Genomic DNA, 72,089 nt, shown 5'->3' with positions numbered 1-72,089 from the left:
TTCTACTTCTTTAATCTTATTTTAGGAAATAGATGAAATAAAACTGTAACAAATTAACCACTAACAGATTAACAAAATCAAGTAAAACTTTGAAATGCAGATTATGATTTACTCTCAATTCCTGGTGGTTCAGATGGTAAAGAATCTGCCTACAATGCAGGAGAGCCAGGTTTGATCCCTGGTTTGGGGATATTCCCTGGAGAAGGAAATGGTTACCCACTCCAGTATTCTTGCATGGAAAATTCCATGGACAGAGAAAGGTTTGTAGGCTACAGTCAATGGGTTCTCAGAGTTGGACACAACTGAGTGACTAAACTTTCACTACTTTCACATGTACCTTTAGAGTAAGAGGCAAGTTAGCTTATGGGCTATGTACATTTCATTCTTATACTTTATCATTCCTTGATACAAAATAAAATAAATATGACAAAAAGATGTATTTCCTTATTTTATATAATTCTTCAGCCACCATACCTAGGAACAAAATTTTTAGACACAAAGAAACATTTGGTATTTTAAAATATGTTTCATATACTTTAAATCAAAAGTGTAGTCTTTCTTCAAATGTATTCACAATGATGATATTCATAAATAATATCTATAATTAGTCAACTTTTCAAATCTTTTATACTCTGAAACTGTGATTGTCTTTGAATGGATTCCTTTATTTTCTTTATATAATTCTTTTGTACAATTTAATTTTGTGATTGGCTAATGATGGAGAAGGCAATGGCACCCCACTCCAGTACTCTTGCCTGGAGAATCTCATGAGCAGAGGAGCCTGGTGGGCTGCAGTCCATGGGGTCGTGAAGTGTCGGACGCGACTGGGCGACTTCACTTTGACTTTTCAGTTTCCTGCATTGGAGAAGGAAATGGCAACCCACTCCAGTGTTCTTGCCTGGAGAATCCAGGGACGGGGGAGCCTGGTGGGCTGCCATCTATGGGGTCTCACAGAGTCAGACACGACTGAAGTGACTTAGCAGCAGCAGCAATAATAACATCAAAATCAGATTTCATCTTAATTCAATAAAATATTATGGGCATAAGCAGGTAAGTTAAATGTTTTAAGTCATCCTTTAATACTATCATTGATTTTTCTTAAATTCTATTTTTAATTTGAGGATACTTGCTTTACAATATTGTGTTGGTCTCTGCCATACATCAACATGAAGCAGCCATGGGTATATATTTGTTCCTTCCCTCTTGAATCTCTTTGCCATCTCCCACCCCATTTCACCCCTCTAAGTTATCACTGGCACAGAGCACCTGACATGAGCTCCCTGCATCATACAGCCAATTTCCACTGGCTATCTATATTGCATATGGTAATGTATATGTTTCCATGCAACTCTCTCAATTCTTCCTACCCTCTCCTTCCCCTATTCTGTCCAAAGGAAAAAATTAACTAAAACAAAATATTTATTATAAAAATCAGTATTTCTTTAGCTGATAAGTTATATCATCTACAGCCTAGAAAATCATGACTATGTGATTAATATGTATATAAAGATAAGCATATTTATTATTTATCTAATCAGGTATAAAAATTAACACATAAGCATATATAATTATTAAGATTTGATAACAAGATACATTATCAAGCAATTTTTATACATATCAGTGGCATAAATGCTATATTAATCATATAATTTTTCATATAGTTGCTGAAATCATTATTCTCATATACAGGTTCAGTTCAGTTCAGTCACTCAGTCGTGTCCAACTCTTTGCGACCCCATGAATTACAGCACTCCAGGCCTCCCCGTCCGTCACCAACTCCTGGACTTCATGCATACTCATGAGCATCGAGTCAGTGATGCCATCCAACCATCTCATCCTCTGCCATCCCCCTTTCCTCCTGCCCCCAATCCCTTCCAGCATCACAGTCTTTTCCAATGAGTCAACTCTTCACATGAGGTGGCCAAAGTACCAGAGTTTCAGCTTTAGCATCATGCCTTCCAAAAAACACCCAGGGCTGATCCCCTTTAGAATGGACTGGTTGGATCTCCTTGCAGTCCAAGGGACTCTCAAGAGCCTTCTCCAACAGCACAGTTCAAAAGCATTACTAGCTATCTAATGCATGCGTTGTTGTTCAGTCACCAAGTTGTGTCAATTTCCCTTCAGTTTCAATGTGCATGAGCTAGTTAAGAGTACCTGATTAAAAAAAAAAAAAAAAAAAAAAGTCCTTCCATCCACGTTGGAGACAGTCCCTTACATTATGTATTTTTCCAGTCCTGGTTGCAGGTCATGAGGCATCTGATCATCCAAAGATAGATTACTGAGATAAGCTTTAGAAACAAACTTAGGGTGGTCTTTAAGAATTCAATTAAATTTTACATTAATATCACATAACAACAAAGAACTATCCAAGAAATGAGTCTTACTAGACACAGACTTCCATTAACAAACTGGGATTTAACATTTATTGAAACATCTTTTTCTCCCTGAAATTACCCTCATTTCTATCAAATATAACCAAATTAAGGCTAGTTTGTTTGCAAAATAGGTCTTCTCTCACTAATTTTGGCCTGATGGTTTATATAACCATAATTAATCATATACTTTTTATTTTGTTCAACATTTATAGAGTATCAGACTGAACTTTTAAAATAAAACAAGGCTGGGAAACTTACTCCAAAGGCTCATCACAGATTTCACCTGACAAATCTAGGTGAATTCTTCCCTTTTAAAGTTCTCAAAAATTCCTTGAGATTTTTGTACCTGTTAGTGAGATAATCTTCCTAACTCATTTGATAAACTTAACCTAAGAGTTTCCAATTTTTGGAGGAGTCAGATAGAAAATATAATTGTTTTGTTTATGACATATAATTTTACCAAATTATTGTCATAATTAGTTTGAGAGGAAGGTTTTCCCTACTCCCGGAAAACACAAAATTCAAACTTGTAATTTTTCATACAGAAACCATAAAAGTTACAAGCATATCTGCTGGTTCATTCAGTCCTTTCGTTAACTTTTGTGAAGTCATCAGGTTTTCTATTAGAACACATATGTTCTGTTAGGACATATCAGAATGTTAAGAATTCCATATAATTTCTAGAATATCTATATTAGTAATATTTACCATACATTATAACATGAGAGGATTTATTACTCATTTGACAATATTTTTCATGTAATTATCCAACCAAATAAACACAATTAGTTTAATGTCTGTCTTTGGGATATTTCAGGGACCCTCTGAAGTATCCCAAAGTTAGCGAGAATCAAAGGAACTTCAGAAGAATTCAGTTTAGGAAGTTTTGTCAAAAAAAATAAATTAAAAGAGTTTAGAACATTAGGTCAGATTTAGTGAATGTTGAGTGTATATCATTGTAGACAGATGCTTTACCGTCTGAGCTACCAGGGAAGTCATATATCATTGAGCTTGCTGATATGTCACAACCAGCTTATATACAGAGGCTCAAGGTCTAGGGAAAGTCGACTCCACCATCTTGGACCTAGTTGGCTCTAACCAGTTTTCCTATGACTGTGTCATTCCTAACAAAATCCACTTATATAACTAATTGTAATCCAATTTTAGAAAATCCTGATCATGTATAACTCTTTTTAGTATTTTATCATACCTTTTTTTTTTTAACTGAAACCACACTTTTTACTTTCCTTTAGCAACCAAGAACTAACTTTTTTATTAACATTTTATAGATTGGTGAGCATAAATACCAGTGATAATTTCTAAAACACTTGCTTTCTTAGAACATTTTAGGATGGCACCAAACATTCATTTATAGTCCAAAATCTCTTTAGTTTTTCTGTAAAAGGAAATTAGTATTTAGTAGTAAATGTTTCAAATTTTTATTTTATTTGGTCATGATATAACTACTCAATAGACTTCCAATGCTTAGTTTAGCACAACCCTTAGAAATTCAAGTTACCCCAGTCTGGAGGGACTGTTTTAGGCAGATATTCCTAAAGCATAATTATCCCTAATAGAGTTTATCTAAAAGCTCATATCTCATTTACATTTTTTGAGAAGTTTCTTCACTTAAAGTAATTTCCTTGTTGACAAACTTGAAACAGGTATGATAATATTTAACTTATATTACACCTAGGTACAATGAAAATATTCTACTTAATGTTAATTACTCTAAGACATGTCTATATTAGGTCAACAAAAAAACATTAATATCAGATATTTAATATTGAATATTTCTCAGTTCACATGAATCTGAAATTTATTGTTTTATTTAGAATTATTTGATTTATAAGTGCTTACTTTTCTTTAAGCCAATTAAATAGAGCTAATTTACAAATTAACCTCAAAAATATTATCCAGAGACAAAGACATACTGAGACATAATTTAGACAGACATAACACAAGATCCAGCTTTATTTTCTAAGCTGGGTCATGAATTAGATATTACAATATAAAATTTACTAGTTTATAAAAACAGCTGGAATAAATAAAAATTTTAAAGGCTTTTTCCCATTTTTCCCTCAGTCTCAGGAATTAGAGATGGTCTAGATAAGTGTTCCTGGCACAGGGAAAACAAATCAAGTCCTAAAAAAATGAAGCCAGGTCTAAACCAAATAGTGGCCAGACAAAGCAAAGTGGCCATCAGAAATCACAACACAGAACACAGAGTTAAAGCACACACATAGACCTGGCAGCCCTCATCAGACACTCCCTTAAATACAAGAATACAGTCTCTCAGAAAACCTCCTATAGTGACACAGAGCTTCAGATCCAATACTAAAAGAGCAAATGAAAATATCCCAGGTCTTCAAAGATTTCAAAGGGAGGAAAGGAAGCCAGGTTGAAAGAAGAAGGGGAAGGAGGCAGGGTAGGGGAGCAAAAGAGCGGGCCTTGCAGATGTCTCCTGCCACCTGCAGATACCCAGGCATTATGGGACTTCACCCTAGGCCTCCAGGGAGGATTAGAACTCAGCCCTACCAGAAATCACATCAGAACAGAACCAAAATTCAAGTTCTCTGTCAAGAGGAGGTGATCAGTCTCTAATCCTCAGCTCAGGCTGAGGCCCTTTGTCCAGATTCCAGAGTCTAGGACCAGGGGACTAGAAAAAAGGGGAAGGATAGGAAGGGTTAAGAAGAGGAAAGAGAGAGGGAAGGGAAGAGAAGTCAATAAAGAATCTTGTTCCTTACACAGTCAGGGCACTCTGGCCAGTTGTCCGTGTCAGGATGAGACCAGGGTCCCAGATGCAGCTGCTGGGTCTGATCCATTGGCAGGCAAGCTGGTCCCTGAGTACCCCAAGTGGTTAGGATCTCAGTCGCAGTGGAGAAGAGTCCCCGCCAGAGTCACCATTTGTTGCAGGAAGGGGACTCCTTCCAGGGCCCCAAACTGGGCTCTTTTCTAACACTTGGAAATGAATTGTCTGAGGAGATACATGTGCTGACAAACCAAGAGATTTTATTGGGAAAGGATACCCAGGTGGAGAGCAATAGGGTAAGGAAACCCAGGAGAATGTGGCAGAGTTTTATGGGTTTTATGGTAATGGGATTAGTTTCGGGGTTTCTTTAGCCAATCATTCTGACTCAGAGTCCTTCCTGGTGGTGCCGCCTTGTTCAGCCAAGATGGATGCCAGAGAGAAGGATTCTGGGATGTGGTCAGACATGTGGTATTTCCTTTTGACCTTTCCTGAACTCTTCCAGTTGGTGGTGGCTTATTTGTTCAGTGTTCCTTACCAAGACCTCCTGTCGTAAAACAACTCATGCAGATGTTTACTATGGTGCCTGGCTAGGGTGGGTGGTTTCAATCAGTGCACTTTCCCAATAGGAGGAACAAAGGGAATGGATGTGAAGAAGTAGGGTATATATTGAGAACTCTGTCAGACATTTTTTACTTACATAGTTTTATTTTATAAGAACATTCTGTAAACTACCATCTTTCCTTGCTTGCTATCACTATCTATTTATCTATCTCTCTATCTATAAGTGAGTTTTCTGGGGGGAAAACACATAAAATTTTTGATGATTTGATAGATAATGAAATGGGAAGAGTTAAGTTTCCATCAGTTTTATTATTTTCTAAATTTTTACCTTAATTTTTTATTAATATAAACAATTTTAATATTATATCCATTTTATTTAGGGTTTCATTGAGACCTTTTAAAATTTCACAAATTATTTTTTTTCTGTTTCCTGTCAATTAGTATGCATATGACTAAGTGTTATTATATAGATAGTTAGCATGCAAGATAACCTCCATGAGAATATTTCTGTGGGCTTTATTAAGTCTTTCAAATCCCTCTAAAATTATACTATGCATGGTACCTCATGTGTTGTTGAATTTTACAATAGCATTTAGGAGACAAAGCTGATGAAAATGAGCAATGTTTCTGAAGAATTTATAATCTTTTAAATAATTACTTGAAAAATGAATAAAATCTGGAATTAACTCCCCTCCCCCTTCTGACTATGTACACAGAAACTGAAGCTGGCATTATTGTAAATTCGATATACTTACAAACTCAGTCTAAAGTACCTTATCTCACACTATTGCAATTTTAAAGTCTTAAAAATGAATGCTCTATGACTCCTTTTTGAGCGCATTCCTGAGCTACCAAAAATGAGGGGACATAGTGTCTGCAGACGGAGAAGGCAATGGCACCCCACTCCAGTAAAGGGATTTTCTTGCCTGGAAAATCCCATGGACGGAGGAGCCTGGTAGGCTGCAGTCCATGGAGTCGCTAAGAGTCGGACACGACTGAGCGACTTCACCTTCACTTTTCACTTTCATGCATTGGAAAAGGATATGGCAGCCCACTCCAGTGTCCTTGCCTGGAGAATCCCAGGGACAGCAGAGCCTGGTGGGCTACCGTCTATGGGTTGCACAGAGTCAGACACGACTGAAGTGACTTAGCAGCAGCAGTGTCTGGAGAATATTCTCTCTGATTTTCAAGTCAAAGCAAATGAAATGACTTTCTTACTGATCACTTCCACTGAATTTCAACAAAGCAGCAATACTGACAGCTCTAATAGCAGGAGCTCTAATAAAAATAAATTTAAAAGAACCTCTAAATTCTTTTTTTCTAAACAAATTCAATATAATACTAATCTTGCTTTCATCTCTTAAAAAAATAAAGACAAGAAAAAGGTTAAAGATCTTGATAAGATGATGACTCTAAAAAAAGGAATACTAACCATGTTAGTTCAGTGTTTTAAAGCAGTGGTTTAGAATAGAGAAACATGTAAAGAGCTGTCTGATCTCAAAAGCAAAAATTAATAATATGTTTCAAAAGAACATAGTACTAAAGAACATAGGAGTACTTGAAAAAATATAATTTATAAAAGCCATTTCAAACATGTCATTAAAATATTCATCTAGGAACTCCCTGGCGGTCCTGTGGTTTAGAGACTCAATGCTACCGGTGCAGGGGGCATTGGTTTGAACCTAGTTAGGGAGCCAAGATCCCATTTGTGGCAACATGAAACCAAAAATTAAAAACAAAACCTAACAAAGCAAAATGAACATATACACAAATAGAAGTGCAAAAAAAGAGAGTAACTATATCATTTAAAATATTTTTAAAAGATTAATATACTAAAGTTTCAATGATGTCTCCCAATTTTCCCCTTTACTTTTATAATTAAAAAAAAAAAAAAATCCAAGCTGTCAAGATACTTGCTAAAACTTTATAAAAGTCAAATTAAAAATTTCACTTTGTCTGGAATTTATTTTTTTAATTCTTTTATTTGCATCCAAGAGGAAATTTATCTTTTTTATGTCATAGCAAATCTCAAATTTAATCAAAATTAGGACCTGGAAGAACAAGAATATGAATGTTGTATTTTAGGCACAGGATAATGTAGTCTTTAGAAATCACACTTTAGATAATTAGGTATTTGAATAATTTAATTGATTTGATGTTTCTTATTTATTATTTATTGCAAAATGATGAATGGCTGAGCTCCATCCCCAAAAGAGCATATTTGAACTCTTGATAATAACCACAATCAGAGAAATCATATTTTAAAAAATTGAAAAAAAACCATGAATGTAGAAATTGCACTTTAGATCAAAATGTCTACAAAGAAACTGAAATGGCCTTGTATTTTAAAATAAAAAGTATCACATAATTTTTTCTATTCTTTAAATTGTCAGATTTTTAAAACAACTTTTACAAAAAGGTTTTAGAGACTGTTGAAAAGCAAAACATAAGGACAGATACCTTAAGACTCATTTATTATTAAGGAAAATTATAGTGTATCTTGGAGAATTTAAAACATATAGAATAATATTAAAATGTATCTAGGTTTTAAAAATATCTATAAAAATTGTTGACCTAAAACAAACTACCAGGTATTTTTCCAGCAAGGGTGGGTGTATTTGGAACCATCAGAGAATTACAATTTGGGGTCTGCAACCATGATGACCCACATACAGGCCCTCAGGCAGCTCTGCTGAATGAGAACACTTTATACAAGAGGGAAAGGAAGCCGAGAGGCCTGTGGTCAACAATGTGTCCCTAGCTTTCCATCCGCTGAGTCTTGCTGGGACAGAAGAGGACTCTCTTCTTCCTGTTGGCCTCTGCTGTCACTGCAAGGCATGAGAGCCTCCTCTCCTGGTCTCTTCACTCTATTTAATTGAAGATTCTGTTTATTAATTTTCCACAGGTTTTCTAGTTACAATGCCTTTTCCTCTCTCAGTGCCAAGAGGGACATTTCCTGAATGTAGTGTTTCATGTTCAAGGAAAAGTGCACAGGTTGGAAACTTACTGAATCTCATATGAGTAACTAGGAGGGCTAGTAGGAAGAACTCTCACCACTTTTTAATCTAAACTCCTTCCATTTTATGTAGATCATGGACATCGGAGGTCATCTTAAGTGTTTTGTCATCATCAAAGGTTTCAAGGCAAATTTCCAACAGGGCTGGGCTGGAAAACTTTGGAAAGCTGTCTCCTCAGATGTTGCCTTCTCCAGTTCTGGGAAATATCTACTTTTAGGTCTCCAGATGGTGTATGGGTCTAGTCAATGTTTGGCACTTTTTTAGGTGTGTCCCCTGAATCCAAAAGTCTGTTTCCTGGCCTTTGCTGGCACAAGATTTAGAAATACTTGATAGGGGCCTTTCTAGTGAGACTGAAGAGAGTTCTTCTTGAGGTATCTTTTCTAATAGGCAATATCTCCAGTCCTCAAGGTGTAATGTTTAAAGTCTTCACCTCCCAAAAGTGTACTGTGTTAAGATTGCCCTACCAAAACATTGTTATTTTTGATCAAGAAAGTAACCTGGCCAGTAATATGGGTTTATTGATCAATGTGAGGTTCAAGAGGTGTTTCCCAAATTGGTGTACTATTTTCCAAAAGGGCTTTAGCCACAGAAGAGGGAGTGGCCTGTCTGCAATGGAAGGCTTCAGTCTTAGTGGGAAAACATAGAGACCATGACTAAAGCATATTTTACTTATGATATGGTGTAAGACACATGAAATCTATTTGTCAGACCTCCAATGGTCTATTAAGCAGCTTAAAATGTCCAGGAAAAGTGCAAAAATAGACTTCCATGCATTTTACTTCTGACAACTGAAATAAGTGAAGTATGTACTTTTCACAGCCTAATGGTTAATGTTTCCCCACCAATGTTGATTCATGAATGTTATCATTTTGTTAGAAGATCAGTGACTTAAGGCATCTAAAATAGAAAGGAATAGAAATTTTATAGTCTTCATTAAGACTAAGATGTTATTTGGTCTAAACCAGAGCTTTCTCTTTTTGTCAGCACTTATTGAGTTTCCAATCTTGTTTTTCCTTTTCTGAGGCCAGTTGTTGGGTTTCTCTACCCAATTCTTAATTATCATTTGGATCAATATTCCTGTGGACCATAAATAAGGTTTGGTTGCTATAAGCTTCTTTAAGGGCAGCATTTCTTACAAAAATATCAGCAAGGTACCTTCCCTTAGCTTCCAGATAGTCAAGTTTAGCATGTTCCAGAATCTTAAAAACAGCTGAAGTGGTAGGTATAAGTGTTGCATCCAATAATTACTGTATATTTAATTTTATTTATAACTGATAGTAAGGAAGCTATGTATAGACCGCAGCATCCCATAATCATGAGCTACTCCAAAAGCGTATCTACCATCAGTATAAATACTGGCAGTTTTATGCTTTTATAAGTATAAGCCTGTGTAAAAGAGTATAATTGAGCTCGTTGGGCTGAAGTAGCCATAGATAAAGATGCAACCTCAATAACGTCAAAAAGAATTGCAATCATACTCAGAACACTGTCACTTTTTAAATAAGCACTATCAGTGAACCATACAAGGCAACGTTACCTAGAGAAATTTCTTGCAGATCATCACAAGGAGTCAAGAGGTGGTCTGTGAGCATCAAATAGTCACTAGAGACTTCTTTGGTGATAGAAGGAAGAAAAGTTAAGGTTAAGTTTCAGGATTAAGGTTAATAACATTGTAGAAGACTTACATGATGGGCAGTTAAGAGAAAGACTTCATAGAGTGAGGTAGGTGAGGTGAGGTAACAGACCAAGAAATACTGTGTGATGAGTCAAGAGAGCTCCTACTGTATGGTGTGCAAAAAGGTTTAAAGAGGATCCCACAATGATTCTCTTAGCAATCTTAACCAAAGAGGCAGTGGTAGTGTTGGCTCTCAGGTGAGGAGAGTAGCCTGGAGCCACAGGGTACAGTTGCTGACTATAATACCCTGTATGGGTCCCTGGTGGTCCCTGTGTTCTTGGGTGAGTATCCCCAAGGGAATTCCTTTTCTTTTCATATGCATGAAGGAAAAAAGGAATCTGATCATTGGGATACCCAAGGGCAGGTGAGTTCATCAAAACTCTAGTGAAGCCATGAAAATTATATTATCTGATTCTTACCGTAAAACTCATTTGGTTGTTATTGCCTGGTAAAACATACAGAGATTGAGCCACAAGAGAAAACTTGGAATTTAATTTCAACAATAATCAACTAGGCTGAGAAAACCTCATGGTTAGTGCTTAGCTTTGGGTTTCAGGAAATTTAAACCACTATCAATCTGGATTTAGGCTTAGGCTTTGTTCTAATATTAGATGCCCTAAACATTAAACCTAAGTTTGGGCCTGGAGGAGGCAATGGCACCCCACTTCAGTACTCTTGCCTGGAAAATCCCATGGGTGGAGGAGCCTGGTGGGCTGCAATCCATGGGGTCGCTAAGAGTCGGACACAGCTGAGCGACTTCACTTTCCCTTTTCTCTTTCATGCATTGGAGAAGGAAATGGCAACGCACTCCAGTGTTCTTGCCTGGAGAATCCCAGGGACGGGGGAGCCTGGTGGGCTGCTGTCTGTGGGGTCACACAGAGTTAGACAGGACTGAAACAACTTAGCAGCAGGTTTGGGCCAGCTGCAATTTTTCTCTGGTGAACTTCTGTTCCTTTAAGGCTGAAAACAAGTGGATGCTGTCAAATCATCCACATATTGCAGCAAAGTAGAACCTCTAGGGAATGTTCTATCATCCATAGCAGCCTTTAGGATTTTCAGGAAATAAGGGCTCTCAAAACAAAACAAAACAAAACAATCCTGAAGCATTACTGTCCAGGTGAATTGATTCCTCCCAAATGAAGGCAAAAAGGTACTGTTTAGCTTCATCAAATAGAATACTAAAGAATGCACTGTGTAAATTAATTATAGTAAAGAATTTGTTTCCTGTAGGAATGAATGTTAATAAAGGTATGTAAGCTCAGTTCAGTTGCTCAGTCGTGTCCGACTCTTTGTGACCCCATGAATCACAGCATGCCAGGCCTCCCTGTCCATCACCACCTCCCAGAGTCCCCCCAAACTCATGTGCGTCAAGTCGGTGATGCCATCCAGCCATCTCATCCTCTGTCATCCCCTTCTCCTCCTGCCCCCAAACCCTCCCAGCATCAGGGTCTTTTCCAATGAGTCACCTCTTCGCATGAGGTGGCCAAAGTATTGGAGTTTCAGCTTTAGCATCAGTCCTTCCAATGAACACCCAGGACTGATCTCCTTTAGGATGGACTGGTTGGATCTCTTTGCAGTCGAAGGGACTCTCAAGAGTCTTCTCCAATACCACAGTTAGGAACAAGTTTTGTGGGATAGGAGTGTTTTTTATTGTTTGGAGGTTCTGGGCAAACTTTTACCCTTGGCCTTTAGGTTTTCTTACTCATAGAATGAGAGTGTTACAGGAGATAGCACAGAGCATAATGATGCCCTTATAATCTGTTATGGTCTTTATGCCTTGAAAGGCTTTTTATATGAGACTCTTTAATTCTGGGAAGCAGTTTCAAGGAGTCTTTCGAAACTTGATGGGAGATGTATGATGAATTTTGCTGATATCAGTTGAAGATTTTGTCCATAAGGAAGGTGGTTGCTAATTCAACAGAAACATGACCAAAGGCTTTTTCAGCTAGTTTCTTTTCCAAAGGCTGAACTGGACAGTTTCAGTGAAAGCAGCACCTGTTCTTCTTCTTCCTTTTTTTTTTTTTTTGTAGCCCCTGTTCTTGAAAGAATGGGACGAAGCCTAACTGGCTTCAATTGTAAGAATCCTATATCAAAATTAGACCAAAGTGCCAAACAAGTACTTGCATCCAGAACAAGGTATAACTAGAAAGAACAAAATCTTAAAACAGATCCAGAATAAAGTCTGGAGAGTTTCAAAGGCAAGGAGGTTGTGAGCTCAAATTCAGAAGTAAAATGTGCCGTCAATCCCTGGGCTCAGCAAGAAAAGCAGTGAAGGAAAACAGGCTCAAGTATTGGTACTGCATCTGTTTGCTCACCAGCCCTGGGACCTTTGGGAGTCTCCTCTGGTCCTCAAACAGGCTGCCAAAATGTTGACCTACAACAAATTTCCAGACATTTCTCCAGCAAAGATCGTTTTATTCAGGATCATCAGAGAAGTGGAATTTGGGTTTGCAAACAGTGAACCTTGTTCAAGTTCTCCCCCAACCTCCCCCGATGGCAAGGCAAGAATATTTCTGAAGAAAGGGAAAGGAAATTGAGAGGCCAATAGTAAAGAAAGTCCGTGGTTTTTCTCTGAGGGAGTCCCTGCCGGGAAAGAAACATCTTCCTTCTTCCTGTTGCGTTTTGCTATCATCACATGACGTGCGAGCTCCCCCTTCTGGCCTCTCAATTCTATTTGCTTGAGATTTCTGTCTATTATTATTATTTTTTTTTTACAAAATATTTACACTTTTAGAATGTCAAATTAAAAGAATTTTCTTTCATTCCTTGGAAATCCTCTATTTGATGTTACATATCTTACCAGTTGAGGAACAAAAATAGGATTAAATAATGTATATTATTTAGGTGATAGATTTTGATACAGTAAAGAAAATGATACGGTAATAATTAGAGCTAATAAAAATCTAAATTTCACTTTATGATGTCATGAATCTTATTCACAAAGAAGGGACTCTACTACCTGATTGAACTAATGCAATCAGATTTGCATTTTAGTCAGATAAGTTGAGATCGTGGAGAATAATTTGGTATATAGAGGAGATGATAGGAAAATCGTGTATGGGTAGTAGTAACAGGCTTTTCCTTGACAGTTACACATGTGAGGTACAAAGGAGTGAATTATATTTGGGGGTGGGTTAAAAAATACACTTAACGTGAGTTTTCTAAGAGGAGTAGGTGTTACATCTTGAAAAACAGGGATTGGGTGATAGAAGTTGAAATTCCAGGCAAAATGGAAAGAATAGCAAAAAGCACATGGAAATCACATCTTTATCACTAATGCTTTCTGGCTAAGGTGTAAGACCACAATGGTAAAGGTCAGAGATAAAACTGGCAGTCTTATCTCTTAAGAGTGATAAAAAACAGCAGCCTAAAAACCATTAATAACAGGAACCTGGAGTGATTCTGAACGGTGAATATAACAGAGGAATTTTGTACTAATGTGGAAGATGTACCATTATGATGTTGTGATGAATGTGAGAGGAAATTTTTTACATTTTACAAAAAATATTATATGATTTACTATAGTGTAATATAATGTAATATAGTCAATATTTTTTGTTGGCTTCTTAGATCTAGAAGCTATGTAATTTAATCCAATTACATAGTAAACTCATAGTACAAAAGAATACAATATAGAAAGAAAACCTATATACTTAATTTATACAGTCTAGAAATTGGGCTTAATATGAATGTGTGTGTGTGTGTGTGTGTGTGTGTGTGTGTGTGTGTCTGCATCCATGCTCTCTCAGTGTCTCCAACTCTTTGAGGCCCCATGGACTATAGCCCACCAAGCTCCTCTGCCCATGGAGTTTTCCAGACAAGAATACTGGAGTGGGTTGCCATTTCCTATGCCAAGGGTATGTTTCAACAATTCGAGGGGTCCAAGAGTGAAGTGGGCTGGCTAGTACCAGCACCATCCAGTCTAGGGAGCCAGCTTGCGTATAGATGCTATGAGACATCACGTGCATCGAGTCATCAGGGTGCTGAGGCATCAGCTTGCATCAAGATGCTATGAGACATCAGGGCAATGATGTGTCATCCAGCTGGGTTATGGTTGCTCCCTGAAGCAGAGACAGTGCCGTTTAGTACTAATATTTCATTCTGTGAAAAGTATTGGAAAAGAAAGTTCAGGCTAACCAGAAAGATTTAACATTATCTTTTTCTCTGAGGGGTGAATTTGAACTGAGTATGGACAATAAGAAAATTCTCATAAAATACATTACATATTTCATGTTACCCAGGGAAAGCTAAACCAATCTTTCCCCACAGAACCAATTTCTCCTTCATAACTTGTTTATATAGTGCTAGCTTCATTTTTCCTTTGATTTCTCTAAGAGGTTTTCAGTGAAAGTATCTTCAATGGAAATTTAATATAGGGCTTTATTTTGCCTGGAGTTAAGTTAAATTTGTTGTTTTATTTCTGAAAGCTGAACATAAGATGTACACAGAGAAGGAAAATGGCACTTCTGAGATTTATTATTACAAAATGCAGTTAAATATATTTTAAAAAAAATAATTTGGTTGTGGCATCTAGTAGCAGTTATTTGAAAATAAATCTGTTAAAAGGCATGTTAAACTATAAAATGTCAGATTGCTATGTCTCTTACATATATGAAACACTCCTCAATTATCTTATTGAAAATTCATTCCATGACAAGGTGGTTCATTCCAGTGTTATTCATTAGAAGAGACATCCATATTTTCAGCCAAAGTTGAATTATATCCCACACTCCAACTTCTCATATCCTAATTGTTCAGGAAAAAAAGTGTTCATATTGTCATCAACTTAATATATATGGGCTTCCCTGGTAGCTCAGCTGGTAAATAATCCACTTGCAATGCAGGAGACCCTGGTTCAATCCCTGTGTCAGGAAGATCCCCTGGAAAAAGGATAGGCTACCCACTCCAGTATTCTTTCCTGGAAAACTCCATGGACAGAGGAACTTAGCAGGCTACAGTCCATGGGCTTGCAAAGAGTTGGACATGACTGAGCAACTTTCACTTCAGTAACATGTATGTAGTGTGTGAGTCTGTGTGTGTGTGTGTGTGCATGTGTGCACACACGCGCACACGCTCAGTTGTGTCCACCTCTTTGCAGCCCCATGAACTGTAACCTGTCAGAGTCTTCTGTCCATGGAATTTTGAGGCAAGAATAACGGAGTGGGTTACCATTGTCTACTCTAGGAATCTGCCTGACCCAGGGATCAAAACTACACCTCTTGTATCTCCCGCATTGGCAGGCAGATTCCTTACCACTAGTGCAACCTGGATATATGCCTAACATCAAAACTACCATCCCAGGCATACTTTCTTCCACTCTCAACCCCATTCCCCAAAAGAAAAAACTACCCTACACTTGTTTGTTATTCTTTTCTCTGACATATTCAAATCCTCTAATAAAATGCATATCTATGTTGTATTTTTATCATTTTTTGGATAACACCTGCCTTTCTTCCACTAGGGATTTATATCTATCCTAGAAATTTAGATTCTCATTCTCATTTCTTGTTTCTTCAACTACTGTTATTGTCTTTTGACTCTCCTCTTTACAATGATATTCCCGTCTTTTCTTCGGCTCTCCCTTCCCTTCAGTCTCACAACCTTTGCTATCTAGAGTTCCATTTTTGCTTTGCTTATATTGATAGCATTTAAATACTCTTTTAACACTGTTCTCATCTACTATCCCTTGCAAAAAGATTGATTATAACTGTTAAAAATTAATACACAAATTAGCTTTATGCAAGTGTGCATACTGTAGTCAATGACCATTTCATTTTTCTTTCTGTACAGCTGTTCTTTTCTTGAATTTGCTTTCTGTTTTTTCTCTCTCTCTTTTTTTACACATTGTACGTGTGTTTGATGTTTCAGCTCAAACTTTTTATTTTTAATTCCACGTGCTTTTACTTTAGGGCCCCTCCTCCTTCTGTTCCAATCCAGGATAGAAATTTCTATGCCTGATGCACAAGTGATAAAGTATAAATTCCCTTTCTTTATTTCCTGATTTTGAAGCTACTCTACCTCAGTTAGTTCAGTTCAGTCACTCGGTCGTGTCCAACTCTTTGCGACCCCATGAATTGCAGCACGCCAGGCCTCCCTGTCCATCACCAACTCCCGGAGTTCAGCCAGACTCACATCCATCGAGTCAGTGATGCCATCCAGCCATCTCATCCACAGTCGTCCTCTTCTCCTCCTGCCCCCAATCCCTCCCAGCTTCAGAGTCTTTTCCAATGAGTCAACTCTTCACATGAGGTGACCAAAGTACTGGAGTTTCAGCTTTAGCATCATTCCTTCCAAAGAAATCCTAGGGTTGATCTCCTTCAGAATGGACTGGTTGGATCTTCTTGCAGTCCAAGGGACTCTCAAGAGTCTTCTCCAATACCACAGTTCAAATGCATCAATTCTTCAGTGCTCAGCCTTCTTCACAGTCCAACTCTCACATCCACACATGACCACAGGAAAAACCATAGCCTTGACTAGACGGACCTTAGTCAGCAAAGTAATGTCTCTGCTTTTGAATATGCTATCTAGGCTGGTCATAACTTGATGTACCCTTTACTCAAGCTCAGTCCCCTGGAAGGCAAATTCTGAGATATAGATTAGAATGTAAGAGGTTTTTTAGAGTGTTCTCAACACCTACAAAATAAAAGGAAACAAAAAAGAGAAACTGAGTGAAAATACAGTCTTACTGAAGGTTCTGATGGGATGATCCTTCAGGAATTTGTACCTCTAAACCCTACTTCCATTTGGCTGTTTGTTTGTTTTCAACTGTCTGATGAGTTTCTTCCTGTGTTTATTCATAGTTCTGATTTGCCACTAGAACCTTTAACCCATTAATCACTATGAATTGCCTAAGTATGTTTTTTTGTGTTTACTCAATTTGTCCGAGCATGTTTCTGTGTCCTTTTTTGTGTGTTATTTGGGATACTTTGAGCTTTTCAACCTGTGGATTGATATTTTTATTGAAATTTGGGAAAATATTATTTCTACAATTTTTGCCCCAATTCTATCAGTGTTAAATGGCTGGACTTTGTCCCATGAGTCTCTGAATATTGGTTTCACTCTGTTTTTCAGTTGGAATGTTTCCATTTCCAGGGCTTTGTGCACACTGATTTTATTCTTTGTGGTTTCTAATCTGATGTTAAAGCCACCATATATATTGAAGAAATGAAAGTGTGAGTTGCTCAGTAGTGTCTATTAGCTCACTAGGCTTCTCTGTCCATGGGCTTCTCCAGACAAGAATATTGGAGTTGGTTGCTATTTCCTCCTCCAGGGGTTCTTCTCAATGCAGGGATCAAACCTGGGTCTCCAGAATTGCAGGCAGATTCATGTATATACCATGCGTGTATATACACAATCTCACACACACACACACACACACACACACACACACACACACACATATAAAGCATGTATTGGATGTTCAATTGATTAATTATTCCTTTCATCTTGAAATCTGATTCTAATTATTGAGTTTTCTTCTGGTCTACCAGAGTCATGTCCGACTCTTTGTGATCCCATGGACTGTAGCCTGCCAGAGACTCCTCCCTCCATTGGATTCTTCAGGCAAGAGTACTGGAGTGGGTTGCCATTTCCTTCTCCAGGGGATCTTCCCGACCCAGGGATTGAACCTGGGTCTCCCACATTCCAGGCCGATGCTTTAACCTCTGATCCACGACAGAAGCCCAGGATTTCCTTGGTGGCTCAGATGGTAAAGCATCTGTCTACAATGCGGGAGACCTGGGTTTGATCCCTGGGTTGGGAAGATCCACTGGAGAAGGAAATGGCAATTCACTCCAGTACTCTTGCCTGTAAAATCCCATGGACAGAGAAGCCTGATAGGTTACAGTCCATGGGGTCGCAAAGAGTCAGACACGACTGAATGACTTCACTTTCACCAGAGTCATGTTTCCCTGTTTCTTCTATTAACCCCATGATTGCATGATATATATTTTGACCCACTACTTTTTTTCTTATATTTTTCTTAGAAGTGTTGAAGTCTGTGTCAGGGAGTTCATTTATTTTAAAATCAGCCTGATGCTTTCAAAGCTTATTTTTAAAATTTGCTGCTGCTAAGTTGCTTCAGTCATGTCCGACTCTGTGCGACCCCAGAGATGGCAGCCCACCAGGCTCCCCCATCCCTGGGATTCTCCAGGCAAGAACACTGGATGGGTTGCCATTTCCTTCTCCAGTGCATGAAAGTGAAAAGTGAAAGTGAAGTTAAAATTTGCTAGTGTGTCTAAACCGGAGAAGGCAATGGCACCCCACTCCAGTACTCTTGTCTGGAATATCCCATGGACAGAGGAGCCCGGTAGGCTGCAGTCCATGGGGTCACTGAGGGTCAGACAGGACTGAGCGACTTCACTTCACTCCTGTCTTAAGGTTTATACTTTCCTATATTTTTATTGAATGTCCTAATAATAGTTTGGATCCTAAACATCTCCCAGTCCTGTGTCACCTAAGAGAGTTGTTCAGTTTCTTGTCCTCAGTTGCTTTTTTCCCTAGTCGTTGTTCTTTATCTCTGAGCATCTCAAGTGCAGAATTGTAGAGCTTTTTAACTATATAGATATTTCATGCGTGATAATTTATCTTCAGCTTCCCTGAATTTGTTTTCCAAGCTTAACAAGGCTGCCATATTTATTTTGACCCCTTTCTTATGCCACATTCTTGGTTGGACTTCCACGCAGAAAGAACCCACAGAGAGGTCAACTCATTTATTATTTTATTTTTTCAGGGATCAAAGAATGAATGAATTCCATTAGTCAAATGTTTGAAAACTATTGTTTTATATATTACATGGTGTTTTATAGCTATTTACTGAGTAGGGATGGAATTAGTGAACATTTTGGCTTACTTCTAGTTATTGGTGATTTCAAATAAAAATGTATGAGAATTCATGTGCACATCTTTCTGCAGACATATACTTTCATTTCTTTTAAGTAAATTTTTGGAAATACAATGGCTGAATTAAAAGACAGGTAGATGTATGTTTAAAGTTTTAAGAAACTTCCACTGATTTCACAAAGTGTGTGAGAATCTTCCATGTCGCCATATCCCACTCTGCACCTGGTATGATCTTTTCTTTGCTTTCTCTTTTCTACTTTTCTTCTTTCCTCCTTTTCTTTCCTTCCTCTCTCCTTTCTTTCCTAGTTAAAAAAAAAAAAAAAGCACATAACATGAGATCTCCCCTTTTGACAAAATTTTAAGTGTACAGTACAGTGCTGTTAACTCTCAGGGCAATATGTACAACAGATCTCTAGAAGCTTTTTTATTTTTCATAACGGAAACAAAGATGTAAGTTTCAGTCCAGCAAGGTGGACTTTCTTTTTAAATTTAGAAATTATACTAGCTGTGCAGTTTCTATGGACTGAATTGTGTTCCCTAAAAACGTACATGTTAAAACCCTAATCATTCTGTCGTTTTTGAGATTGCATCTGAGTACTGCATTTTGGACTATTTTCTTGACCATGATGGCTACTCCATTTATTCTGAGGGATTCCTGCCTGCAGTAGTAGATATAATGGTCATCTGAATTAAATTCACCCATTCCAGTTCATTTTAGTTCGCTTATCTCTGTTCGTTTCCAAGGCAAACCATTCAATATCACGGTAATCCAAGTCTATGCCCCAATCAGTAACGCTGAAAAAGCTGAAGTTGAACGGTTCTATGAAGACCTACAAGACCTTTTAGAACTAACACCCAAAAAAGATTTCCTTTTCATTATAGGGGACTTGAATGCAAAATTAGGAAGTCAAGAAACACCTGGAGTAAAAGGCAAATTTGGCCTTGGAATGCAAAATGAAGCAGGGCAAAGACTAATAGAGTTTTGCCAAGAAAATGCACTGGTCATAGCAAACACAGTCTTCCAACAACACAAGAGAAGACTCTACACCTGAACATTGCCAGATGATCAACACTGAAATCAGATTGATTATATTCTTTGCAGCCAAAGATGGAGAAACTCTATACAGCCAACAAAAACAAGACCAGGAGCTGACTGTGGCTCAGATCATGAACTCCTTATTACCAAATTCAGACTTAAATTGAAGAAAGTAGGGAAAACCGCTAGACCATTCAGGTATGACCTAAATCAAATCTCTTATGATTATACAGTGGAAGTGAGGAATAGATTGAAGGGCCTAGATCTGATAAATAGAGTGCCTGATGAACTATGGAATGAGGTTCGTGACATTGTACAGGAGACAGGGATCAAGACCATCCCTATGGAAAAGAAATGCAAAAAAGCAAAATGACTGTCTGGGGAGGCCTTACAAATAGCTGTGAAAAGGAGAGAAGCAAAAGTAAAGGAGAAAAGGAAAGATATAAGCATCTGAATGCAGAGTTCCAAAGAATAGCAAGAAGAGATAAGAAGACTTCTTCAGTGATCAGTGCAAAGAAATAGAGGAAAAGAACAGAATGGGATAGACTAGAGATCTCTATAAGAAAACTGGAGATACCAAGGGAATATTTCATGCAAAGATGGGCTCGATAAAGGACAGAAATGGTATGGACCTAACAGAAGCAGAAGATATTAAGAAGAGGTGGCAAGAATACGCAGAAGAACTGTACAAAAAAGATCTTCATGACCTGGATAATCACGATGGTGTGATCACTCATCTAGAGCCAGACATCCTGGAATATGAAGTCAAGTGGACCTTAGAAAGCATGACTATGAACAAAGCTAGTGGAGGTGATGGCATTCCAGTTGAGCTATTTCAAATCCTGAAAGATGATGTTGTCAAAGTGCTGCACTCAATATGCCAGCAAATTTGGAACCCTCAGCAGTGGCCACAGGACTGGAAAAGGTCAGTTTTCATTCCAATCCCAAAGAAAGGCAATGCCAAAGAATGCTCCAACTACCGCTCAATTGCACTCATCTGACATGCTAGTAAAGTAATGCTCAAAATTCTCCAAGCCAGGCTTCAGCAATACATGAACCGTGAACTCCCTGGTGTTCAAGCTGGTTTTAGAAAAGGCAGAGGAACCAGAGATCAAATTGCCAACATCCGCTGGATCATCAAGAAAGTGAGAGAGTTCCAGAAAAACATCTATTTCTGCTTTATTGATTATGCCAAATCCTTTGACTGTGTGGACCACAATAAACTGTGGAAAATTTTTCAAGAGATGGGAATACCAGACCACCTGACCTGCCTCTTGAGAAATCTGTGTGCAGGTCAGGAAGCAACAGTTAGAACTGGACATGCAACAACAGACTGGTTCCAAATAAGAAAAGGAGTACATCAAGCCTGTATATTTTCACCCTGCTTATTTAACTTATTTGCAGAGTACATCATGAGAAACGCTGGGCTGGAAGAAACACAAGCTGGAATCAAGATTGCCGGGAGAAATATCAATAACCTCAGATATGCAGATGACACCACCCTTATGGCAGAAAGGGAAGAGGAACTAAAAAGCCTCTTGAAGAAAATGAAAGTGGAGAGTGAAAAAGTTGGCTTACAGCTCAACATTCAGAAAACAAGGATCATGGCATCCGGTCCCATCACTTCATGGGAAATAGATGGGGAAACAGTGGAAACAGTGTCAGACTTTATTTTTTGGGGGGCTCCAAAATCACTGCAGATGGTGACTGCAGCCATGAAATTAAAAGACACTTACTCCTTGGAAGAAAAGTTATGACCAACCTAGATAGCATATTCAAAAGCAGAGACATTGCCGATTAAGTTCCGTCTAGTCAAGTCCATGGTTTTTACAGAAGTCATGTATGGATGTGAGAGTTGGACTGTGAAGAAGGCTGAGCACCGAAGAATTGATGCTTTTAAACTGTGGTGTTGGAGAAGACTCTTGAGAGTCCCTTGGACTGCAAGGAGATCCAACCAGTCCATTCTGAATGAGATCAGCCCTGGGATTTCTTTGGAAGGAATGATGCTAAAGCTGAAACTCCAGTACTTTGGCCACCTCATGCAAAGAGTTGACTCATTGGAAAAGACTCTGATGCTGGGAAGGATTGGGGGCCGGAGGAGAAGGGGACAACTGAGGACGAGATGGCTGGATGGCATCACTGACTCGATGGGCGTGAGTCTGAGTGAACTCCGGGCATTGATGATGGACAGGGAGGCCTGACGTGCTGCGATTCATGGGGTTGCAAAGAGTTGGACACGACTGAGTGACTGAACTGAACTGGAAACCCTAATCAACGTGATGCTCCTTGAAGATGGATCCTTTGGAAAATAATTCGATTTAGATGGAGTCCTAAGAGTGAGGCCCTCATAATTATAAATAATTATAAAAACTGTATAGTTTTGTTGGCATTGTAAATGGAGTTTGATAAATGGCTTTATATTAGTTACTAAATTTATCTTTTGATTTCAACTAAGAAATTCTTCCTAGAGGGTTTTCCAGGTATCTTTACTTATCATTTCTTTTAAAGTGCTATTCAGTTATATCAGTGAAATGCTTATATTTTTATTGGAATGTTTTAAAATTGCCTTCTTGAATATCAAAGTCTGATACCATTTAAGCTGCCTTCTTGATTATCAGGGATTCTAGAAGACAAGTCTTATCTTTCTCAAACTTTTTCAGGGTTTTAAATCTTCTCATCTCTGTTGAATATTTACTTTATAATTTCCAAGGATATCACAACATCATTGGATAACACTTGTTGCTGGTGAATGAAGAGAGAGTAAACAGAGAAAAAATGTTAAGATATTCATTAATATTCTTTATAAACCAATAGCTTGAAAACAAAATAAAATAACTATAATTTTTTCTTATTTTTTGAATCAGGCAGATTTTGGGAGATTTTATGAATTCAAACACAGTGGTTTCACATAATGGAGATCAAATGGCTTTAGATTTAGTATTTTTCTCTGGTTTCAACTGTAGGTTTCTTATTCTATTTCTGATGTCTCACTTCTTTATCTTCTATTTTTATCAGCTCTACTCTGTGCTGTTAAAATGTCCCACAAACTTCATTCTTTTGTGCTAAGCTTTAAATGATCTCTACAAGAAACAGAGAGTGAATGGAGTCAAAAGATAGAAAAAGATAATGTGAGAAATCTGAGGGGGTGGTACTATATTGCTTTCTGAAATAATAAATATAGGAAATGTTTGTCCCTTTCCAGTAAATACAGAGCAAGAAAACATGGGCCTACATGAAAACAACTATGGTTTGGTTTAATTCATTGAATTAGAAGTGATTTATTTAGTTACTTCAACTGGAATTAATTCCAAATACTACTTTGGTCCCTACAATTTCAACAATGATTTAAACTTGTTTCACATTTGTGCATCCCATTTCACGGTGCTGGCTCTTCTTCCATATATATTGTAGATCATTTAGAAAATGTTTTTAGAAACACATAAGCTTTCCCTTTTTGTTTCTAGCATTTATCACCAACCAAAATATTATTCCTAATAATCTTGGTCATTAGGACCTAGTTATCCTTATCATATTAGTTTCCTTGCTAAGATGTAATTTAGTTAACCTGCAGCTGCGGCTAACTTGCTTCAGTCGTATCCGACTCTGTGCGACCCCATAGATGGCAGCCCACCAGGCTCCCCCGTCCCTGGGATTCTCCAGGCAAGAACACTGGAGTGCGTTGCCATTTCCTTCTGCAGTGCATAAAAGTGGAAAGTGAAAGCAAAGTCGCTCAGTCGTGTCCGACTCCTAGCTACCCCATGGACTGCAGCCTACCAGGCTCCTCCCTCCATGGTATTTTCCAGGCAAGAGTACTGGACTGGGTTGCCTACAAAACCATATTGTCCCATCTTTCCAAATAAGCTCTGTTCTTTATTGATTGCATAGGCTTTGTAAGTTCATGAAAGACTAATTATTTTTTTTTATCCTGGATTTTCTCATTTATAAAAATGTGATTTGTTCTTTTGGCTAAATATCTTAGAGGTCTTATGCTGCCTTCTGCTAATCATTACTTGTCTACACTTGAGTTACTGCACATACTGCAGCTATTAGAAAATGATTTACATAATATCTTTTAGTAAGCAGATTGTGATACTTATGCCTAAAGTCACAGATTTCATGATCTTGAAAACAGGACCATGACATTTTAATAGCAGCACAATTTGTCTCTGTACAATTTGTTTTTCCACAGTTCTGACCTAAGCTGTGCGATTTCATTATAAGTCTACATGAGTTAGGTGCTGTATCTGTAAATACCCTCCATAATTTCTCAGAGACTATTTAGAGGAAACCAGTAAGAAATTATAGCTGATTTGGAACTTAATTTTATTATACTTCAAATTGCTGTAATTTCATAAATACTGTTTACCTCATAATAGAAGCGAAGAAGATATCCAGTGTTATGTTTCACTAATGGTGGGTTATCGTAGACATTAGCCATTACTCTAAATATATTAAAGCCTGCCAATTAAGTTAATATAGAACCACATTGTTATATATCAAAAAAATCCAGGAAATTCTCAATATCTAAGAAAAAATATGGTGTGTGAAAGACTCTAAATACTTTGCTTGGAACCAAGGAGTTCCAGCCCCCGTGGATTAACTTTAGATTTGCCACTGAAGCACACACTTTGCCATCTCAATTCTTCCACATAATGATAGTTGATGGGCTTACTCAGGTTCAGTGGACACAGCTTTAGAAATACTATAAATAACTTGTGATCATTCCAACTAAAATTACAGATTCTTTGTACTTCATGTAAAATGAATTTACCATGTATGAATTGAAATATTAAAATATAAAATATTCTTTAAGTTGTATATGTATATTTTTTTCTGGAGAATGTGCCTGTACCATATGCTAGGCATTATGCAATGTATTTGTATCATATTACACCATTCAATCAGAACAATACTGCAAGGCCATTATTATAATCATTTCATAGAAGAGTGAAACAGGCTAAGAAGAGTTAAGTATTTGCCCAAGTGGCAGAACTGGAATTTGAATAAGATTTGTATGAGTACATCACAGCTTTGCTTTCACAGTATTTGCATGAGAAAACTGAAGTGAACAAGCAAGTGTGTTAAAAAAAAAAAAAAAAAGGACTTGCTATTCACACTCTCCAGATTTGGGGTGTAGAGTCATGCCTGATTCTAAGAGGAATTGCCTCCCATTTCTCTTAACTCTTTTAAATGTTCAGTTTTTGCTGAACTTTTCGTTTGACTCTGCATGTTTTAGAAAGAGGAGGTGAGGTTTGTAAAGGGCAAGGGAAAGACTAGGTAAGCAGCAATAAAATACCCTGATAAGCAGAAGAATTTTCAGGGCCTAGTATAAAATGAACTTGTGGGACTCGTTAAGTAGGGAGAAAAAGTCTTTTCTTCTGTGGTTTCTCTTGAATTGTCATGGAGATTTTTATCTTCTACCTAATCCCATGTCCCTCAAGCATGGGGATACTCTAAGGGTGAGCAGAGTGGCTCACTGGCACGTGGGGTCAGTCCCGTGAGGCAGCGCCTAGATTTACATGGCTCAGCCAATCCATGGGTCAGGAAGATCCCCTGGAGGAGGGAATGACAACCCACTTCAGTATTCTTGCCTGAAAACTCCCATAACCGGAGGAGCCTGGAAGGCTATAATCCAAAGGGTAACAGAGTTGTACACTACTTAGCATGCACACACGTGCATGTGCACACACACACATATATATGCATATATACATATGTATATATGTAGGGGGTGTAGCTGGGTAAGAGAAAGATAAAACTATTCTTAAAAATTTGACATCTTCTAGAGTCTATTGATTAGTATCCCAGGTGGCACAGTGATATAAAGGATCCTCCTGCCAATGCAGAAACACAGGTTCAATCCCTGGGTCAGGAATATCCCCTGGAGAAGGAAATGGCAACCCACTCCAGTATTCTTGTCTGGAAAATTCCATGAACAGAGAAGTCTGGCAGGCTACAGTCCAAATGATCGAAAAGAGTTGGATGCAACTGGGTGACTGAGCATGCACACACTAGTGGGGGTCTCTTCTAATCTGAGCAGTTTACTGAATAGCAATAACATCACTGGGAAAAAAAGATGAATGATACAAGCATTTCTTAATAATTTTGCCCCTAGGTTTTTATTGTTTCTGAGGAAGTTTCAGCACTGTAGCCACTGACTTAGAAAACTTTCTTTTGTCATTTACTAGCCTGTATCTAAAGATCCAGTTACTGGTTGTCAGGGAGCTAGCTGAGAATGCATCACTGATCCAGGTTGTTGTTCAGTCCTGCACACATTAGCAGGGCCTTGCCATAAACAAAGTTCAAAGTACTTATTTGCTTCACTTTTTGGATTCAGTTCAGTCAGTCGCTCAGTGGTGTGTGACTCGGTGTGACCACATGGACTACAGCATTCCAGGCTTCCCTGTCCATCACCAGTTTCCAGAGCTTACTCAAACTCATGTCCATCAAGTTGATAATGCCATACAACCATCTAATCCTCTGTCATCCCCTTCTCCTCCCACCCTCAATCTTTCCCACTATCAGGGTCTTTTCAAGTAAGTTCTTCTCATCAGGTGGCCAAAGTATTAGAGTTTCAGCTTCAGGATCAGTCCTTCCAATGAACATTCAGGACCAATTTCCTTTAGGATAGACTGGTTGGATCTCCTTGCAGTTCAAGGGACTCTCAAGAGTCTTCTCCAACATCACAGTTCAAAAGCATCAATTCTTCAGTGCTCAGCTTTCTTTGTAGTCCAACTCTCACATCCATGTATGACCACTGGAAAAACCATAGCCTTGACTAGACGGACCTTTATTGGCAAAGTAATGTCTCTCCTTATTAATATGCTCCCTAGGTTGGTCATAACTTTTCTTCCAAGGAGCAAGCGTCTTTTAATTTCATGGCTGCAGTCACCATCTGCAGTGATCTTGGAGCCCTCCAAAATAAAGTCTGCCACTGTTTTCCCATCTATTTGCTGTGAAGTGATGGGACTGGATGCCATGACCTTAGTTTTCTGAATGTTGAGCTTTAAGCCAACTTTTTCACTCTCCTCTTTCACTTTCATCAAGAGGCTCTTTAGTTCTTTTTTGCTTTCTGCCATAAGGGTGGTGTCATCCGCATATCTGAGGTTATTGATGTTTCTCCCAGCAATCTTGATTCCAGCTTGTGCTTCATCCAGTCCAGCATGTCTCATGATGTACTCTGCATGAAAGTTAAATAAAAAGCGTGACAATGTACAGCCTTGACATCCTCCTTTTCCTATTTGGAACCAGTCTGTTGTTCCATATCCAATTCTAACTGTTGCTTCTCTACCTGCATACAGATTTCTCAGGAGGCAGCTCAGGTGGTCTGGTATTCCCTTCTCTTTAAGAATTTTCCAGTTTGTTGTGATCCACACAGTCAAAGGCTTTGGCATAGATGATAAAGCAGAATGAGTTGTTTTTTGGGAATTCTCTTGCTTTTTCAATGATACAACAGATGTTGGTAATTTGATCTCTGGTTCTTCTAACTTTTCTAAATCCAGCTTGAACATCTGGAAGTTCATGCTTCATGTACTGTTGAAGCCTGTCTTGGGGAATTTTGAGCATTACTTTGCTAGTGTGTGAGATGAGTGCAATTATGGGTGGTGTGAGCATTCTTTGGCATTGCCTTTCTTTGGGATTGGAATGAAAACTGACATTTTCCAGTCCTGTGGCCACTGCTGAGTTTTCCAAATTTTCTGGCATATCAAGTGCAGCACTTTAACAGCATCATCTTTTAGGATTTGAAATAGCTCAACTGGAATTGAGGATTTTGGATTAGGAGGCAATTTAAAGAGTTGGGATAATATGGTAGTTGTCCTAATACAATTCTAGCAGCTGACTGAGCACTTTTGGATTGAACTGGATCTAATAATACTATGGATGCACAATTAGCATTAATATGTCATTGATTTCACTTTTATTATTAAGTCAAATACTAATCCTAAACAGTCTCTTCAACGAATATAATGTTCTAGTTACAGTCAGTTCAGAATTCCACTGTGACTTTAGATAAGTCTTTTCTCCTTGAAGTCCTCTTTGAAAAAAGTATAAGTAAGGATAAAAATCGAATATCACAAATTTATTTTGAATGTCAAATAAAAGAATGACTATAAAATACTTAGCACAGTGTATTAACAAAAATATGTTCATACTAAACATTAGTACAAAAGAATTAACCCTTGAAGACTTCTGTATTTGATTTAAGCAGAAGCAAATGCCTCTTTGTATACTTCTCAGATTTTTTATGTTTTGCCATCCTGCTTCTTTGTTAAATGGTTTATTTATTAAAATCGCGACCATCATCATTAGGCTGTTACATGACCAAGCAAGAAATCAAGCTTTTCTTTTTTTCTTTTTGCCAAAAAAAAATTCTGTTTTATTCCTATTCTCCAGATCTCTAAGTGAAAGTGAAGCTGCTATTAGTCTCATAAGCCTTTATAGATTTATATAGATTCAAAGTTTTCAGCAATTATATTTAGAGAGAAATTAGACATGAAAACTCTAAATACAATAAGGGTAAGTTTGCTATTTTCTTTGTATTTTCTCTCTCTAAATATATCTGGCACAAAATAGGAATTTAGACATTTTTTGAATAAGTAATGGACTTTTGGACTCTGAGGGAGAAGGAGAGGGTGGGATGATTTGGGAGAATGGCACTAAAACATGTATACTATCATGTAAGAAATTAATCGCCAGTCTATGTTCGATACAGGATACAGGATGCTTGGGGCTGGTGCACGGGGATGATCCAGAGAGATGATATGGGGTGGGAGGTGGGAGGGGGGGTTCAGGGGTGGGAACTCATGTACACCTGTGGCGGATTCATGTCAATGTATGGCAAAACCAATACAGTATTGTAAAATAAAGTAAAAATAAAAATTAAAAAATAAATAAACAATAAAAATTGTATATGTTTTTAAAAGTAAGATTTTCAAACATGCTGAAAAAGAAGGAATGAACTTTATAGTACCCCTCCCAGGTGGCACTAGTGGTAAAAACCCACCTGCCAATGCAGGAGATATAAGAGACGTGGGTTCAATACCTGGGTGTGGAAGATCACCTAGAGGAGGAAATGGAAGCCCATTCCAGTATTGCTTGAAGAATCCCCATGGACAGAGGAGCTTCGTGGGCTACAGTCCATGGGGGTCACAGAGTTGGACACACTGAGGCAACTGAGCATGCATGCATGCCCATATGAACACACCCACTGTTAATATGTTACTATACTTGATTTATCAGTTATCCCTCCATCTACCTATAGTTCAATCATTCCTTTTATTTATTTCAAAAAAAATATCAGGTATACATACTCCTAAAAATCTTAACATATATATAATCATTTAAAGGTCAATTATTTGTTAATTAGTGGCACAATGGTGAAGAATCCACCTGCCAATGCAGGAGATTTAGGAGACTTGATTCAATCCCTTGGCCCTGGAGGAGGACATGGCACCCTGCTCCAGTACTCTTGCGTGGAAAATCCAATGGACAGAGGATCCTGATAGGCTACAGTCCATGGGGTTGCATAGAGTCAGACGTAACTGAGCAAAGGTCATTTTTTGTGAATTTATTTTAAAATAAAATATCTGTATGATAAACTGAACAAATCTTAAGTGTATTACTTGATACATTATGACAGCTGTGCACAACCTTGCAATCCAATCGACTATCAAGGTACAGAACATTATCATTATGCAATAAAAGTCTTCATGCTTTTTTGTAGCCAGATTCCTTTCCCATCAAACCCCAGATGTAACCACAAACCTGATTAATTTCACCTATTTTAAAACTTTATATAACCAAAACCATTCTACATATACTTTCTTGTATAAACTTCATTCTCATCTCTTGAGATTTATATATGCTATTGTGTTTATTGATAATACCTTCATTTTTATTGCTGAGCAGTTTTCCATCATATGAATATGACTGACTTAAAAATCCAGTCTGTTGATGGCAACTTAGGAACTTACCAGTTTTTACCAGTTTTTCTTAAATCTATATGAGCTTTCTTGACAAGCTGGTGTGGGCATTTGCTTTAACTGCTTGCTCTTTGGTAAATATGTGTGCATGTTAGCCACTCAGTCATGTCCAACTTTTTGCAACTCCATGGACTGTACCCATCAGGCTCTTCTGTCCTTGGGATTCTCTGGGCAAGAATATTGGAGTGGGTTATTTCCTTCTGCAGGGGATCTTCCCAACCCAGGGATCACACCTGGTCTCCTGCATTGCAGGCAGATTCTTTACTGTCTGAGTCACTGTGAGTGAGTAAATATTTAGGAGTACGGTTGTGGGGGTATATAACAGAAGTAGCTTTCAGTTCAGTTCAGTCGTTCAGTCATGTCCGATTCTTTGTGACCCCACGAATCATAGCACGTCGGGCCTCCCTGTCCTTCACCAACTCCTGGAGTTCACTCAAACTCATGTCCATCGAGTAGGTGATGCCATCCGGCCATCTCATCCTCTGTCATCCCCTTCTCCTCCTGCCCCCAATCCCTGCCAGCATCAGGGTCTTTTCCAATGAGTCAACTCTTCGCATGAGGTGGCCAAAGGATTGGAGTTTCAGCTTCTGCATCAGTCCTTCCAGTGAACACCCAGGACTTATCTCCTTCAGGATGGACTGGTTGGATCTCTTTGCAGTCCAAGGGACTCTCAAGAGTCTTCTCCAACACCACAGCTCAAAAACATCAATTCTTTGGCACTCAGCTTTATTCACAGTCCAACTCACATCCATACATGACTACTGGAAAAACCATAGCCTTGACTAGATGGACTTTTGTAGGCAAAGTAATGTATCTACTTTTCAATATATTATTTAGGTTGATCATAACTTTCCTTCCAAGGAGTGTTTTTTTAATTTCATGGCTGCAGTCACCATCTGCAGTGATTTTGGAGCCCAAAAAATAAAGTCTGACACTGTTTCCACTGCTTCCCCATCTATTTGCCATGAAGTGATGGGACCAGATGCCATGAACTTCTTTTTCTGAATGTTGAGCTTTAAGTCAACTTTTTTGCTCTCCACTTTCACTTTTATCAACAGGCTTTTTAGTTCCCCTTCACTTTCTGCCATAAGGGTGGTATAATCTGCATATCTGAGGTTATTGATATGTCTCCCGGAAATCTTGATTCCAGCTTGTGTTTCTTCCAGCCCAGCGTTTCTCATGATGTACTCTGCAAATAAGTTAAATAAGCACTGTGACAATATACAGCCTTGACGTATTCCTTTTTCTATTTGGAACCAGTCTGTTGTTCCAAGTATCTTTAGGCTTGTCTGCAAAAAGACATTGCCAGATCTTTCCTCAAAATGTTTGTAACTTTAGTTTTATTTCCTTGTTAACTTCATAATTTATAAATTAGACTAAGCTACCCATTCCCTTACTTCTATCACCAGTCATATCCAAAACTAGGTGTTATTTTTGCTTTACCTCCAACTCTTCATTCATTCTGGAGTTATTTCTCCACTGACCTCCAGTAGCATATTGGACACCTGCTGACCTGGGGAGTTCATCTTTCAATGTCCTATCTTTTTGCCTTTTCATATTGTTCATGGGGTCCTCAAAGCAAGAATACCACCCTGGTTTGCCATTCCTTTCTCCAGTGGACCAGTTTGTCTGACTCCACCATGACTCATCCATAGTGGGTGGCCAACATGGCATGGCTCATAGCTTCATAGAGTTAGACAAGGCTGTGGTCTATGTGATCAGATTGCTGTTTTCTGTGATTCTGGTTTTCAGTTTGTCTGTCCTCTGATGGAGAAGGATAAGAGGCTTATGGAAGCTTCCTGATGGGAGACACAGACAGAGGGAAACTGGGTCTTGTTATGAGGGCAGGGCCAGCTCAGTTAAGTTGCTCAGTCATGTCTAACTCTTTGCAACCCATGAATCGCAGCACCCCAGGCCTCCCTGTCCTTCACCAACTCCAGGAGTTCACTCAGACTCATGTCCATAGAGTCAGTGATGCCATCCAGCCATCTCATCCACAGTCGCCCCCTTTTCCTCCTGCCCCCAATCCCCCTCAGCACCAAAGTCTTTTCCAATGAGTCAGCTCTTCACATGAGGTGGCCCAAGTACTAGAGTTTCAGCTTTAGCATCATTCCTTCCAAAGAAATCCCAGGGCTGATCCTCAGAATGGACTGGTTGGATCTCCTTGCAGTCCAAGGGACTCTCAAGAGTCTTCTCCAACACCACAGTTCAAAAACATCAATTGTTCGACGCTCAGCCTTCTTCACAGTCCAACTCTCACATCCATACATGACCACAGGAAAAACAATGGCCTTGACTAGACGGACCTTAGTCGGGAAAGTAATCTCTTTACTTTTGAATATGCTATATAGGTTGGTCATAACTTTAATTTCAAGGAGTAAGCGTCTTTTAATGTCACGGCTGCAATCACCATCTGCAGTGATTCTGCAGCTCAAAAAAACAAAGTCTGACACTGTTTGCACTGCTTCTCCATCTATTTCCCATTGAGTGATGGTACTGGATGCCATGATCTTCATTTTCTGAATACTGAGCTTTAAGCCAACTTTTTCACTCTCCTCTTTCACTTTCATCAAGAGGCTTTTTAGTTCCCCTTCATTTTCTGCCATAAGGGTGGTGTCATCTGCACATCTGAGATTATTGATATTTCTCCCAGCAATCTTGATTCCAGCTTGTGTTTCTTCCAGTCCAGAATTTCTCATGATGTACTCTGCATATAAGTTAAATAAGCAGGGTGACAATATACAGCCTTGACGTATTCCTTTTCCTATTTGGAACCAGTCTGTTGTTCCATGTCCAGTTCTAACTGTTGCTTCTTGGACTGCATACAGATTTCTCAAGAGGCAGGTCAGGTGGTCTAGTATTCCCATCTCTTTCAGAATTTTCCAGTTTATTGCGATCCACACAGTCAAAGGATTTGGCATAGTCAATAAAGCAGAAATAGGTGTTATTCTGGAACTCTCTTGCTTTTTCCATGATCCAGTGGATGTTGGCAATTTGATCTCTGGTTCCTCTGCCTTTTTGAAAACCAGCTTGAACATCAGAAAGTTCACGGTTCATGTATTGCTGAAGCCTGGCTTGGAGAATTTTGAGCATTACTCTACTAGCATGTGAGCTGAGTGCAATTAAGGGATAGTTTGAGCATTCTTTGGCATTGCCTTTCTTTGGGATTGGAATGAAAATTGATCTTTTCCAGTCTTGTGGCCACTGCTGAGTTTTCCAAATTTGCTGGCATATTGAGTGCAGCACTTTCACAGCATCATCTTTCAGGATTCTAAATAGCTCTACCAGAATTCCATCACCTCCACTAGCTTTGTTCTTAGTCATGCTTTCTAAGGCCCACTTGACTTCACATTCCAGGATGTCTGGCTCTAGATGAGTGATCACACCATCGTGATTATCCAGGTCATGAAGATCTTTTTTGTACAGTTCTTCTGTGTATTCTCGCCACCTCTTCTTAATATCTTCTGCTTCTGTTAGGTCCATACCATTTCTGTCCTTTATCCAGCCCATCTTTGCATGAAATGTTCCCTTGGTATCTCTAATTTTCTTGAAGAGATCGCTAGTCTTTCCTATTCTGTTCTTTTCCTCTATTTCTTGCATTGATCACTGAAGAAGGCTTTCTTATCTCTTCTTGCTATTCTTTGGAACTCTGCGTTCAGATGCTTATATCTTTCCTTTTCTCCTTTGCTTTTCACTTCTCTTTTCACAGCTATTTGTAAGGGTTCCCCAGACAGCCATTTTGCTTTTTTGCATTTCTTTTCCATGGGGATGGTCTTGATCCCAGTCTCCTGTATAATTTCACGACCTCATTCCATAGTTCATCAGGCACTCTATCTATCAGATCTAGGCCCTTAAATCTATTTCTCACTTCCACTGTATAATCATAAGGGATTTGATTTAGGTCATACCTGAATGGTCTATCTGTTGTCCCTGCTTTCTTCAATTTCAGTCTGAATTTAGTAACAAGGAGTTCATGATCTGAGCCACAGTCAGCTCCTGGTCTTGTTTTTGTTGACTGTATAGAGCTTCTCCATCTTTGGCTGCAAATAATATAATCAATCTGATTTCAGTGTTGACCATCTGGTGATGTCCAGGTGTAGAGTCTTCTCTTGTGTTGTTGGAAGAGGGTGCTCGCTATGACCAGTGCATTTTCTTGGCAAAACTCTGTTAGTCTTTGCCCTGCTTCATTCTGCATTCCAAGGCCAAATTTGCCTGTTACTCCAGGTGTTTCTTGACTTCCTACTTTTGCATTCCAGTCCCCTATAATGAAAAGGACATCTTTTTTGGGTGTTAGTTCTAAAAGGTCTTGTAGGTCTTCATAGAACCATTCAACTTCAGCTTCTTCAGTGTTACTGGTTGGGGCATAGACTTGGATTGCCGTGATATTGAATGGTTTGCCTTGCAAACGGACAGAGATCATTCTGTCGTTTTTGAGATTACATCCAAGTTCTGCATTTCGGACTCTTTTGTTGACCATGATGGCTACTCCATTTCTTCTGAGGGATTCTTGCCCAAAGTAGTAGATGTAATGATCATATGAGTTAAATTCACCCATTCCTGTCCATTTTAGTTTGCTGATTCCTAGAATGTCGACGTTCACTCTTGCCATCTCTTGTTTGACCACTTCCAATTTGCCTTGATTCATGGACCTGACATTCCAGGTTCCTATGCAATATTGCTCTTTACAGCATCAGATCTTGCTTCTATCACCAGTCACATCCACAGCTGGGTTTTGTTTTTGCTTTGGCTCCATCCCTTCATTCTTTCTGGAGTTATTTCCTCACTGATCTCCAGTAGCATGTTGGGCACCTACTGACCTGGGGAGTTCCTCTTCTGGTATCCTATCACTTTGCCTTTTCCTACTGTTCGTGGGGTTCTCAAGGCAAGAATACTGAAGTGGTTTGCCATTCCCTTCTCCAGTGGACCACATTCTGTCAGACCTCTCCACCATGACCCGCCCTTCTTTGGTTGCCCTGTGGGCATGGCTTAGTTTCATTGAGTTAGACAAGGCTGTGGTCCTAGTGTGATTAGATTGACTAGTTTTCTGTGAGTATTGTTACATACCCACAGTTTTCTTTGAGTAAGATAATGCAATTTCTTTCAAAAGATCCCATGCTTGTACTACTACACTCAGAGCCCCCAACCCTGCAGCAGGCCACCGAAAACCCACACCTCTGCTGGAGACTCCTGGACACTCACAGGTAAATCTGGGTCAGTATCTTGTGGGGTCATTTCTCCTTTCTCCTGGAGATAATGCCATAAAGAATGAAGAGACAGAGCCAAAGCAAATACACACCCAGTTGTGGATGTGACTGGTTTTGGAAGCAAAGTCAGATGCTGTAAAGAGCAATATTGCACAGGAACCTGGAATGTTAGGTCCATGAATCAAGGCATATTGCAAGTGGTCAGACAGGAGATGGCAAGAGTGAACATCGATGTTTTAGGAATCAGCAAACTACAATGGACTGGAAAGGGTGAATTTAACTCAGATTACAATTATACTTCTACTGAAAGAGGAGAGCAAAAAAGTTGGCTTAAAGCTCAACATTCAGAAAACGAAGATCATGGCATCTGGTCCCATCACTTCATGGGAAATAGATGGGGAAACAGTGGAAACAGTGTCAGACTTTATTTTTGGGGGCTCCAAAATCACTGCAGATGGTGATTGCAGCCATGAAATTAAAAGATGCTTACTCCTTGGAAGAAAAGTTATGACCAACCTATATAGCATATTCAAAAGCAGAGACATTACTTTGCCAACTAAGGTCTGTCTAGTCAAGGCTATGGTTTTTCCTGTAGTCATGTATGGATGTGAAAGTTGGCCTGTGAAGAAGGCTGAGTGCCGAAGTATTGATGCTTTTGAACTATGGTGTTGGAGAAGACTCTTGAGCGTCCCTTGGACTGCAAGGAGATCCAACCAGTCCATTCTGAAAGATATCAACCCCGGGATTTCATTGGAAGGAATGATGCTAAAGCTGAAACTCCAGTACTTTGGCCACCTCATGTGAAGAGTTGACTCATTGGAAAAAACTCTGATGCTGGGAGGTATTGGGGGCAGGAGGAGAAGGGGACGACAGAGGATGAGATGGCTGGATGTCATCACGGACGCGATGGACATAAATCTGAGTGAACTCCAGGAGTTGGTGATGGACAGGGAGGCCTGGCGTGCTGCGATTCATGGGGTCACAAAGAGTCGGACATGACTGAGTGGCTGAACAGAACTGTGGGCAAGAATCCCTTAAAAGAAATGGAGTAGCCCTCATAGTCACAAAAGAGTCCAAAATGCAGTACTTGGATGCAATCTCAAAAGCAACAGAATGATCTCTGTTCATTTCCAAGGCAAACCATTCAATATCATGGTAATCCAAGTTTATGCCCCAACCAGTAACGCTGAAGAAGCTGAAGTTGTATGGTTCTATGAAGACCTACAAAACTTTTTAGAACTAACACCCAAAAAAGATGCCCTTTTCATTATAGGGACTTGAATGCAAAAGTAGGAAGTCAAGAAACACCTGAAGTAACAAGCAAATTTGGCCTTGAAGTACAGAATGAAGCAAGACAAAGGCTAATAGAGTTTTGCCAAGAGAATGCACTGGTCATAACAAACACCTTCTTCCAACAACACAAGAGAAGACTCTACACATGGACATCACCAGATGGTCAACACCAAAATCAGATTGATTATATTCTTTGCAGCCAAAGGTAGAGAATATCTATACAGTCAGCAAAAACAAGACCAGGAGCTGACTGTGGCTCAGACCATGAACTCTGTATTGCCAAATTCAGACTTAAATTGAAGAAAGTAGGGGAAACCACTGAACCATTCAGGTATGGCCTAAATCCTTATGATTATACAGTAGAAGTGAGAAATATATTTAAGGGACTAGATCTGATAGACAGAGTGCCTGAAGAACTATGGATAGAGGTTCGTGACATTGTACAGGAGACAGGGATCAAGACCATCCCTATGGAAAAGAAATGCAAAAAAGCAAAATGGCTGTCTGGGGAGCCCTTACAAATACCTGTGAAAAGAAGAGAAGTGAAAACAAAGGTGAAAAAGAAAGATATACCCATTTCAATGCAGGGTTCCAAAGAATAACAAGGAGAGATAAGAAAGACTTCCTCAGTGATCAATGCAAGGAAATAGAGGAAAACAATAGAACGGGTAAGACTAGAGATGTCTTCAAGAAAATTAGAGATATCAAGGTATCATTTCATGCAAAGATGGGCTCAATACAGGACAGAAATTATACGGACCTAATAGAAGCAGATGATATTAAGAAGAGGTGACAACATTACACAAAAGAACTACAGAAAAGTTCTTCATGACCCATTAATCACAATGATATGATCACTCACCTGGAGCCAGACATCCTGGAATGTGAAGTCAAGTGGGTCTTAGGAAGCATCATTATGAACAAAGCTAGTGGAGGTGATGGAATTCCAGTTGAGCTACTTCAAACCCTAAAAGATGATGCTGTGAAAGTGCTGCACTCAATATGCCAACAAATTTGGAAACCTCAGCAGTGGCCACAGGACTGAAAAATGACAATTTTCATTCCAATCCCAGACAAGGGCAATGCCAAGGAATGCTCAAACTACTACACAATTGCACTCATCTCACATGCTGGTAAAGTAATGCTCAAAATTCTCTAAGCCAGACTTCAACAATATGTGAATCGCGTACTTCCAGACAATCAAGCTGATTTTAGAATATGCAGAGGAACCAGACATCAAATTGCCAACATGTGCTGGATCATGGAAAAAGCAAGAGAGTTCCAGAAAAACATCTATTTCTGCTTTATTGACAATGCCAAAGCCTTTGACTGTGTGGATCACAATAAATTGTGGAAAATTCTGAATGACATGGGGATACCAGACCACCTACCTGCCTCTTGGGAAATCTGTGTGCAGGTCAGGAAGCAACAGTTAGAACTAGACATGGAGTACAGACTGGTTCCAAATAGAAAAAGGAGTACATCAAAGCAGTATATTTTCACTCTGCTTATTTAACTTATAGGCAGAGTACATCATGAGAAACGCTGGGTTGAATGAAGCACATGCTGGAATCAAGATTGCTGGGAGAAATATCAATAACCTCAGATATGCAGATGACACCACTCTTATGGCAGAAAGCGAAGAACTAAAGAGCCTCTTGATGAAAGTGAAAGAGAAGAGTGAAAAAGTTGGCTTAAAGCTCAACATTTAGAAAACTAAGATCATGGCATCCAGTTCCTAAGCTTCATGGCAAATAGATGGGTAAACCATAGAAACAGTGAAAGACTTTGTTTTTTGGGGCTCCAAAATCACTGGAAATGGTGAGTGCAGCCATGAAATGAAAAGATGGTTACTCCCCAGAAGCAAAGTTATGACTAACCTAGACAGGATATTAAAAAGCAGAGCTATTACTTTTCCAACAAAGTCCATCTAGTCAAAGCTATGGTTTTTCCAGTAGTCATATATGGATGTGAGAGTTAGATTATAAAGAAAGTTGAGCACCAAAGAATTGATGATTTGAACTGTGGTGCTGCAGAAGACTCTTGAGAGTCCCTTGGACTGCAAAGAGATCCAACCAGTCCATCCTGAAGGAGATCAGTCCTGGGTGTTCATTGGAAGGACTGATATTGAAGCTGAAACTCCAGTACTTTGGCCACCTGATGTGAAGAAACGACTCATTGGAAAAGACCCTGATGCTGGGAAAGATTGAAAGCAGGAGGAGAAGTGGCCGACAGAGGATGAGATGGCTGGATGGCATCACCAACACAATGGACATGAGTTTGAGTAAACTCCCAAAGTTGGTGATATACAGGCAGGCCTGGCATGCTGCAGTCCATGAGGTTGCAAAGAGCCAGACAGGACTGATCGACTGAAGTGAACTGAACTCATTCCCTGGTAAAGAGAAGTGCACATTAAGTGTAAGGCATTGCACAGCAGGATGACCCTGTCAGTAAAGCCAGTCCTTTTAAAGATGCATAAAGATGGAAAAAATATAACTTTATGAAAAGAGAATATCTCTTACTACTTAAATTTATTTAATTTCAAATCACTCTGTGGAATAGTCTAGATTCTTATTAAAAATAATAATGTTAGGCTTTATTCCTATAAAGAAAATAATCAAAATATTATTTTGATTATAATCATAACAGCATTTATTTTGATGCATTCAATTAAGTGCTGAATATCCTCATGTATTCTTTTGAGCCAAAACTAATTTAGACCATAATTGAAATTACAGTTCTTTTAAATATAGACCCAGTAGCATATATCAGTTTTCTAGAGTTGCTTCAGTTCAGCTCAGTTCAGTCACTCAGCCATGTCTGACTCTTTGTGATCCCATGAACCACAGCACGCCAGGCCTCCCTGTCCATCACTAACTCCCAGAGTCCACCCAAACCCATGTCCATTGAGTCGGTGATGCCATCCAACCATCTCATCCTCTGTTGTCCCCTTTCCCTCCTGCCCTCAATCTTTCCCAGCATAAGGGTCTTTTCAAATGAGTCAGCTCTTCTCATTAGGTGGCCAAAGTATTGGAGTTTCAGCTTCAACATCAATCCTTCCAATGAACACCCAGGACTAATCTTTAGGATAGACTGGTTGGATCTCCTTGGAGTCCAAGGGACTCTCAAGAGTCTTCTCCAACACCACAATTCAAAAGCATCAATTCTTCGGCACTCAGCTTTCTTCACAGCTTTTCTTCTCACATCCATACCTGACTACTGGAAAAACCATAGCCTTGACTAGATGGACCTTTGTTGGCAAAGTAATATCTTTGCTTTTCAATATGCTGTCTAGGTTCGTCATAACTTTCCTTACAAGAAGTAAGCGTCTTTTACTTTCATGGCTGCAATCACCATCTGCAGTGATTTTGGAGCCCCAAAAAATAAAGTCTGACACTGTTTCCACTGTTTCCCCATCTATTTGGCATGAAGTGATGGGACCAGATGCCATGATCTTAGTCTTCTAAATGTTGAGTTTTAAGCCAACTTTTTCACTCTCTTCTTTCACTTTCATCAAGAGGCTCTTTAGTTCTTCTTCACTTTCTGCCATAAGGGTGGTGTCATCTGCATATCTGAGGTTATTGATATTTCTCTCGGCAATTTTGATTCCAGCTTGCGCTTCCTCCAGCCCAGACCAAACTGCTATAACCTATGTAACTTGAAACAACAGAAATGCATTGGCTCACAGTTCTGAACCCTCAGAAGTTTTAAATCAAACATGTCCGGACTTGCTCTTTCTGATCTGTAGGGCAAAAATCTTCATATTCTATCTTTCTCTGGTGGTTTGATAGCAGTCCTCAGCATCCTTTGGATTGCAGCTTAAGCACTTCAGTCTCTACCTCCACTTCACATGGTACACTCTCTTTACATGCCTGTGTCCCTACTCTTTTGTAAGAACACCAGTCCTATTTTTTTATGGCTTACCCTAATGACCTCATCTTAACTTGATTACATTTTCAAAAACTTTATTCAAATAAGGTCACCCTCATGGGCACCAGTGGTTAAGAATTCACTGTATCTGTTTAGGGATCACAATTCAACTCATACCATAGACCATATATTTAATTTATTTCCCGTTGTGAGTGTAGTGTGATATGGCAGCAACATTTAAACGTTAGTCATTTCCTTCTTGAATATATCAGGATGTTTGATCATGCAGAAATTATTTGACTGTTGGAATAAGTATGTATTTTGGATTTTGCTAGCAGTTTTATTTTTAAATTTTATCTTCCTAGTCTAATAGTTTTAGAAACAATCATACAGAATGCAGATTATGGTAACAACTGTTTCCTTCAACTTATTACATAAAAACACAAAACAATAACAGTCCATTTCACAAAATCAGCAAAACATTACTGACTGAAAAAAACAGCTTAAAGAGTGAGCTTGTACAACTCTTCATCAAGAAAGCCTATTTGCCACCAAAAAATATTTGGGGTAACTGAAAAATAACGTTTTAAAAAGATTGTGCTTATTAGTTACAGTTCTAGCAAAGCCATTGATTTTTTTTTTCTCTTGCTTGCACTAATGGAAGTTTCAAATCAAGTAGATTCAAAATCTCCTAAAAGTACTTAAATTTCATAAAGAAATAGAACTTCCTTACCTCATGTCATTTTGAGAGATTAACCTATTATAAACTCAAGTTTTATTTGCAATGCTCACCATCTATTCTAATAGAAAAAAAGAAAAAGACAGACATAGAGGTGAAGAGAGATAAAGAAAGAAGAGATTGATTTTAAACAATGTAATGAAGGAGAAACTACAAAGTGTCATAGGTAAACAAATCTTTGAAAATAAATATAGTCTAGCAAAAGTAAAAAAAAAAAAAATGAAACATACTAATTAGCTATGAATTTTGGACAACGTTTTAAGTCCAAGACAGAATACATTTGTATGTTCTGTGTACAGAAGTGAAAAGTATAATAGCCTGCCTTACAGTACACAGAAATGGAAGGTCAGCATTATCTAAGTTGGCACAACTAGATGAGGCTAGAGACCCTGAATTTGATTGATTTTTTTTTTTAACTCTAAAGGTTAGTAACTTTACTTGAAAAAAACCTTACTTTAACCATTCTCCAGGGTTTAACTGCAAAGTTTGGTTTTAAGTTCCAGCTGTAGAAGAAACTAAATTGAGGTAGACAGAAATGAGTTCTATCATAAGATTCTGATTTCATCTACGCCTAGGGGTACACTCAGCTAATGGTGTCCTTCAAAAAATTAATGGTTTATAAATGTGGGTAGGTAATTCCATCAGATTCCAAGTCTTGTATTTCAGTTAATAAATTCGGAGAAGCCGGCATGGTTTGGAGGATGAAAGATCAGCATACAGACATAATCAATAAGTAATAAAAACAACTTAAAACATTTACTTTAAAAAGAATAGGTCTGTATGCTTATTTATTTATTTTTTACTTTTTTAAATATAAATTTATTTATTTTAATTGGAGGTTAATTACTTTACAATATTGTATTGGTTTTGCTGTACATCAACATGAATCCACCACAGGTATACACGTGTTCCCCATCCTGAACCCCCCTCCCTCCTCCCTCTCCGTACCGTTGTAAATTCTTCTGCCTTCATTTTTTATTAGAGTAATATAACTGAAATTAGTTCCACAAAACAAGAGGATTAAAATGTTAGGAGTTACAATAATAGTACTGGAAATAGAAAAGAGCAAAAAAAAGGGGGGAGGGGGAGTAAAATTATTATCAGAAAACTAAGGGCAAAAATTTGAAGCTCTGCTCTATGAGCTGATGGCAAAAACTTGCACCTTCACAGTGTTAAAGGGATTAAGCTCTCAGATCCTTTCCTCAGAGTAAAACTCGTCATTGCTTCTCAGAATCTTGACCTCTTAGCTTTCATTTGGCGCACCACGGTCCTTCAGTCCAAACAGAGATAGTGAAAATGTGTTAACTTTTGAGATCGCTGGTTGACGTGGAGTCAGATTTCCTAATAATTTTAAGGCAAAAAATAGATCAGCTTAGAAAAGTAAATAGCTAAACAAACAAAAAACAAAAAAGATGGCAGCTATTGCCTCTGTTTCACTGACAGTTCCCTACGAAATATAGATCCTCATACAGCAGAGGCAATCAAATTATCCTCAAGTTTATTTACAGTTTGACTTAAAAAAAATGTTCAGCTATTTAATCAGATGTGTCAAATTTTATATTTATTTGAAGCATTTTAGAAAACCTACATTTATTGACATTTCTATTACAAGAAAGTTTAAATCCATGTTTAATTACACATTGGAGCAAAATATCAATTCAGGAAAGAATAATTACAATGAATATTAAAGCTACATTGAGACTGAGACAATAAGCTTTTTATTCAGGTATGGATTAAACCTAAACTTTCATAAGTGAATAAAATAGATTAATGAAATATTATAATAATACAAAGCATAGATCATTTTCTTTTTGGAAAGTGACAGGAGTTGCTGCTGCCTGTTCAGCTAGTAGTAAATAGGTAACTATTATAAATACTGTATCTTAATCAATTCTAAGATTCTACCAATCATAGGGTGTATTATAAACCTTGACTAGTACCTTTTGTGTGGAAAGTTGCACCAGTGCACACAGCAATTTATAATGAAGCTTGATTGGAGAAATATTAAAAGAAATATTAAAATGAGAAAACACTATTTTCACAAGAAAAGAAATATCATGTGATATTTTAGAATCCATTTCTTTATTTTTTATTTATTAAAGTGGAAACACGGACTTTTGGACTCAGAGAGAGAGGGAGAGGGCGGGATGATTTGGGAGAATGGCATTCTATCATGTATACTATCATGTAAGAATTGAATCGCCAATCTATGTCTGATGCAGGATACAGCATGCTTGGGGCTGGTGCATGGGGATGACCCACAGAGATGTTATGGGGAGGGAGGTGGGAGGGGGTTTCATGTTTGGGAACACATGTAAGAATTAAAGATTTTGAAATTAAAAAAATTAAAAAAAAAAAAAAAATAAAAAAAAAAAAAAAAAAAAAAAAAAATAAAGTGGAAACACTTTGCACCAGGATGAGGGACAGTCATCTTGTATTGTTAAAAAATAAATGAGCACATGATAAATCTTATGTGAAAAAGTATTGACTAGACTGCCTGAGATACAAAGCCCAGCTAACCATGACCTGTTTCCTTCCTTAATGCTTTGAGATGATCAGAATGTTCAGTTTGTGAAGCCTCCAGTGTGGATGAGTTAATAAGGACCTAACATTGAGCTACTACTTCTTGATAAAACGTAAAGGGCTAAGAAGTGGAATGAAAGAGAGTTACTGTCTCTCAGGGCTCCCCCTTGCCCTTGTCAGATCAGATCTGCTGTCTCTCCATGAGTCCCCTGGGGCTTCCCTTGTGGCTCAGCTGGTAAAGAATCTGCCTGCAATGCGGGAGACCTGGGTTTGACCCATGGATCAGAAGATCCCCTGGAGAAGGGAAAGGCTACCAGCTCCAGTATTCTGACCTAGAGAATTCCATGGACTACAGTCCATGGGGTCTCAAAGAGTTAGACATGACTGAGCAACTTTCATTCTCTCACTCCCTGAGTCCCAGTATCACAAGCAAATATTTCATTTAGATCACCTGGCCCACTGTTTTCAATTGATTTAATCGTTATTAGAGCACTGTTTTTAGACTGTAAATTTCTCTATTTTAGGATAATATTTAGCATAACTTTTATATCCTAAAGGCTAATGATTGCCGAGAATATTGCAAGTGCTTAAGAAGTGTTGAAATGATAAGTGTTATTTTGAATTATTTATGAAAGTATCCCTCCGGAGAAGTTTCAGGTGAATTTTGGCAAAAAAACAAACAAACAAACAGATGACTTTCATTTGAGGTTCATGTCAGTTTTGTAGTCGCTAAGTCATGTTCTACTCTTTGTGGCCCCATGGACTGCATGCAGCATGCCAGCCTTCCCTGTCCTTCACCCCAGAGTTTGCTCAAACCCATGTCCATTGAATTGGTGATGTCATCCAACGGTCTCATTCTGTCACCCCCTTCTCATCCTGTCCTTAATCTTTCCCATCATCAGGGTCTTTACAAATGAGTCAGCTCTTTGCTTCAGGTAGCAAAAGTGTTGGAGATTCACCTTCAGCATCAGTCCTTCCACTGAATATTCAGGGTTGATTTCCTTTAGAATTGAATGGTTTGATATCTTTGTTCTACAAGGGATTCTCAAGAGTCTTCTCCAACATCACAGTTCAAAAGCATCAATTCTTTGGCACTCAACTTTCTTTGTGGTCCAACTCTCACATCCATACATGATTACTAGAACCACCATAGCTTTGACAACACCGACTGTTTGCAAAGTGATGTCTCTGCTTTTTAACATTCTATATAGGTTTGTTACAGCTTTTCTTCTAAGGAGAAAGTGTCTTTTAATTTCATGGCTTCAGTCACTATCTGCAGTGATTTTGGAACCCAAGAAAATAAAATCTGTTACTGTTTCCACATTTTCCCCATCTGTTTGCCATGAAGTTATGGAATTGAATGTCATGATCTTTGTTTTTTGAATGCTGAGTTTTAAGCCAGCTTTTTTACTCTCCTCTTTCAACTTCAGGAAGAGGCTCTTTAATTCCTCTTCACTTTCTGCCATTAGAGTGGTATTATCTTTACTGACTTTAAGGTAAATTAAAATTATGAAATAAAATTAACAGAAAATAGTAGCATTTTTAAAGATCAAGTCTTCTTCGTGATTTGGAAGAATGTATTTAATTTTATATTATTAAAACAAGATACCTGTTTTAAAATAACACAAAAGTTTGATCTACTTGTGTCTTTCTCATGCAGAAGCAGTTAATAGCTCTATTTAACATTCGAGAGTGTTATTCTAACATTCCCCAGTCCTAGACATGGGGAAGTGAGTTCTTCTGCATCCTGCCTCTGTATTCCTCTGCCTGAAATTTCCAGTTTTGCCTAGAGTGACCTCAAACATCATTTGTTCCAGGACTTTCCTGAGATCTCAGTGTTCTGGATGGAGACAGTATAATCTCCCAGTCAACTTGATAGTGTTATGCAGTGCACATTTATTTTATACTCAGTGCATGAAATGAAAGTACAGCTGAGTTTTCATAGGAATTCAGACAGGGAGAGAGAGGGGGCAATTGTTCCATGGCAGTTTATACTAAATAAAACCATAAATGCACACTGATGGTTTTCTAAAACAGCATGTTGACAAGCTGATTATACATGGAATTTGAGGATGTGCAATAGCTCTGTCACTTCTTGGATAAAACAATCACTCCAAATCTGTGCTTATAATAAAAGAACAACTCTTCTCAGTCATTCCCAACTCATTTCTAAATTCACACTCTATAGATGTAGACAGGGTTTGATCAATTTCTGGTCAACTGATATAAATTGCCATCTTCAATTTCATTATTTTAAGAGGCAGTGGAGTTTCTGAAATATATGTATTTTTAAAATCTCAGGACCATGTCTTGATGGTCAGGAGCAGACAACTAGTTTCTGCTATAATTTACTTTCTAATAGAATACAGTATGTTTTCCTTCTGTGATAGGTATTTTTGATGACTTTCATCTCAGTGTGAGGCTCCTATCACTTCTTAACTAACAACAAAGAAAAAGAATAGGGGAAAAAAATGCATAGGAAATAAAATTTCACACTGGGTGCTTTGTAAATGTGAGCCAACTCTCACAAATCCTTTAGGCATCAGTAGAAATAGAGCTGAGCCAGAAGAGAAGAAAACATGTCCAAACAGAGAAAGTTTGTTGAGCAAATTGAAATTCACACCTAAAACTGAAAACTTTGAGTTAAACCTACTCTAAAGGGTAGGTTTACTTTACTTTATTATTTTTTAAACTAATTTTTACCTTAGTTTAATTTTAATTTTACTTTACTCATTTTTTCCTAAAATGCAAATTTATTAAATATTGATTTTTGTTACAAATTCTTTGCATAATTTCAGTTTCTCCTTCCACTTAATCTTTCAACATAGTAATTATCACACAGGTAAATGGAAATAAAAACATAATGGTGAATATTGGAACAATTTCCTCTGAGTTTACACACAGAAAAGTAAAATATACTCTTCTGTGTAATTATAGCTCAAAATGACAAATATAATCTGGCCTTATTTTCCCAAACCAAAGTCCTTTTATATTATTGCATAATATGTTTAATGAAAAACAGTTTTGGGATAATTTAGAAAACTTTTACATTGAATACTGTGTGATTTCATTACTTGAGCAATGAGTATCAAGCTTGTGAAATGAAAGTATTTTGTAATCTGAAAATAAGATTTTATATAGGAGGAAAGATTAAATTTTATCAAAAGGGTAGGTAGAATTAATAATACATTAAATATTATTTGTCCCTTGGGACTCTATTTGAAGTATAAATATAGTTCTCTTCATTTCTAAATTTGATTGACATTGTCATTTACTAACATTGGGGAGATATTTTTTGAGGTAGAACTTTACTGGCAAAACTCAACACACTCTATATATGTTTTTACATCTCTATTATATTTTGTTCTTCATGACCAATTAAGTGGAAGTATGATTAATAATGATTTGGATTTTCACTTCTTGTCTCACTGAAAGCCAGCTATAACATAGTGATTTTAGACTTTTCATTTTGAAACCAAATCTTTTCAGGCTACATATTGACTAGCAATGTATGAAAATTACCATTTCTTCACATCCTCACAATATTTGATTCTGTTGAAATTTCTAATTTTTTTATACCAGTGAGTTTGCCTTCAAAGTTACTTCTTCAGATTTCTTTTTTAAACCCTTTGTCCATTTTTATTATTTTCTTCTTTTCTGCTTCACTTACTATTGTTTTTGTTAAGTTGTTAAGTCATATTTGACTTTTTGTGATGCCATGGACTGCAGCATGCCAGGCTCCTCTGTCCTCCAGTATCTCCTGAAGTTTGCTCAAATTCATGCCCATTGAGTCAGTGATGCAATCCTACCATCTCATCCTCATCTCCTCCTTTTACCCTCAATCTTCCCAGCATCAGGGTCTTTTCCAATGAGTTGGCTCTTTGCATCAGGTGGCCAAAGGATTGGAGCTTCAGCTTCAACCTCAGTCCTTCCAATGAACATTCAGGGTTGATTTCCTTTAGGATTGACTGCTTTGATATCCTTGCAATCTATGGGACTCTCAAGAGTCTTCTCCAGCACAACGATTCAAAAACTTCAATTTTTTTGGTGCTCAACCTTTTTTATGATCCATCTCTCACATCTGTACTTGACTACTGGAAAAATAATTGCTTTGACAATTCAGACATTTGTTGGCTAAGTAATGTCTCTGCTTTTTAATATGCTATCTAAGTCTGTCATAGCTTTCCTTCCAAGGAGCAAAAGTCTTTTCATTTCATATCTGCAGTCACCATCCACAGTGATTTTGGTGCCCAAGAAAATAAAATCTGTCACTGTTTTCTCTATTTCCCCTTCTATTTGTCATGAAGTGATATGACTGGATGTCATGATCTTTTGTCTTAAATGTTGAGTTTCAAGCCACCTTTTTCATTCTCTCCTTTCACCCTCATCAAGAGACTCTTTAGTTCTTCTTTTCTGTTTATCATTAGAGTAATATCATCTGAGTATCTAAGATTTTTTATATTTCTCCCAGCCATCTTGATTCCTGCTTATGATTCACCTAGCCTGGCATTTCACATGATGTACTCTGCATATAAGTTAAATAAGCAGGGTGACAAGATATAGCCTCGTTGTACTCTTTTCCCAATTTGGAACCAGTTGTTCCATGTCTGGTTCTAACTGTTGCTTCTTGACCTGCCTATGGGTTTCTCAGGGGGCAGGTAATTGGTCTTGTATTTCTATCTCTTTAAAAATTTTCCAGAGTTTCTTGTGATCCACAGAATCAAAGGATTTAGCATAGTCAGTGAAGTAAAAGCAGATGTCTTTCTGGAACATCCTTGCTTTCTCCATGATCCAATGAATGTTAGCAATTTGAACTCCGGTTCGTCTGCCTCTTTGAAACCCAACTTTTACATCTGGAAGTTTTCAGTTCCATAGTGCTGAAGTCTTGCTTGAAGAATTTTGACCATAACCTTACTAGCGTGTGAATTGAATGCAATCACATGGTAGTTTAAACATTCTTTGGCATTGCCCTTCTTCGGAATTGGGATGAAAATTGACCTTTTCCAGTCCTGTGGCTAATGCTGAGTTTTCCAATTTTGCTAACATATTGAGTGCAGGACTTTAACTTCATCATCTTTTACTAGGATTTTAAATAGCTCAGATGGAATCTATCCCTTTCAGTCACTTTGTTTCTGGTAATACTTCTTAAAGTCCACTTGACTTCACACCTGAGAGGTCCAGTTCTAGGTGAACCACCACTTTGTGATTATCCAGGTCATTAAGACCTTTCTTGTATAACGCTTCTGTGTATTCATGCCACATCTTCTTAATCTCTTCATTTATTAGAGATAGTCCATTGTTTTAGATAAAGGTTAGGGCAAAGGTTAACTGAATTCTGCCAAGAGAATGCACTAATCATAGCAAATACCCTTTTTCAACAACACAAATGACAAATTTACATAGAGACAAAACCAAATCACATAATCCAAATCACTGCAGATGGTGATTGCAGCCATGAAATTAAAAGATGCTTACTCCTTGGAAGGAAAGTTATGACCAACCTAGGCAGCATATTAAAAAGTAGAGACATTACTTTGTCAACAAAGGTCCATCTAGTCAAGGCTATGGTTTTCAAGTAGTCATGTATTGATGTGAAAGTTGGACTATAAAGAAAGCTGAGTGCTGAAGAATTGATGCTTTTGAACTGTGGTGTTGCAGAAGACTCTTGAGAGTCCCTTGGACTGCAAGGAGATCCAACAAGTCCATCCTAAAGCAAATCAGTCCTGGGTGTTCATTGGAAGGACTGATGTTGAGGGAGAAACTCCAATACTTTGGCCATCTGATGCGAAGAGCTGACTCATTTGAAAAGACCCTGATGCTGGGAAAGATTGAGGATAGAAGGAGAAAGGGATGACAGAGGATGAGATTGTTGGATGGCATCACTGACTCAATGGAGATGAGTTTGGGTAAACTCTGGGAGTTAGTGATGGACAGGGAGGCCTGGCGTGCTGTGGTTCATGAGGTCACAAAAAAGTCAGATATGACTGAGCGACTGAAAAGAACTGATAACCAAATGTTCAATACCAAAATGAAATTGATCACATTCTTTGTACCTAAAGATGGAAAAGCTGTATACAGTCAGCAAAAACAATATCTGGAGCTGACTGTGCCTCAGATCATCAGCTTCTCATAGCAAATTTCAGATTTAAACTAAGAAAACTTGGAAAAAACACTAAGCCAGCCAGGTATGACTTAAGTCAATGTCCATATGAATTTTCAATAGAGGTAATGAACAGCTTCAAGGGACTAACTCTAGATAACAGTGTACTTGAAGAACTATGGACAGAGGTCCATGATATTGTACAGGAGGCATGAATAAAGCCATCCCAAAGAAAAAGAAAACAAGAAGGCAAAGTAGTTATCTGAGGAGGCTTTGCAATAATGGAAGAATGGAGAGAAGTGAAAAGCAAGGGAGATAAGGAAAGGTACATCAATTAAATGCAAAATTCCAAAGAACAGCTAGAAGAGGCAGGAAGGCCTTCTTCAATGAACAGTGCTTAATAATAGAAGAAAACAACAAAAGGGGAAAGACTAGAAATCTCTTCAGGAAAACTGGAAATATCAAGGGAGCATTCCCCCCAAAGATGGGCACAATAAAGGATAAAAATGGTAGAGCCCTAGCAGACACTGAAGAGATCAAGAAGAGATGGAAAGAATACACAGAAGAATTGGATAAAAAAGATCTTAATAAACCAGATTACTATGATAGTGTGGTTAGTCACCCAGAGTTAGACATTCTGGAGTGCAAAGTCAGGTAGGCCTTAAGAAACACTGCTGTTGATAAAGCTAGTGGGTGCAATGAAATTCTAGCAGAACTATTCAAATCCCTAAAGGATGATGCCATCAAGATTTTCCAATCATTATGTCAGCAAATGTGGAAGACCCAGCAGTGGCCACAGGACTGGAAAAAGGCAGTCCTCATCCCAATTCCCAAGAAGGGTAATACCAAAGAATATGCTAACCCTCAGACAATTGCACTAATCTTTCTTGTAAGTAAGGCCAAGCTTAAAGTCTTGCATGCTAGGCTTCAGCATTATACAAACCAAGAACTTCCAGATGTTCAAGCTGGGTTTAGAAAAGGAAGGAACTAGACTTCAAATTGCCAACATTTGCTGGATCATAGAGAAAGCAAGGGAATTTCAGAAAAACATCTACCTCTGTTTCATTGACTATACAAGAACCTTTGACTGTGTGGATCATAACAAACTATGGAAAGATTTAGAGAGATGGGAATATCACACCATCTTATCTGTCTCCTGAGAAACATGTATGTGAGTTAAGAAGCAACAGTTAGAACCTGGAATGGAGCAACTGATTGATTCAAGATTGAGAAAGGAGTATGACAGAGCTCTTTGCTCTCACCCTGTTTGTTTAACCTATACACTGAGGACATCATGAGAAATAATGGCATGGATGAGTTGCAAGCCAGAATCAAAATAGGCAGGAGAAACATCAACAACCTCAGATATGCTGATGATACTACTCTAATGGCAAAAAGTGAAGAGGAACTAAGCAGCCTCTTGATGAGGGTAAAGGAGGAGAGTGAAAGAGCCGGCTTAAGATTAAATTTTTTTCTTCTTAATTTTTTTTTATTTTTATTTTTTAATATAAATTTATTTATTTTAATTGGAGGTTAATTACTTCACAATATTGTATTGGTTTTGCCACACATCAACATGAATCCACCACGGGTGTATATGTGTTCCCCATTCTGAACCCCCCTCCCACCTCCCTCCCCATACCATCTCTCTGGGTCATCCCAGTGCACCAGCCCCAGGCATCCTGTATCCTGCATCAACCCTGGACTGGCTATTCGTTTCATTTATGATATTATACGTTTCAATGCCATTCTCCCAAATCATCCCACCCTCTCCTTCTCCCACAGAGTCCAACAGACTGTTCTATACATCTGTGTCTCTTTTGCTGTCTTGCATACAGGATTATCATTACCATCTTTCTAAATTACATATATATGTGTTGCTGCTGCTGCTAAGTTGCTTCAGTCATGTCCGACTCTGTGTGACCCCCATAGACGGCAGCCCATCAGGCTCCCCTGTCCCTGGTATTCTCAACAAATGGGACCTAATTAAAATTAAAAGCTTCTGCACAACAAAGGAAACTATAAGCAAGGTGAAAAGACAGCCTTCAGAATGGAAGAAAATAATAGCAAATGAAGCAACTGACAAAGAACTAATCTCAGAAATATACAAGCAACTCCAGCAGCTCAATTTCAGAAAAATAAATGACCCAATCATAAAATGGGCCAAAGAACTAAACAGACATTTCTCCAAAGAAGACATACAGATGGCTAACAAACACATGAAAAGATGCTGAACATCACTCATTATCAGAGAAATGCAAATCAAAACCACAATGAGGTACCATTTCACACCAGTCCGAATGGCTGCGATCTAAAAGTCTGCAAGCAATAAATGCTGGAGAGGGTGTGGAGAAAAGGGAACCCTCTTACACTGTTGGTGGGAACACACACTAGTACAGCCACTATGGAGAACACTGTGGAGATTCCTTAAAATGCTGGAAATAAAACTGCCTTGCTGCTGCTGCTGCTGCGTCGCTTCAGTCGTGTCCAACTCTGTGCCACCCGAGAGATGGCAGCCCACCAGGCTCCGCTGTCCTTGGGATTCTCCAGGCAAGGACACTGGAGTGGGTTGCCATTTCCTTCTCCAATGCATGAAAGTGAAAAGTGAAAGTGAAGTGGCTCAGTCATGTCCAACTCTTCGTGACCCCATGGACTGCAGCCTACCAGGCTCCTCCATCCATGGAATTCTCCAGGCAAGAGCACTGGAATGGGTTTCCATTGTCTTCTCCTTATGACCCAGCAATCCCACTGCTGGGCATACACACCAAGGAAACCAGTATTGAGAGAGACACGTGTACCCCAATGTTCATCACAGCACTGCTTACAATAGCTAGGACATGGAAGCAACCTAGATGCCCATCAGCAGATGAATGGATAAGAAACCTGTGGTACATATACACAGTGGAGTATTACTCAGCCATTAAAAAGAATACATTTGAATCAGTTCTAATGAGGTGGGTGAAACTGGAGCTTATTATACAGAGTGAAGTAAGCCGGAAAGAAAAACACCAATACAGTATACTAATGCATATATATGGAATTTAGAAAGACTAAATATTAAAAACACTAAGCTCATGGTATCTGGCCACATTATTACACGGCAAATAGAAGGGGAAAGGTGGAAGCAATGACAGATTTCCTCTTCTTGGTCTCCAAAATCACTGAGAATGGTGACTTCAGGAAAGCGATGACAAACCTAGACTGTGTTGAAAAGCAGAGACCATTACTCTGCTAAAAAAAAGGTCCGTATAGTCAAGGCTATGATCTTTACAGTGATTACTTATGGTTGTGAGAGCTGGACCCTAAAGAAGGCAGAATGTCAAAGAATTGATGCCTTCCAATTGTGGTGCTGGAGAAGACTTCTGAAAGTCCTTTGGACAGCAAGGAGATCAAACCAGTCAATTTTAAGGGAGACCAACCCTGAATATTCACTGGAAGGACTGATGCTGAGGCTGAAGCTCCAGTATTTTGATCATCTGATGCAAACAGACAACACACTGGAAAAGTCTCTGATGCTGGGAAAGACTGGGGGCAGTAGAAAAGGGCATCAGAGGATGAGATGTCTGGGTGGCATCACTGACGCGATGAACATGAACTTGGGCAAACTCCGGAAGACGGTGAGGGACAGGGAAGCCTGGTGTGCTTTAGTCCATGGGGTCACAAAGAGTCAACATGACTTAACAACTGAACAGTAATAACACTGTTTTAGGTGTTAAACTGGTAAGACCAGTTTTGTGTTGCAAATGTGTCTTCACGTAATTTTGTCCCTCAGTGAATAGAAATCAGTGTTTTGATATACTTATCCGATCTCTCTTTGTCTTTAATGTTTTTCACTCATTTGGACTCTATAGATTCTCCAAACCATGACCATAAATATGCTGCCCTACATTCTCCTCTATTACTTGTATTATACGTTTATGTATGTATGCAAGTATGTATCTATTTATCTATTACTTACATGATTTATCTACCCTTCTTTTATATTTTTCTCCAGAAAGCGAAGCATTGTTTTCTAATATCCTTTACTTTAAAATTAATTATTCTCCACTGAACTTTGGTGCTACAGTTATCATGGATCAAGTTATCATATTTACATGGCCTCCCTGTCTGTTATTTCATTTATCTGCATTAGTAACACAATATTTGTATTCATATGACTTTATAATATGTCTAGATAGGATGAGGAATTCCAAATTTTTGCCCTTCTTTTCTCAAAGCTGAATTAGATTTTCCTAAATCTCCTAAAGCTCTTAAATTGAAAAAACATGATCAAGGGAACCACATACTCACAAATCTCATCAGGATCAATTCTGTCTTTTAAAAACAGACCCTTCTTCTAGTTTCTGATTGGTATTCTATAGAAATCTCATCAGTCCTCCACACATGGATAGTATTATCAGACAAGGATTTAGAAAATGTTTACACTCAGGCTTTGGGTACTAACCCTTCTGCAACTAAATTGATTCCACAATTTTCCCCTTAAGTAATATTCATAGATTCAAATGTAGTTTAAATAAAACATCAACAGGTAGATAGAATAAAATTCTAGATAAGATTCATTTATATAGTTTCTTTTGATAAAGGTTGGTACATATTCAATATATGTATGTATGTGCATTTATATATATGTATACACATATTTCCTATCAACTTTGAAATTACAATATTATTGTACATCAGAAATGTAACTATATACACCCCTGCTTACCCTTTTTTACAGGAATAAACTCCAGGACACAATCATTACAGTTGTTAAATATTCACAAGGTAATGTCATAACTCTTATATATTGATAACTCAGAGCCTTTGTGAGGTATTCAAAAGCCCAGGTCACCTTGTCAATGGTGAAAATATAGAGTATTACTTTGCCTCCCTATGGATATCTTTTCTATTCATTTGAGGTTATATCTTCTGTCAAGTTTTTCACTGTAGATTTAACCTTTCTTTTTTTCACTTGGGAAATATTTTCTGGAGAAAAGGGAAATCTATAATTTCATTTTGTCTTCATCTGGCTTCTTTACAAGAAAATATTTTAATCCTTGACTGTTATACTTCGTAAAATGGTACAGAATAAAAGTCATCAGAATTATCTGTCTAATTTGAATTTCTGTCCAATTTGGAAACTGAGTTTTAAAAGAATATTCGAATTAGGAAAAAAGGTGAAATATATCAGCCTACCAGGCCTCTCAGTCCATGGGATTTTCCAGGCAAGAGTACTGGAGGGGGTTGCCATTTCCTTCTCTGTCTATTATTTTAACATATTTTAAATAATTTCTAATATTTTAATAAATTATTTATAATCACTTTTCATGGAAATGTAGTACATTTAGGATGAAATTAAGGAATAGATAAGCAGGATGAAACCATGGATAGCAAAAGGTTAAGGAATTTTGTACAAGGTTGTTATTATAGAATCATATTTTGTTTTTAAAGGGTCATTCTAACAATGTGGTGAGTTGGTTCAAAGTGAGCAAGACCAATTGAGCAATTTTGAAATGACTGAAGTAAGAGATTTTGTCTCAGGTGTTGTTGCAGTAGAAATGAGACTGATAAGTGGACTGAGATATCTAGGAAGTGTCTTTGATAGTACTTATGGTTGATTTAGTATTGGGGCAGATGGGAGGGAAAGGAGTACAAACAAATGATGGAAGACTTGCAAGTCTGTGGCTTAAGCAGCAAAATGCTTTGGGATTTCATGTACTAAGATAAGGAAGATGGAAAGCAGTATATTTAGGAGTTAAGATGAGGTACTCAGTTTCTGACTCTTTGGCTTTATCTGAACACTACTCACATGAGGTAGCCACTAAGGAGCTGGCAATATGAGCCAGAAAGTAAGTCAAGCATAAAGCTAGAAATATTCAGGAAGTAAAGCCACCATTTTTCCTTACCTGGAGTTCTGCAAAAACCTTCTCTGTGGTCTAACATCTGTCTAGATCTCTTATGTCATCTCATACCTTCTTTCTTTCTTCAGGGTCAAAGACTACTCCAGGGGTTTTTTGTTTGTTTGTTTGCCTAAGAACATACCAAATGTTTATACATATCAGGGTTTTTGCCCTAGCTGCTCCTTCAGTATAGATCTTCCTCACAGAAGACAAATTCTGCCCCTATTCCTATGTATTTCACCACCTATATTTACTATAGTTTGTTTACTCATATCACTAGTGATTAGAGAAGTATCTGGACTTAATATACATTTGTTGAATGAAAGAATCTACATCTGGATGTAGGAACAAACAAGATTAACCAGGGAATGTTGTCAGAGGAAAGAAGTGGGCTCCTTGTAAAACCATCAATAATATTGTCCGGCGCACTAACCGCAGGCGGCTGCGGCCGGCGCACTAAGCGCGGCCGAGAGGAGCTACCCAACGTCCGAGATCGGGGCAGCGGCCTAGAGTGCCAGGTTGCAAAGGCCCAGGAACGGCCAAGAGGAGCTACCCCGTGTCCGAGGTCAGGGGCGAAGGCTGGGAGGAGCTCCACCGCGTCTGAGGTCAGGGCAACGCTCCTGAGAGGAGCTAGGCCGAGAGAAGCTACCCGGCATGCGAGGTCAGGGTCGATGGCCGAGAGGAGATACCCCATGTCCGAGGCCAGGGGCGGCGTGGGAAAGAGCAACCCCATGTCCAAGGAGTGGTGGCTGCGCGGGCGCAGGAGAGCCTAGAGGAGCTATTCCACATTGAAGGTCAGAAAGGGCAGCGGTGAGGAGATACCCCTCATCCAAGGTAAGGAGCAGCGGCTGCACTTTGCTGGAGCAGCTGTGAAGAGATAACCCACACCCAAGGTAAGAGAAACCCAAGTAAGATGGTAGGTGTTGCAGGAGGGCATCAGAGGGCAGACACACTGAAACCATACTCACAGAAAACTAGTCAATCTAATCACACTAGGACCACAGCCTCTTCTAACTCAATGAAACTAAGCCATGCCCACGGGGCAACCCAAGACAGGCGGGTCATGGTGGAGAGGTGTGACAGAATGTGGTCCACTGGAGAAGGGAATGGCAAACCACTTCAGTATTCTTGCCTTGAGAACCCCATGAACAGTATGAAAAGGCAAAATGATAAGATAATGAAAGAGGAACTCCCCAGGTCAGTAGGTGCCCAATATGCTACTGGAGATCAGTGGAGAAATAGCTCCAGAAAGAATGAAAATATGGAGCCAATGCAAAAACAATACCCAGTTGTAGATGTGACTGGTGATAGAAGCAAGGTCTGATGCTGTAAAGAGCAATATTGCATAGGAACCTGGAATGTCAGGTCCATGAATCAAGGCAAATTGGAAGTGGTCAAACAAGAGATGGCAAGAGTGAATGTTGACATTCTAGGAATCAGCGAACTAAAATGGACTGGAATGGGTGAATTTAACTCAGATGACCATTGCATCTACTACTGCAGGCAACAGTTGCTCAGAAGAAATGGAGTAGCCATCATGGTCAACAAAAGAGCCCGAAATGTAGTACTTGGATGCAATCTCAAAAATGACAGAATGATCTCTGTTCATCTCCAAGGCAAACCATTCAATATCACAGTTATCTAAGTCTATGCCCCAACCAGTAATGCTGAAGAAGCTGAAGTTGAACGGTTTTATGAAGACCTACAAGACCTTTAGAATTAACACCCAAAAAAGATGTCCTTTTCATTATAGGGGACTGGAATGCAAAAGTAGAAAGTCAAGAAACACCTGGAGTAACAGGCAAATTTGGCCTTGGAATGCAGAATGAAGCAGAGAAAAGACTAACAGAGTTTTGCCAAGAAAATGCACTGGTCATAGCAAACACCGTCTTCCAACAACACAAGAGAAGACTCTACACATGGACATCACCAGATGGTCAACAATGAAATCAGATTGATTATATTCTTTGCAGCCAAAGATGGAGAAGCTCTATACAGTCAACAAAAACAAGACCAGGGGCTGACTGTGGCTCAGATCATGAACTCCTTATTACCAAATTCAGACTGAAATTGAAGAAAGTAGGGAAAACTGCTAGACCATTAAGGTATGACCTAAATCAAATCCCTTATGATTATACAGTGGAAGTGAGAAATAGATTTAAGGGCCTAGATCTGATAGACAGAGTGCCTGATGAACTATGGAATGAGGTTTGTGACATTGTACAGGAGACAGGGATCAAGACCATCCCCATGGAAAAGAAATGCAAAAAAGCAAAATGGCTGTCTGGGGAGGCCTTACAGATAGCTGTGAAGAGAATTGAAAAGCAAAGGAGAAAAGGAGATATAAGCATCTGAATGCAGAGTTCCAAAGAATAGCAAGAAGAGATAAGAAAGCCTTCTTTAGCGATCAGTGCAAAGAAATAGAGGAAAACAACAGAATGTGAAAGACTAGAGATGTCTTCAAGAAAATTAGAGATACCAAGGGAACATTTCATGCAAAGATGGGCTCGATAAAGGACAGAAATGGTATGGACCTAACAGAAGCAGAAGATATTAAGAAGAGGTGAGACGAATACACAGAAAAACTGTACAAAAAAGATCTTCCATGACCCAGATAATCACGATGGTGTGATCACTCAACTAGAGCCAGATATCCTAGAATGTGAAGCTAAGTGGGCCTTAGAAAGCATGACTACGAACAAAGCTAGTGGAGGTGATGGCATTCCAGTTGAGCTATTTAGAATCCTGAAAGATGATGCTGTGAAAGTGCTGCACTCAATATGCCAACAAATTTGGAAACCTCAGCAGTGGCCACAGGACTGGAAAAGGTCGGTTTTCATTCCAATCCCAAAGAAAGGCAATGCCAAAGAATGCTCAAACTATTGCACAATTGCACTCATCTTACATGCTAGTAAAGTAATGCTCAAAATTCTCCAAGCCAGGCTTCAGCAATACGTGAACCATGAACTTCCAGATGTTCAAGCTGGTTTTAGAAAAGGCAGAGGAACCAGAGATCAAATTGCCAACATGCACTGGATCAGGGAAAAAGCAAGAGAGTTCCAGAAAAAAACATCTATTTCTCCTTTATTGACAATGCAAAATCTTTGACTGTGTGGATCACAATAAACTGTGTAAAGTTCTGAGAGAGATGGGAATACCAGACCACCTGACCTGCCTCTTGAGAAATCTGTATGCAGGTCAGAAAGCAACAGGTATTACTGGAGATGGAACAACAGACTGGTTCCAAATAGGAAAAGGAGTACATCTAGGCTGTATATTGTCACAGTGCTTATTTAACTTCTATGCAGAGCACATCATGAGAAATGCTGGACTGGACGAAACACAAGCTGGAATCAAGATTGCTGGGAGAAATATCAATAACCTCAGATATGCAGATGACACCACCCTTATGGCAGAAAGTGAAGAGGAACTAAAAAGTCTCTCGATGAAAGTGAAAGTGGAGAGTGAAAAAGTTGGCCTAAAGCTCAACATTCAGAAAAAGATCATGGCATCCGGTCCCACCACTTCATGGGAAATAGATGGGGAAACAATAGAAGCAATGTCAGACTTTATTTTGGGGGGGCTCCAAAATCACTGCAGATTGTGACTGCAGCCATGAAATTAAAAGACACTTACTCCTTGGAAGGGAAGCTATGATCAACCTAGATAGCATATTCAAAAGCAGAGACATTACTTTGCCGACTAAGTTCCGTCTAGTCAAGGCTATGGTTTTTCCTGTGGTCATGTATGGATGTGAGAGTTGGACTGTGAAGAAGGCTGAGTGCTGAAGAATTGATGCTTTTGAACTGTGGTGTTGGTGAAAACTCTTGAGAGTCCCTTGGATTGCAAGGAGATCCAACCAATCCATTCTGAAGGAGATCAGCCCTGGGATTTCTTTGGAAGGAATGATGCTAAAGCTGAAGCTCCAGTATTTTGGCCACCTCATGCCAAGTGTTGACTTAATGGAAATTACCTTGATTTGGGGAGGGATTGGGGGCAGGAGGAGAAGGGGACGACAGAGGATGAGATTGCTGGATGGCATCACTGACTCGATGGACGTGAATCTGAGTGAACTCTGGGAGATGGTGATGGACAGGGAGGCCTGGCGTGCTGTGATTCATGGGGTTGCAAAGAGTCAGACATGACTGAGCGACTGAACTGAACTGAACTGATTGGTAGATAGGAAGAAGAAACGTCTCTGAAAGATTGGAAAGAGGAAAGCTAAACTCTAGCAGAAAACCCATAAATAGGAAACAATCTAAGTTGAAATGTGAATATATATTAACCTCATAAAAGTTTATTATATGAATCAGAATGATAGATAAAAATGTGGTATCTAGGAAGAGGTGTCTCTGTGTTTGCTTTTTTGTTTGTTTTGTTTATTTTTGTTTGTATTAAATACTGTACAATCTAGAGTTTATTAAAATCCTCTGAGGATAAACTGGTTGAGTAGGGGAGATAACGATTCTAAGTCAGGATTGACCTTAGTCTGGAGAAAATACAATTATATTCTGCTGTAATAAAGAAGGAAATGAAAAGAATGTGAGCAGATGCAGGTAAATTTGCGATCTTGAAGCAGTAAGTTAAGGGAGTTCTTACAAATAAGCATTGGTTACCTGTAAAGTAGTGGGCTTCCTCTGGTAGCTCAGTTGGTAAAGAATCTGCTGGCAGTGCAGGAGACCCAGATTCAGTCCCTGGGTCAGAAAGATTCCCTGGAGAAGGAATTGGCAAATCACTCCAGTGTTCTTGCCTGGGCCATCCCATGGACAGAGGAACCTGGTGGGCTACAGTCCATGGGATCACAAGAGCCAGACACTATTTAGCAACCAAACCACCTATCTATAAAATGATAATCAATGTGTTCAGACTGATACTAAAGGTGAAAGGATCCTAACATTTAGAAAAGTGAGTAAGAGAAAGTATTAACTCTTGTTCCCAACGTGTAGTTAACTATAAACCAAAAATAATGAAACTTTACTAAAATATTTCCCACTGCCTTATAAAGACCATCACAGAGTCCCCTGAAGCCACTTTTTGCAGTCAAGATATCATATCTAGCTTTTGGGGTTGGAGAGGGCCTTCTGGCTCTGCTTTCAGTCCCATACTGGACCTGTTCCCTTAGCTTCCCTAACCCAACAGAAATATTATAAGTAAAAATTTGAGAATTTGTCATCTTGCCCAATATGGTAAATAAAAGAAAGAGTTAAAACACTTTTGATTCTGGGAACTGATTAACATGATGGTATGAGGTGTGTCCATTGTACAAAGGGGGAAAAAAAAAAAAAAGAACATTGGAAAGCAGTATAGTAGGATAAAATTAAAAATACCTTTTGCTTCTTTGGTTTTGTTTTTCAGAATATTTAAGCCCTGGGAATATTTGCAGGCAGAGGAAAAGAAGTATAGTTGAAGAGGAAGGGTGTGCTAGACAGGAAGAGAATAAATTTGGAAGCAAAGTTCTGGAATGAGAAATGATAAAAATAAGAATTTAGGAAGAAAAAGCAGTTTTAATGAGTGTGAAGAACACTTTTTCCCCTTGTGATAAAGGGGGAAAGATAGGAAAATAGAAATAAACTTCATGAGATTTGAATTAGAGAAAGCCAGGGGAGGACTGAGATAGGAGATCCAAGGAAAATATTAGTTGGAGGAGGGATTTGACGTGATATTAGTTAGGGCTTTCCAAGTGGCTCAGATGGTAAAGTGTCTGCCCACAATGTGGGAGACCCAGGTTCGATCCCTGGGTTGGGAAGATCCCCTGGAGAAGGAAATGGCAACCCACTCCAGTACTCTTTCCTGGAAAATTCTATGGACGGAGGAGCCTGGTGGGCTGCAATCCATGGGGCCACAAAGAATTGGACAAGCCTGAGCTACTTCACTTTCACTTTGGTTAACTAAATAAAAGAGCTTCCAGAAGAGTCTCAGATACAGTTGGGCTGTATAGTTTTTTTTTTTTTTTTTTAATTCTTATTTTATATTTTCTTTAATACCACATGCCAAGTACACATCTAGGTCCTGGAGTATTTATCTTGGTCCCAGTCTACCCAGGTAGAGTTAACACTCCCTGGTGGGAAAGGCTGTTACCAAGCATTAGAGCCAAAGAATTAATATGTGATATGTGATACTGTGGTGTGGATTGCTTACCCTTTTTTGCACTGAACTACAAATAATGGACAGTGACTCAGTTGTTAAAAACCTGGTTTAGTAAGACTCTTTTTCAAATTAAAACAAACAAACAAGGAATAGGTAATACCACAGGATCCAGAATTCAAAATTCTTCAGTGGAAAGAGAGAGTAAACATTCTTCAACTCCCAAAGAAAGTTCAGGTTCTGAGTTCTAGAATTTCTATAATTGCAATGAACAGGCCAAAGAATGGTGATAAAGATGAAAGGCACAATGCTTTTTAGAATAACAGCTCATTATCCCCTAGTAATCAATGATATTAAATATTAAGTTAGTGATATCTATTTTCTTTTCAGCATCCAACTGCCCCCTTCACTCCCCACACGCATGAACAGTCCATTCAATTCCATGAGCAGTGAAGTAAGCACATTCCTAAATAAAATCATTTTCAGTCTTTACATCAAACTAAACATTTAAATAATAAGACCTTAACAGTTTAGCATAAAAATCTTGTTTATTCAGGGTTGCACTAATGTTTAAAACATTTTCAAACATGCTTTTCTCTTTGGATCATTTGTGTGTATCTCTAACCTGTCCAACTAATTTTCTCATCTTTTCCTTTGTGTTAAATTACACACTAATTAGCTTTCATTAATTGTTTGGAGATTAGCCCAAACTCTTTATAACCATTAATAAACTGCTAGTTATGATCTAAAAGTCCCAAAGTCTCAGGTTAAAATAGCAGTCATTTATTTTACCTGTCCATCTCCCTAGTAATAATAGATAACTCACAGCAGCTTTTTTTTTTTTTTTTCTTCTGTCAGGAAAGCTGTACCTACATGATTAAAATAGCACTCCAAGTTCTGTTATCAATTATACCAATTAAAGTCAAATAGAATAGAACAGTAGTCTTTGGGGAAAACAATATGAGCAATATAAACTGTTATTAATTTAAAGACATCATAGGATGTGAGAGTTGGACTGTGAAGAAGGCCGAGCGCCCAAGAATTGATGCTTTTGAACTGTGGTGTTGGAGAAGACTGTTGAGAGTCCCTTGGACTGCAAGGAGATCCAACCAGTCCATTCTGAAGGATATCAACCCTGGGATTTCTTTGGAAGGAATGATGCTAAAGCTGAAACTCCAGTACTTTGGCCACCTCATGCGAAGAGTTGACTCATTGGAAAAGACTCTGATGCTGGGAGGGATTGGAGGCAGGAGGAGAAGGGGACGACACAGTATGAGATGGCTGGATGGCATCACGGACTCAATGGACGTGAGTCTGATTGAACTCCAGGAGATGGTGATGGACAGGGAGGCCTGGCGTGCTGTGATTCATGGGGTTGCAAACAGTTGGACGTGACTGAGTGACTGAACTGAACTGAACATAGGTACTGATGACAGCTTCTTTCAAAGTTGTCATTAATAATCTCTAGACAGTCACCGACAACCACATGTCCAAAATCCACATGTTATTATGTGTTCTTTGAGTTGTGGGGAAAATTAGGCCCCAGAGAAATTCAGTGTTTGCCAAAAGGATTAGCTCACTCTCCTGACATCTTTGCTAAAGCAGTAGTAGTAGGGTTATTTTTGTGGTTTTTTTTTAATATTTTTTTAATAATAGACATGTAATAATTATGAATGTTGCTGTCTTTCCAAAAAAGAAGAAAAATTACCAATATTTAGCCTCTTTGAAGTAAATTAAAATAATTTTTGCATGTGTATATCGTATAAAATATTTTATATTTATATTGTTATATTTGCTTACCTAAAATATACTATATATTTTTATTTAAAATAATATTTTAATTTCATTATAAGATGAAATTATTTTTGTTAAAATGTGTGTCTATACTCAGGGTCATTAATGCTAACTTACACAACAGCTGCAAATGACAACAGTAGTCCAGGAGTCCTAAAGTTTGAATGCAGTTAAAGTGTATCTGTTGTCCATCCCTTTCTGAGTGGTTTACCTGTAAATAGATTCCTACCATCTTTTAATGCCTCCATCTTTGTCTTAAAGAAGTGAAGAAGTGTGGAAGATCAGATGGGAGATTTAATGGACCAGCCTTAGTCATAAAATTCCAAACTGATTGAAATGCAGACTGAACAAAGTAACTCTGCATTCAAGATACATCAGACACAGTTTGATAATTCTCTAGCAGTATCTTGCTTGACAGTCTACACTTCTGATCACCAAATATTCCTTTCATACTATCTTGCATATTCTCAACTTTCTCAAATGAATAATCCCAAATCTCATCTGGTCACAGCATCTGGTTTATATTCTGGGATGTTTGAACGGTGACAGTTATCTTCATCAGATTCATGTATGAACCAAAAATGTGGTTCTGAAATCTGAAAGGTAAAAAATCATGCTTTCTGCCCCTGATGCTCCATGTACACCTACCGCAGACAAAGACAAAATTTTCTCAACAACTCTATTTGGAAAATGAGAGAAAAGAAGATACACAAAAGTAATTGATCTATGGCATTTATGGAATATAACAAGGCAGATATTGTAAAGTCCCACTTTCTGGGAAAAAAATAAAGATTCTCAATTAGGCACCATTATATTCCCTCAGAAGAATGCCTGTGTTAAGATCAAATTCCTTGAAGGTTGTTTCATCTTATCCTTGGTGGTCATATCTGAAGTAGCCATTGAAGAATATATCTTTCTTGGCTGCGTATAACATACAAAACCCACTTCATGCTTACGGAAATGTAGATGTCTAAAAGTCATTTTAAGGATTGTAGAGTCACAGACTTTTTAACATGGACTTGTGGTTGTTTAGCCATATGATTATTTTGAAAACTTGCAAACTATTCGGTTCCAGTCAATTTCTAACACACGAAGCAAGAACTGCCAGATTTTAATACCAAATACCTTTCCTTTCTTTGGTATCTTGCTTATCATTGCTCTCTCCATCTTAACTTAAATTCAGATAATCTTGAACCTGTCAAGCTTGAATTGTCAGAACATGTCCTTCATTTGATCTTTGGCACAAATCTGAGTCACTCTGTGCAGCTGAGAAATCTCACTGGGTCTTAGTTCTTCAAAGTCTTTTACATACCATCTCTTCTTTCTCTAAACTTTTCTTTTCCCTTTCAATTCTACTTTAAACTTGCCAGTTATTTTCTCAGCTTACATCTTTCTTACAATACTTTGCTAAAACCATCCATAATAATATATACATATCATTAATATCTATTTTCCAAACATCTCTAGAACTATAAGCTCAGTGAGCTTTGGACTGTCTTCTAAACTATCATAGGTGACAGCTTTTAAATGCCTTTTCACTGTAATCACCAATTAACCAACCTGTTTTATTCTACTATTAAATAAAGATGCCCACTCCTAAGCCAGTGTCACATATTCTAATTTTTGTTTATCAGCATCTCACTTGAAGGTACTGGTTTTTTTGTATTAGTCATTGTGATTAGTACTATCTGCTGCAATAAGCAATCTCAGTTCCTTTGTGCTATTCTCTCATGCAAAGCCCAGTGTGAATGTTCCTGATTGCTCAGCTTTCCTAAGAAGTACTTATAGAAAAAGTGATTTAGAGATTCAGCATCCTTGAATCTAGAAATCTCATTATATTTAAGCATATCCTGAAATGACTCCTCTAAGGGGAAAAAAAGAAATTGGGCCTGAAAGTTCACTTGTCATTTTCCAGTCATATGTTTTCAATATAAATGCAGAGAAGGCTATGAAATATAGGTTAGGTATGAACCCAGGGGGAAATATCAACAACCTTATATATGCAGATAACGCCATGCTAATCGCAGAGGAGAGTGAAAAAGCTGCTTTAAAACTCAACATTCAGAAGACTAAGATGATGACATCCAGTCCCATCAGCTCATGGCAAACGGATGGGGAAGAAATGGAAAAGGTGACAGACTTTATTTTGGGGGCTCCATAATCACTGCAGATGGTGATGGCAGCCATGAAATTAAAAGACACTTGCTCCTTGGAAGAAAAACTATGACAAACTTAGACAGCTATTAAAAAGCAAAGACATCACTTTGCCAACTAAGGTCCATCTAGTTATGCTATGGTTTTCCAGTAGTCAAGTATTATCATAAAGAAAGTTGAGCACTGAAAAATTGATGCTTTTGAATTATGGTGCTGGAGAAGACTCTTGAGAGTCCCTTGGACAGCAAGATCAAATCAGTCCATCCTAAAGGAAATGAACCTGAATATTCATTGGAAGGACTGATGATGAGGCTGAAGCTCCAATACTTTGGGCAGCTGATGCGAAGAGCTGCCTCACAGGAAAGGACCCTGATGCTGGGAACAATTGAGGGCAGAAGAAGGGGAATGACAGAGAATGAGATGATTGGATGGTATCACTGACTCAATGGACATGAGTTTGAGCAAACTCTGGGAGACAGTATGAAGGACAGGGAAGCAAGGTGTGTTGCAGTTCATGGGATCAGAAAGAGACAGGCACAGTTTAACTGAATAGCAACAATGAACCCAGGAAAAAAAGTGACATCAGTGAATACCTCAAATACAAAAGATAATAAAGCAAACTTTAGTAATCCAATGGAAAATGTTCTTATTTCATTTTCTGTCATTTTACTTCCTTTGGAAAAAGTAACTTTCTACTTGGAAACTATTGTCAAACTTCATGACTAATCAATTTATAAAGTATTCATGCTTAATAAATGTTCAGTTTACTGCCATGTTTTGAAATGCAAATACTTGTTAGCATAAAGAATTTTGGCCCATTAGCTGTATTATTTTCTACATCCCAGTTCTTGTTTCCCAAACAAGTACAAATATATGCCAATTATGAAAAACGCTTTCATTGAAAGCTTAATGTGCAAATAGTGCATGGCCACTTACTGCTAAAGATGGAGGTTTAATTAGGGCATCTCTAATGTTCTTTTTCCTGCTAACATTTTATCAAATGTGACACCCTTGAATTTAAGCTAAAGTCATGCTAGGCTAACATTTTAATGTGTATGGAACTTCACAGACTCTCTCCAGCTCACTAAATAATCTAAATAATCAAGATCCGTTTTCTGATGACATTTTGAAAGAATAAAAAAAAAAAATTGATACAGGAATTACAATGAAAAGGCTTTTAAGGTAATTTTTGTCCTGATTTGTAAACAATATGCTCATTACCAAAAACAAAAAACAAAAAACAAATAAAGAATAAAATTGCAGAGGAAGGTAAACTTCCAAACTCATTCTATGAGGCCACCATCACCCTAATACCAAAACCTGACAAAGATGTCACAAAAAAAGAAAACTACAGGCCAATATCACTGATGAACATAGATGCAAAAATCCTCAACAAAATTCTAGCAATCAGAATCCAACAACATATTAAAAAGATCATACACCATGACCAAGTGGGCTTTATCCCAGGGATGCAAGGATTCTTCAATATCCGCAAATCAATCAATGTAATTCACCACATTAACAAATTGAAAAATAAAAACCATATGATTATCTCAATAGATGCAGAGAAGGCCTTTGACAAAATTCAACATCCATTTATGATAAAAACTCTCCAGAAAGCAGGAATAGAAGGAACATACCTCAACATAATAAAAGCTATATATGACAAACCCACAGCAAACATTATCCTTAATGGTGAAAAATTGAAAGCATTTCCCCTAAAGTCAGGAACAAGACAAGGGTGTCCACTTTCACCGCTACTATTCAACATAGTTCTGGAAGTTTTGGCCACAGCAATCAGAGCAGAAAAAGAAATAAAAGGAATCCAAATTGGAAAAGAAGAAGTAAAACTCTCACTGTTTGCAGATGACATGATCCTCTACATGGAAAACCCTAAAGACTCCACCAGAAAATTACTAGAGCTCATCAATGAATATAGTAAAGTTGCAGGATATAAAATCAACACACAGAAATCCCTTGCATTCCTATACACTAATAATGAGAAAGTAGAAAAAGAAATTAAGGAAACAATTCCATTCACCATTGCAACGAAAAGAATAAAATACTTAGGAATATATCTACCCAAAGAAACTAAAGACCTATATATAGAAAACTATAAAACACTGATGAAAGAAATCAAAGAGGACACTAATAGATGGAGAAATATACCATGTTCATGGGTCGGAAGAATCAATATAGTGAAAATGAGTATACTACCCAAAGCAATTTACAAATTCAACGCAATCCCTATCAAGCTACCAGCCATATTTTTCACAGAACTAGAACAAATAATTTCAAGATTTGTATGGAAATACAAAAAACCTCGAATAGCCAAAGCAATCTTGAGAAAGAAGAATGGAACTGGAGGAATCAACTTGCCTGACTTCAGGCTCTACTACAAAGCCACAGTCATCAAAACAGTATGGTACTGGCACAAAGACAGACATATAGATCAATGGAACAAAATAGAAAGCCCAGAGATAAATCCACACACATATGGACACCTTATCTTTGACAAAGGAGGCAAGAATATACAATGGAGTAAAGACAATCTCTTTAACAAGTGGTGCTGGGAAAACTGGTCAACCACTTGTAAAAGAATGAAACTAGATCACTTTCTAACACCGCACACAAAAATAAACTCAAAATGGATTAAAGATCTAAATGTAAGACCAGAAACTATAAAACTCCTAGAGGAGAATATAGGCAAAACACTCTCAGACATAAATCACAGCAGGATCCTCTATGATCCACCTCCCAGAATTCTGGAAATAAAAGCAAAAATAAACAAATGGGATCTAATTAAAATTAAAAGCTTCTGCACAACAAAGGAAACTATAAGCAAGGTGAAAAGACAGCCTTCTGAATGGGAGAAAATAATAGCAAATGAAGCAACTGACAAACAACTAATCTCAAAAATATACAAGCAACTTATGCAGCTCAATTCCAGAAAAATAAACGACCCAATCAAAAAATGGGCCAAAGAACTAAATAGACATTTCTCCAAAGAAGACATACGGATGGCTAACAAACACATGAAAAGATGCTCAACATCACTCATTATCAGAGAAATGCAAATCAAAACCACAATGAGGTACCACTTCACACCAGTCAGAATGGCAGCGATCCAAAAATCTGCAAGCAACAAATGCTGGAGAGGGTGTGGAGAAAAGGGAACCCTCCTACACTGTTGGTGGGAATGCAAACTAGTACAGCCACTATGGAGAACAGTGTGGAGATTCCTTAAAAAATTGCAAATAGAACTACCTTATGACCCAGCAATCCCACTGCTGGGTATACACACCGAGGAAACCAGAAGTGAAAGAGACACATGTACCCCAATCTTCATCGCAGCACTGTTTATAATAGCCAGGACATGGAAACAACCTAGATGTCCATCAGCAGATGAATGGATAAGGAAGCTTTGGTACATATACACGATGGAGTATTACTCAGCCGTTAAAAAGAATTCATTTGAATCAGTTCTGATGAGATGGATGAAACTGGAGCCGATTATACAGAGTGAAGTAAGCCAGAAAGAAAAACACCAATACAGTATACTAACACATATATATGGAATTTAGAAAGATGGCAATGACGACCCTGTATGCAAGACAGGAAAAAAGACACAGCTGTGTATAACGGACTTTTGGACTCAGAGAGAGAGGGAGAGGGCGGGATGATTGGGGAGAATGGCATTCTATCATGTATACTATCATGTAAGAATTGAATCGCCAGTCTATGTCTGACGCAGGATACAGCATGATTGGGGCTGGTGCATGGGGATCACCCACAGAGATGTTATGGGGAGGGAGGTGGGAGGGGGTTTCATGTTTGGGAACACATGTAAGAATTAAAGATTTTAAAATTTAATAAAAAAAAAAAAAAAAAAGAAAGAAAAAAAAAAAAATAAAATAAAACAAAAAAAAAAAAAAGAATAAAAAATTAAACAAAATTTTTCAAAGAACTTATCACCCTCTAAACAGATAAGTTCTTTCTATTTTATAGTTGCTTCTCTGTTTGTGTTTTATAATAAACATGATCTTCTACATATATAGTTTTCCATTTCCATTAAGTCATTAAAAATATATGATTTAAATGCACTAATAATATTTCACCCTATATATGTCACGTTATCTACTTAATCTTCTGTTAGATATTTAGGCAATTTGTAATATGTTTGCTTCCCTGGTGGCTCAGATGGTAAAGCGTCCGCCTGCAATGTGGGAAACCCAGGTTTGATTCCTGGGTAGGGAAGATCCCCTGGAGAAGGAAATGGCAGTCCACTCCAGCACTCTTGCCTGGAAAATCCCATGGATGGAGAAGCCTGGTAGGCTACAGTCCATGGGCTCGCAAAGAGTTGGACACGACTGAGCGACTTCACTTTCACTTATGGACTTGACTGTATCTGTAAAACATATCTTGATACATAAATTTTCATATATGTCTCTGAAGCATTTAGGGTATATTAATGTTTCTGAGGCTTTTAAGCAGAACTATAAAATCATGTCCTCTGAATCAATGTATCAATCTGTACTTCTCCCAGCAATGTACAAGAGTGCTTATTGCCATCATTCTTGTTTCAATTATTATTATCGCTTTCTATACTGTCAGTTTAATAGCTGGATAGTTTTTTAAATGGTTACTTGATTTCCTATGATGTTGTATACTTTATATGTTGTCTGCAGTCCATGTTTAGATGTGTCATGTAAACGGCTTGTAGGATCACGGCTTTTCTTCATTCAATCTATGCTGACTTTTTGCTGGTTACAAGGTATAATACTATACACTGAAGATGCAGTGGTAAACAAGACAGACAAGATCCCTATCCTTATAGAGCTTGTAGTTAGCAGGATAAAGGACATTGAATATGTATCAAAAAACTCTCTTAACACATCTCAACATAAATCACTCTCCAACTTAATCAACACCTTCATTCCTTCAGCAAAACATAACAACTTAGAAGAGGCTGAACGCTTGTGGTTAGGAAGCTACTGTCAGGCAAGAACGTACATTTCTGCTCCCTTCACTTGAGTTATATGCCTACCAAGACTTAAATGAGTGTGATCACAAACTTCTTCTTCCAAGATGTTCTGGTTATGGTAATTTTGTACTTTCATGAATATATTTAGACAAAGAAAATATGAGTACAAAAGAAATATAGTTTTGCTTTTATAAGATTTTGATCCAGTATTTAGAGAAACTTAATTGTTAATACTATTAATTTACATTAAAATAGTGCATGTTTAGAAGGCATATGCACTTAGGGTTTTCTGATTAAATTTTTCTTCCACCTAAAATGAAAAGAAAGTGAAAGTTATCATATGTTCACAAAGTATATTTTTAGTTGGTAGAGACTGTATGGACCTCTACTCAACAGAGTGTTGCCAAAAGAAAAAGCCTTTAGCTATAAACTGAAGCAAATAAATGAACAAACATAAAAATTATAATGTATATTTATATGGTTTATGTCACAATAAATGCCTAATACATACATATATAATTGTTCATGATTTTGTCTTATTCTACTGTCTATTTGTAATTAATCAAACTGTTTGATAGTAAGATTTCTAATGTAATTAAGCAATAATAATCATGAGAGACAAGAGAAAACTATAAAATATTTTCATCTAGGAAGTATGATTTGCTTTCTGGCTTGATTTTTGGCAGATTTCCTTGCACTAGTTTAAATTCCAACCTCTAATAAATAGGAAGATCCTGGTCTAGATTTTAGAAATTGGTGAAATCCTGACTACTTAAACAAGTGCCTCTAGAGGAGGTTTGCAAGCCACAGTAATTACTTTTTATCTTCTCTAGCAATGTGTGTTACACATTACTTCCCAGGTGGCACTAGTAGTAAAGAACCTGCCTGCCAATGCAGGAGAAGTAAGAGACTGATTTGATCCCTGAGACAAGAAGATCCCCTGGAGGAGGGCATGGCAACCCACTCCAGTATTCTTGCCTGGAGAATCTCACGGACAATGGAGCCTGGCTGGCTACAGTCCATAGGGTCGCAAAGAGTTGGACACAACTGAAGCAACTTAGCGCACATGCACATATACACACATGTGTATCTCCAAATCAGGAAACCAATAGGAATTTTTATTTTTAATTATTATTATTTAAGTATCTCTCTCTTCTTTATTTTAGAAAGAGTTTTATAAAGAACAATCCATTGTATAATTATTGGTTTGTTTCCCAACTCT

The sequence above is a fragment of the Capricornis sumatraensis genome, chromosome 4 (genome assembly GCF_032405125.1).
Source record: "Capricornis sumatraensis isolate serow.1 chromosome 4, serow.2, whole genome shotgun sequence".
Lineage (NCBI taxonomy): Eukaryota > Metazoa > Chordata > Mammalia > Artiodactyla > Bovidae > Capricornis > Capricornis sumatraensis.
The sequence above is the reverse complement of the archived record's forward strand: the minus strand, read 5'-3'. Positions refer to the sequence as shown.